At 47.3% G+C, this 70,335-nt stretch overlaps 5 protein-coding genes and 1 long non-coding RNA gene across 6 annotated transcripts; 4 read left to right on the forward strand and 2 right to left on the reverse strand.

Moving 5' to 3' along the window:
* Positions 1–16,255: 16,255 nt before the first annotated feature.
* LOC127305319 (P-loop NTPase domain-containing protein LPA1) lies at positions 16,256–21,375 on the forward strand. Its single transcript, XM_051335730.1, has 7 exons — positions 16,256–16,686; positions 18,284–18,567; positions 18,842–18,923; positions 19,183–19,602; positions 19,729–20,463; positions 20,587–20,691; positions 20,861–21,375. The coding sequence occupies exons 1-7, from the start codon at positions 16,552–16,554 to the stop codon at positions 21,134–21,136; spliced, it is 2,037 nt and encodes a 678-aa protein (XP_051191690.1). The 5' UTR covers positions 16,256–16,551; the 3' UTR covers positions 21,137–21,375.
* Positions 21,376–23,543: 2,168 nt separating this feature from the next.
* Positions 23,544–29,640, reverse strand: LOC127305320 (pumilio homolog 1). The gene is made up of 11 exons (XM_051335731.2): positions 29,408–29,640; positions 28,242–28,914; positions 26,856–27,816; positions 26,219–26,777; positions 25,999–26,140; positions 25,772–25,879; positions 25,440–25,652; positions 25,252–25,362; positions 24,567–24,761; positions 24,093–24,267; positions 23,544–23,980 (listed from the first exon to the last, which is right to left on the reverse strand). Exons 2-11 carry the CDS (start codon positions 28,863–28,865, stop codon positions 23,937–23,939), a joined length of 3,132 nt encoding a protein of 1,043 aa, XP_051191691.1. The 5' UTR covers positions 28,866–28,914; positions 29,408–29,640; the 3' UTR covers positions 23,544–23,936.
* Positions 29,641–32,649: 3,009 nt separating this feature from the next.
* On the reverse strand, positions 32,650–35,115 carry LOC127305322 (thioredoxin-like 3-2, chloroplastic). Its single transcript, XM_051335733.2, has 5 exons — positions 34,796–35,115; positions 33,854–33,928; positions 33,698–33,764; positions 33,176–33,193; positions 32,650–33,092 (listed from the first exon to the last, which is right to left on the reverse strand). The coding sequence occupies exons 1-5, from the start codon at positions 35,113–35,115 to the stop codon at positions 32,994–32,996; spliced, it is 579 nt and encodes a 192-aa protein (XP_051191693.1). The 3' UTR covers positions 32,650–32,993.
* A 142-nt stretch (positions 35,116–35,257) lies between these two features.
* LOC127305321 (pentatricopeptide repeat-containing protein At2g27610) lies at positions 35,258–38,402 on the forward strand. Its single transcript, XM_051335732.2, has 2 exons — positions 35,258–38,195; positions 38,357–38,402. The coding sequence occupies exon 1, from the start codon at positions 35,258–35,260 to the stop codon at positions 37,841–37,843; it is 2,586 nt and encodes an 861-aa protein (XP_051191692.1). The 3' UTR covers positions 37,844–38,195; positions 38,357–38,402.
* A 15,507-nt stretch (positions 38,403–53,909) lies between these two features.
* LOC139832209 (uncharacterized) lies at positions 53,910–54,892 on the forward strand. The gene is made up of 3 exons (XR_011746909.1): positions 53,910–54,046; positions 54,137–54,351; positions 54,431–54,892. It is a non-coding gene; the product is annotated as an uncharacterized lncRNA (long non-coding RNA).
* Positions 54,893–55,968: 1,076 nt separating this feature from the next.
* LOC127305323 (uncharacterized) lies at positions 55,969–59,150 on the forward strand. The gene is made up of 4 exons (XM_071822539.1): positions 55,969–56,317; positions 56,398–56,616; positions 57,864–58,557; positions 58,653–59,150. Exons 1-4 carry the CDS (start codon positions 55,969–55,971, stop codon positions 58,942–58,944), a joined length of 1,554 nt encoding a protein of 517 aa, XP_071678640.1. The 3' UTR covers positions 58,945–59,150.
* The last annotated feature ends 11,185 nt before the right edge of the window (positions 59,151–70,335 follow it).

Here is a 70,335-nt window from a genome sequence, read left to right on the forward strand (position 1 = left end):
TGGGAGAGCGAATTATGCCATTTGCAGTATGGCTTTCCGTTCAGCTCTTGTACCGTGGGGAATTTGAGACCTTCAGGTATCTTCAACTGCTTCTCCTTGAGTAACAGGTCGAAGATTTGTTCAGTCTTGGTCACGTCGAAATCAAACCCCCTGGGCGGGCCTGGTGGCTTTACCCATTTGCAAGACACGGGGGTTGCCCCCCGAGTCCACTCAGCTACTGCTACCTCTTGATCTCCCACAGGGACTTCTTCTTCCTCCGCTTCGACCAGGCCTACTGCACGCTTGAATTTGTCCTGGTACAAGTCTGGGTGGCGCTGTTCATATGCTGACAGTTTCTGAACCATGTGCGCCAGCGAAGGATAGTCTGCTTGGGAGGCCATGTCCTTGATTTGTGAGGCAAGGCCCGCTGCTGCCAACTCGACTGCTTCTTTTTCAGTCACACGAACCGAATAACATCGGTTCCTCAGATTTCTGAAGCGCTGGATGTATTCTGCCACGGTTTCTCCACGCTTCTGACGTACTTGTGCTAGATCGGCAAGGCCAGACTCGGCAGCGTCTGAGTGATACTGCATGTGGAACTGTTCTTCCAACTGCTTCCAAGTCTGGATCGAGTTCGGCGGCAACGAGGTGTACCACCCGAAAGCCGATCCCGTGAGGGACTGTGAGAAATACCTCACGCGTAGTGGATCCGACACTGAAGCCGTTCCAAGCTGTGCCAAGTATCGGCTTACATGCTCGATGGAACTGGAGCCATCCGTTCCGCTGAATTTGGAGAAATCAGGGAGCCGATACTTAGGTGGTAGTGGGACCAATTCGTAGTCGTCGGGATACGGCTTGGAATAGCCGATCGTCCTTCTTTTCGGCACCATGCCGAACTGGTCCCTCAGGATCGTGCTGATCTGATCCACGGTGCTGGCTGTAGGAGTAGAACTCTGAAGATTCGCCGGGGTGGCGTACTTAGCTAGCCACGCTTGTTTTTCCAATTCTGAGCCAACTGCAGGAGCTGCGCTCTGGAGGTTCGTCGGGGTGGCGTATTTTGTTAGCCACGTCTGCTTCTCAAGCTCTGTCGCTGACGTTCCTCCTGTCTTCCCGGAAGCCCCTGATGTCGCGGCCTGGTTTGTGAGAGCCCAGTTACCGCAATCTGGCACATACGTGCACATGTACCCGTGAGGGATCTCCTTAGGTGCCTCCTGCAAGAACTGGCAGTCGCTGGGGTCACCGCCGATCTTGTAGACGACGAATGCCGGTGAAGCCGGCACCTCTGGCGCTGCCAACGCGAATGGCAGCGGCGGACGGGACTGGAGTGGCAACTCCCCTTGATGTGTCCCGAGAGCTGGTCCTGACGGCGAGTATTGGTGCCTCATGATCTCCTGGATCACGCGAAGAGCGACACGCTCCAACGTGTTTACCAGGTTCTCAGAGTGGCGGTGTAGCGAGTGCCCCACCAAGTAGTTGATCTCCTGCCGCAGGGACCTGGTGCGTTCCTCCGACGGGGCAGAGAGGTCTATCCCATCTAGTGCACCGTTAGGCGAGAACCCCTTCCATCTGATGCCATGGGAACGGGTCCTGTGGAAAGAGCCGATGAGGTCGGCTTCGAGGAGTGCTTTGATCTCGTCATGCTTCTTCTTGAGCTCCTCGGTTAGGTCATCGTATGTGACTGGCGTGCCGTCCGCCATCTCAGATGTAGATGGCGATGTGGTTGATGTAGAAGCTCGTCCCACCGGGCGTGCCAGAATGTGTTGCGGTCAGAAACCCACCGGCGGGTAGCGACAGGCAACACAGTAGAGCCGGGAACAACTTAGGGCTTCGGCTGGCCCTGGTCCCTCCGAGCGACGGCCCGCAAAGCTTTCTGGTCACACGTCCGATGCTGATGCTAGGGCGTGCCACCTGACCTATACCTGGTCAGGAAGGTAATGGAGATGCCTCGCTTAGTTTCCTGCATGGCATACACGTAAACATTAAATACGAGCCTCGATCGGCTCTCAGGTTATCCTGTGAATCGGCTCATGGGAGCCGATCCACCCATGATTCGTACGAGGTGCACGAATATATGGTGGTCCTGCTTGATCAAGATAAAGCTAATAAGATCTACGACGATTTGGGGTTTTCACCGCATAATCGGAACATCCTACTCAGGATTGGGCCTCGCGGCCACGCACGGTGATCGTAAGCCGATCCTAGATAAGGCCTAAAAACCAACACGAGGTTGATCCCCGGAACATCCTGTCTAGGACTTGCGAACGACACCCTACGTGCCGCTGGATCCTCCAGCCCCTTATAAGGCCTAACTATTGCAGATATTAAACTAATCCTTGAAGAATCAAGGAGCAACCGTAACGGATCGAATCTACTAAATCATGATCAAGCGGGGTGCCGCCCCTACACCTAAGATAGGTGTAAGGGCGGCGAGATATGCTAGGGGTTGCACTACGCAAGCATATGATACGAAGAACTATGCTAACCCTAACACATCTATGATAACTACGTTGCTCGCCATCAAAAAGGCTTCAGTACGAGCAACGCATGAACAACGTGGAGCTTGTGCTGCCTAGATCGCGAGATGCGATCTAGGCAGCATGTCGCTTACCGGTAGAAACCCTCGAGACGAAGGAGTTGGCGATGCGCCGAGATTGATTTGTTGGTTGAACGTTGGTTGTTGTTTATTCCATAAACCCTAGATACATATTTATAGTCAGTAGACTCTCTAATCGTGGGAATAGTCCCAACCGGGCACGGGCCCAACTCTAACTAAACCGACACGTATCCTACTCTGTTACAGATACAAGGGCAAACTAGCCCAAACTTGCTATTCAAGGCCGATTCACGTACATTCTTCAATATATAATCTTCAAATCCATCTCTGATCGCGGCCCACCTCTGACTTGGTCAAATTCCGGTGATAACACGCCGGCGACGATCGCCCGCGCACGATGCATCTGCGGGAGGCTGCGTGCAGCTACTACCGGTGGATCGTCGACGTGATCTACGACGCGCGCGGCAAGATGTACCTCAACATCGGCTGGGAGAAGTTCGCGCGGCACCACAGCCTCCAAGCCGGCTTCATCCTCCTGTTCTCCTACTTCGGCGACAGGGACATGAGCATCAAGGTCTTCGACGAGACGCGCTGCCGCCGGGACTACCACGGCGATAGCACCGACGAGGAGGACGACTGAGTGTTGTTTCTTCGCAGCGAACACGTGCACGGAGGTTTCTGGATGTTCGCCTCATCGGTACAACCAACAAGGGCACCATCCTCCCGCTGGATTTTCCAGTTTAGGTGACTGGGTGTGCCCTCGAGTGTTCTTTCTTAGCAGCGAACACAGGAAACCTCCGATGCATGGCCTAGTTAGGTTTAGTTTCTTTGCAAAATTTTATATTTGTGTCCACCATGGTTCAAACTATGTATTAGTTTGTGGAAAACCATGTGCCAAACTGTGTTTTCGTGTAAACCATGGTTCAAACTATGTATTAGTCTGTGGAAATTGAAATAAAAATATCAAAAAAAGTATTTTAAATGTTTGGGGGCGGCGTTTGGGGACGCGGCTGGGGAGCGACGTCCCCCAAAGGCGGCACGGACAAAACACGTCCCCCAAACGCTCAATCCGGCGCGGTTTGGGGGACGCTTTGGGAGACGCGGCTGGAGATGCTCTAAGGTCTCCATTTCAAAAAAAAAAAAAAAACTATTCCAAGTGGGGCTTAAGGCTTTTTGATGCTGAGTAAAATATCCCAATTATCCTGGAGTGATGACTATAAGTAGCGCATAAAAAGAGAAATTTGCATAGATGCATTTGAGCTCAAATGTGTGATTATTGTAAAACCATAATAAGTCCCTAAACATAATGCTCTTTGTAAAACCATAATAAGTACTACCCGTGCAAGCATTTAATTGTTTGAGGTGATCCCTCTTGATCTGGCCGGAGTGGTGAGTTCCGGAAGGCTCCGCCAGCAAATGTAACAGCGCACTTTATGCCTGGAGTTTGCTGGATCGGTGGTATTCGGTCGTGCGCACCCATGCTTTTATTCCGGCCGTTTGGTTCTGGAGGGAGCGGCGCGAAGCTCTGTTCTTTCTTGCCATCTGGAGACATTTGCTCCATGGCGAAGTTAGAGGCGGAGAATACCATGAGGGCCGCAGTAGAGGACTAGCAATGGAGGTTCAAGTCTCTGCGCTGTTGAGGGACTTGCTTGGTGTTCTGATTTTCGCAGCAGCAGTATGGAAGTGGGGGCGGCAACACAGGTGAAGCTCAGAGTCTTGCCTTTCAGGATGAAAATCCAAGGTCTGGCCTTAATTGGTTGTGCCTGACAATGACCTTGTTAGAGGCATTGTTTTGAGAGCGGAGACTATCTTCAGGGTGAAAACCTAAGATTTTTGATCGGGCGACGACGGTGCTTGTGCACTGTTCCCTTCTTGGATGCGTCGCTTTTTGGAGAGCCTGAGATTCAGGTGTTGTCTTGGTGGTGGCTGTCATGTTGCTGCTAAGGCTGAAATACCGTAGCGGGATTTTTATTTTCTTAATTTCCTTTTTTTTTGGCTGTGTGCATCCGTACTGCCATTAGGGTATTGCGTTGTTGCAGAGGCTGGGTGTAATTGGTATCTCTCGATATTAATATATTCCTTTATCGAAAAAAAAAATTGTTTGAGGTGATTAATTGGAAATTATGGTGGATCAACAAGTTTTGCAACATTGGCAAGTTACTTCATGAAATTCGTCCAAATGTCATGTCGATGATTTCCAAGTTATAGGGCAGTGCGCGCTGTAACTAATTATCAAGTACGTGTGGGAGTTGGAGAAGAAAACGAAGGGATAGATCTGTGTCCGGTCCCGACTAGGACTCCTGCAAAACACAAACAGGTTGGATGCAACTATATGTACGCAGGTACCACCTCTCGATCGAACGCTCCCACAGCCCTACGCACGACACGAAGAGATGGAAGAGACAACGGAGGCCACGCCGCTCCCGGACGACGTCGTCCGCGAGATCCTCCTGCGGGTACCCACCGAGGACGTCGCCGCCCTGTTCCGATGCGCCGTGACATGCAAGCAGTGGCGCGCCGTCGTTGCCGACCTCTCCTTCCTCCGGCAGCATTGGCCGGAGAAGGCGCCCCATCCGTCTTCCGTCCTCGGCTTCTTTGACTCGCCATATGGCTACCAATGGCCGCTCTTTATATCGCCAGAAAAAGTGCTCGGCGCTCGTCGCCGTTCCCTCGGCTCCTTCCTCGTCGCTGCCGCACCGCCGGACATCTTGAACCGTGCGGTGCCACTCGCCGCGCGGGGCGGCCTCCTCGTCGTGCGCCTCGCCGCTGGGCTCCTTGCCGGTGATTCTCTCCGCCTTGCCGTATGCGACATACTTAAGGGAACCTGCGACGTGCTCCCCCCGCTCCAGTGCAGAGTTTCTCAGTGTGGATGCGCCATTCTAACTCGTGAAGACTGTTGCTCTCTGGATGGGCAGCAAGCACAGACACCATCGACTGGTTACTCGGCCTTCTTCAAGGTGCTGGCGATGATTGTTGGCACCAACGACCAGGACTGCAATCTCTACGCATTCTCGTCCTCTCAGCCTACCTGGAGCGAACCGAGAAAGTGCTTCGATCAAGTCTGGCAGCGCGATACATTCGGTCTACGAATTATACTGCGGCCGAGCTGGGCCACTGTATGCCGTGGCGTGGCATACTGGCTTGGTTCGTACTCAACGGATCACCGGAGCTCGCCGCGTTGTTTCACCTTCGGTGTCAACGTCAAGACCGGCGAAACTTCATCAACCGAGCTGTTGATCCCCGCGAACCAACTCTCCTTACCAAGTTTTGGACGAATGCTAAGCGTCGCCGACGGAAATCTCTCGTTATTGATCTTGCAAAAGGGAGGTCTCCAACTACACGCGTGGACACGGGGAGACGACGGAACGTGGCTCCGCACAAGAGCGATCGAGCTTAAACCACCAAAGCAGGTGTGGGATCCTGTCCATGTATCCATATTGTCGGGAGAAAAGAGCGGTGCGTTGTTTATGTCAGATGCATACGGGTTTGTGTACAAGACCGATCCGGAAAAAGGAGCAATGCAGGATGTGACGGAGGAGATGTTCCATGATAGATTAAGTTTATGGGTGGTGCCCATTGAGATGGATTGGCCTGCCTTGTTCATGTCGCGCCTAGCCGTCTGATATTGTCCTTGCATAATTCTTATGTTCAGATTTGATGATTTCATTTGATGATTCTGATCGATGAAAGGGCAATAAATGGTCAATAAAATAGCAAAACAAAATTGTATCATGCATATCTTTTCTTGAATTCACAGTAGATGACTTAACTCTCACTTGCACCACTATTCAAAGAAATTGTCAATAATGATCCAAAATTAACAATCTCGGACAAATTTCATGAGAGGGAGGGAGTACTTTACTTCTTCCTTGTATTGTATGCTTTGTTTCATTTGAATAGATATGTTTGTAAAATTGGAAGATGTACCATAGCAATACACTCTCTTCGTCTCAATCTTTTCATAACTTCTTTTGACATAACTCTTTTGTACAAGAGCCAAGGGGAGAGAGAGAGGAAGGCGGCGCATCGAGCCGAGGTTGGAGAAGATGCAGCGTTGGGATGGTGATTTTGATTCCAAAGAGTAATTTTGTCTTGAAGTCTTTTGTTAAATCCACAGAGGAAAGAAAATAATTCAGAAGGGCAAATCATAAGTTGGCAAAGAAAATAGGGGCAAAAAAAAAGGTCAAAGTAAATATGGGCAAATCATAGAGGTACCAAGTAAAGTGGGGCAAATAATAAAATTCCCCTTATATGGAAGTACTATTCTGTGCAAGGCCTAAATTAAAACAGTAATCTATGCAGGCTCCCTCCCATGGGCCATAAGCCCATAACAATATCTATCCGGTACGAACACAGAGCCATCTCCAAAATAAACGAAAAGGACACCTACCTGGTCTTAATTATCAGTCAAGAGACTAGACCAGGTCGGTACTCTGCAGACTTGATTAAACTTGATGAAATGGTCAGCATGCATGTCGACGCTTCCCACCGTAGCACGTTCGAAGACTTTGACTTGGACGACTTGCGGACAAGTGCCACTTGTTAGGTTTCGTTTCATTTCAGGAGTACAGAGTTACTAGAGCGGTTATAGTGGACGGACGATGTGATATTTTAGCCAGTTCAAAACTTGAGTTCGATGGATTCGGAAAAATCCAGAAAAAATCTCTGTTTGTAAACATTATAGAGATTCATGCACCATCAAAAAAAATCATCGTCGATGCAAATTATTCTTCGAAATATGGATCACGTGAGAGCATGGCTATTTCTCTCGGCCGATATTTCCAAAATCTCGCCGGTAACGATTTTCTCGATACCTACCGATATAAAAAAAATACCGCATGGCATTAACCAAAATTTCTGAAAATTTATTCATATTTGACGAATTTTGATAAATTTTGGATAAACACCAAATTTTGTTCGAAAATAATTGACCAATATTTAGACGATATTTCTGGTAACCCTAATACCGGTGCCCACCGGTATTTTTTTAGAGAAGGAGAACAAAACCCTTGCGTGAGAGAGAGGTCAGGATGTATTTGAAGACGGAGAGTGGATTTGATTGATGATTCTAAACGCAAAAACCATCCTCCTGATTGTCTGCTGTTGTCGAGGGGTTATATTCTGGTCTACTTGTGTAGCGGTAGTCGTGTCGTGTAGGCGTGCAGTCAGTGGTCGCCGTCCGTCGGAATCCATGTAGCTGCGTGGCCATGACCGCCGCCCAGAAGCTTCCGTGTTTCTCCCGACGCAGGAACCTAAGGGTATGTTCGGTTTTAGAACGAGCTGGAATGGAATGGGACGGTTCCATTCCTGAGAGCCGTTCTCGCGTTCGGTTGGCAGATAGGATGGAACGAGGTCGTTCCCCGAATGGGAATATTCGGCCCAGATGCGGAACGCACCCGTCCGGCCAAATCGGCCGGACGAGGTGGAACGGCTCGGGCTAATCTCTCTCACGCGGTAATCACTCTCTCTCTCCCGTATCTATCTTCTCCTTCCTCGCGCTGAAGCCGGGCGAGCGGCCACCGGCGGACGGAGCAGCGGCCAGGGCGGCGGCCATGCGAGGCGGAGGGCGGCCGGGCGGCGGACGGAGCAGCAGCCAGACGGGGCCGGCCGGAGCCAAGGCGCGGCCGCCGGCGGACGAAGCAACGGCCAGGACAGGCCGGCCGGAGCCAAGGACGGCGGCCAAGGGCGGCGGCCAAGGGCAGCGGCCAAAGCGGCCGGCGGCGGAGGGAGCAGCGGCCAGGACAGGGCCGGCCGGAGCCAAGGCGCGGCCGCCGGCGGACGAAGCAACGGCCAGGACAGGCCGGCCGGAGCCAAGGACGGCGGCCAAGGGCAGGGCCAAGGGCGGCGGCCAAGGGCAGCGGCCAAGGGCGGCCGGCGGCGGAGGGAGCAGCGGCCAGGACAGGGCCGGCCGGAGCCAAGGCGCGGCCGCCGGCGGACGGAGCAGATTGTAAATTAGGCTAATTTCAGGCTAATTAATTGTGAATCCCTAATTAATTGCATATTTAGATTAATTACATTGGGTTCCATTCCAGGCTTCTCTTTTTGAACCGAACAGAAAAATGGGATGGATGGAATGTGATGGAATGGAATGGAATGGAACCATTCCATTCCATTCCACCCGGTCTGGAAACCGAACACATCCTAAGAGAAGCAAAAAGGGGGGAAAAGATATATTCCATTCCAAAACAACGAACGGCCGCAATATATACGTATGACATATATACGTATTCGATTCCATTCCACTTTACGTACGGCCGCAATATTTGGCAGAACGTACGGCATCAAATAAGCAGGAGGAGGCTTCTCACTTGCTTTCCATTTCCGGTCTCCCGCTTGGTCGATCGTGGGCATCCGCGCGTGTACGTGGATTCCATCTCATGCACGCACGCAAATTTCAGATTGCTATGCCCCGAGAAACACGCACGCAACCAGACGAGTATAGTATAGGAAACCCGTTGAATTACTTGCCACCACTCACTTTGCGAAATGTGAAATGTGCGCCATTGAATTTGTAGCTACACGGTTCATAAGATTACGATAAGAGGAATCAAGTAAGAATAAGATTCTGGAATCTTTTGATACCAACAACGCAACATATTGGCAAGAGACGGGTTGCTTGAATACCAAGGATACGCCGAGATGGGCTGTAAAACTTCTAAAAACTTTTTATTATTCAAAAAAATGGCAAGTCTTTTGCCTTGTAAAAAAAATTGTTGTTCTCGCATACACGGAGTCATTGGCTAATCTGATTTATTCAAAAGGATGATGTCTTGAACATAGTCGAAAGCAAACTCTAATTCTTTTGGCTAGCAATATTTACTACAGTACATAGCTGAAAATGAGATGCATAACTTTTGTCTCAAGAATACACTCTTAGTATATATTTTTGTCTGCATTTCTATTTTTCTACAAAAGGATGATCATCTCATTTTAATTAAACTTGGAGAGAAAGAAGTCACGAGTGCTATGCGATGAGTAGACTCGTTGACTCTTCCGCACTAACAAACTAGCTGGTCATGCACCTCTAACAAAGAGAGAAAGTCATGACTGCTATGAGAGAAGCAGATCCGGGAGTCTACAACGATTCAGCGAAGGTGAAGAAGCATGCACTCCACATGAAACTGCGTCGATTGCCACACTACCATGCAGATCTTAATAAACATATATAGTAAATCGAATGCACATCTCAAATTCTCAATGGCAAAACCACTATAAAGGTCTACTACAACTAAGTCACAGTACACTTCCATGGGGACGCCTAACAAAGATCATCATAGAAGAAAAGGGCAAAAGGAAAATAAATATACACATCCTATAGTTGCTAATATGGACGGACGCCAATTGCCATGCATGAGACGGCAACGGCACCGCACGTACGCAACGTGCGTGCGGCGGTGCACGGCCGTGTATGCATCTCATTCCATTATTCCATGGCCGAAATCGCAGAACGGCTCAAAAGAAAAAGGAAGAGCAGACGAGACGAGGTCAAGATCAGGAGGCTGACATGCAGGATGCCGATCTCTGACTAGACTGACTTGTGCAGAATGCCCGGGTGGTGTCGGTATCCAATCCGATGTTGCCGTCAGAACCCAGCTGCATACCACCATGTTTTCACACGAGAATTTTTAAAAAGCCAAAGCAAAAAATATATTCTGGCAAGGTGAACGGACGCCGACCGCTCCCAGCTAACTCACGATGCAGCAGCATCATGCATGAGATCGACACGCAATTTGTCAAATATGTATGCACGTAATCGCAGAAATAATGCACGAGACGAAGCATCGATCGATCGCAAACAATAAACGGTCAAGACTCAAGACACAAGCTAGCTGCCTGATAGATCGGCCTAAAGCCCACCATGCATGCAAATGGCGGTCTTCTCCGCCTCTTCCCATTTCCACGCTATCTATTTCCATCTTGTTGTTGAGATGATAGAGAGGGGTCCATCGTTTTACCCGGCCACGAGGCACGAGCTCCTCTCGGGCTACCGGCATCCATATGTCGATCTGCTCGCCACGTGTTGACAGTGGATTATGTGTTCATTTTTTTTACGAAAAGGGCATAGCCCTGGCTCCATTTCTGGCATGTGTGTTAATTAAATGTGCAGCCGCTCAACCAGATGTGCCACATTACCCCCCTCCGGTCATCGTCGGAGTTGGAGACGGCTTGGATATGCAGGTTTCCTCATATGCAGTCCACCACGCTGACCGGTCACACGAGCATGCGTAAAGAATCCACGATAGAACCTTATCTCCTCCAACTACCCAAGCGAGGAATGGGGGGAGCTGGTGCTGAAGGCCCGAGCAACCAATAAAACTTAGAGGACGGGGTGGGGGTTGCGGTGACTGCATCTGGAGAAGGGGCAGGGGAGGGGAGTCTAGAGAAGGAGTGGAGTGGGGAGGGGTCCGGCGGAGGAGATGCTCGGCGAGGCGTCACGGGCTGTGGCGGGGGACGAAAAAAATTTAAGGTCGGGCGTAAAAAGATGATGCAGAAGAATAAACTGTCTCGACACATTAGTACTTTATATGATGGTAAGCGCAGTCACTTAGTACTGTAATAACAACAACATATTCAAATATAAGTAGAACCTACAAACGTACCGATAATGAAGCTTTAATGTCCTCTAGAAGTTCCAGGCAATAGCAAAGCTCTACCTTCCATTTGAAATTCTTTTTAAATTTCGCCAAGATCGATGTAGCACACCATCAAATCATTAAGCCAACCATCTTGTTGGGCAACTCTATCTTGGTGATCTTTATCGCTGAGAATGTTCTTTCAACTGTTGCCGTCTTCACCGGTAAAAGTATTGTCAACTCAGTAAGGCGGTAAAGTGTAGGAAACATGATGTGTCTTTCAAGTTTGAACATTAGTAGTCTGTCCATGTTACCGAGCTCACATTTCACAAATTTAAAATTTTAAACTTCAGCCAACTGAAAAAAAAACTTTAAAAATTGTACCTTTCCCTTAGCTGTAGTGTTCTTCCCCTTTCCGTCCATCTTAATTCTTCACAAATCTCGAGTACAAAATAAAAAACAGCTTTGCAGTCTCCAAAAAACCTAGACTGGCCGCGGGCACCGCGTGATTTGCAGGACTAGGGATGCGCGGCCAGGCAGGGGGCGGGGGAGTTAGATCAGAGGGATCTTATCGGGAGAAGCAACCAGGGTGTAGGCTGGCGGCGCAGCGAAACGGCGAGTCGTGCTCGCGTCAAAGAGGAACAGACGAAAACTACTCACGGTCGCGGATAGCTGGTTTTTTCTCATGATCAGAGCGAGCGCGGGCGTATCACGCCAGGACTACATCACGCGCGGGCATGGCCCAGCTAGCTGAAGCCTAGTTCGGTTGCTTGTCTCCTCCTACCGGCCCACCTACTTTTTTTCCTTTGCTTTCTCTCAAAAACTGTACAAAGCTGATGGTATATTCACATATGCATATATATACTCGATTTTTTGCCAAAAATTAAGGTAGGGCAAGTGCCATACCTTGCCCAAAGGGGAGCTCCGCCCCTGGTCACGGGAGCGTGCCGGCCATGAACGATGTGGCACACAATTAGGCCGATGGAGGAGGACGGTTGCCCGAAGTTGAGGACGGCGCCAAAAGAAATGGACTGTCGATCGCCAGATTTATTTTTCGTCTCGCTAAGCTTTGCATAACTAGATTCATTAAACTTGCGACAAGTATTTAAATCCGGAGAAAGTACCAATGCTGCAAAAGATCACAAGTAAATGCTGGCAACCGACTCATAGACCTTTTGATTACCTAATCACGGTCGGTGGACTTTTCTTTTTCCATACCCCTTGTGTGAGTTAGGCTTATCTTATAGCAATTGTATCATGTACGTGATGCCTTGCAAACAAAGTGAAATTTTGCATGCTTCCAATAATGTCGGTGTCCTGATTAACCGATCGGTGAATTAAACAAGGGGTGTACGTGTTGGTCACTTATTAGTGTGGATGCAGCTGCCTAATCCAAAGGTGCACTTTTCCCCCTTGGATGATGGGAACAAAACATACGAAGCAATACGAGTTTTAACTTGTCCTTTCTGCCAGGTGTCAACAAATAGCAGATGCAGCACTCACCATCACATTAAGCTAGATTTAATTTAACTAACACACCTGTTTCTTGTTCTAGCTATCTAAATATCCTAAACCAACCAAAAAAAAAACACGGTTTCACATGATAAGATCGGTCGACATATAGTTTGACGAAGGACCCCATGTGATTAATTATAATGAAATCAACACATGAAGAGAATCGACAAGGCGTCAATCAAAGTTGCCGAAATCGGACAATTAGTAAGTTGGATAACTTTTTTTTACTAGCATCATGATCTCCTGGCAGGACAACTTGTTTTTACGAGCATCGTGGTCTTCTAGTAGGATGGCACCTAAAAGTTGATATTTTTTTAGAAAAATGCGAAAAAGCATGCCGTTGAGAGGAAGAATAAGATTATAGAATCTTATGATACCTCAACGCAGCATATCGTCTTTCTCGATACCGACAGCCTTTAGGTGTGCGGGTTTTTAATATCAAAAGTCTAAGGGTTCCTCTTAATTTGGGAGTATAGTTGCTAGAAATAAAATAGGAATTTCATCATAAATTTATAAAATAAAGCAACATTCATTTTTCTCTATAACATTGGGTAAATCCTCTTTGTAACTACATGCCAAACTAGTTATTTGGATAGGCTAAAATATCCAGGTTATAATCTACCAATTTTTCCATTGGCCCAACTTCGGACCCTAAGAGCTCCCTCGTTCATTACTTTCTCCGGTTTTTCACAACCTATGTTGTCTTGGACATAGTTGAAGTCGAGCTCCAAAACTTCTTTTCTTCCACCTACACACTTCTTTCTCCTTTAGGCCTCATTCGGCAGGCAGGGTTTGGAGAGTTTTGTGGTGTAAATTTCTTGGACAGGCCTACATAACACGTTGAAACACTAGATGCACCGTTCGGTAGTCCGGTTTTAAACAGACCGAGCCCAGTCAATCCCCGTACTTGTAGGCTGAAATCTCGTCGGGTCAACGGGAATAAAAAACGCGGCACCCACCTCACGCTTTTTTTCTTCTCAATCTCGTTGGACAGCAGCTGATTAAACCCTATTCGGTTACACCATTCCACCCCAATCTAAGGAAAGACAAAGATTGTTTTTTGGATCCGCTATTTCTTTTCTGCTGGTCCCATAGATACGTACGTGAAAACACCTCATTACACGCTAATCCACTCCACAGTCACCCAAAACGCTTTGGGCAAAACTCGGTAACACACGCCCGCCGAACAAGACCTCACGGTTTGGAGGTTACCACATGTCAGGGTGCATTGGGGTTAACAGACTCAATGAAAATCAGCAAAATCTTTAACTAAACTAGAGACAAACAATGTTCGTCTGTAGATAATAACCCCATTGCTCTTGAGGTGACACCGTAGGATTTTTTTTTTCTAGCTTGGTTGCTTAGAAGGGAAACCTCGGGTTTTCAGGGTGTTGGATTCTCAATAGTGTTTTCGTTACCCAAGACGCATGTTCGCTTCCACTTCGTGAACCCTGCTTCACGGAATTATCTAAGAATCACTTTTCTATACACTCGAATTTTATATGCCTTTATGGGTATATTGAAATAGTCATATGTTGGAAAATAAATGTGCAGTATGTCAATGTTGGAGACAACAACTTTCAAGGAAATGGGAAGATCACTTGTTGTTTGTTGTGCAGCACTACGTACTATGCTAGGAGGACTCCTATAAAAAACAAAAGGAAATGATAAAAGAAGAGAAGAGAAAACAGAAGGAGGCAGTGACACAATAAAAGCGTGCCGGCCACGAACGGCGTGGCACACAATTAGGCTGATGGAGGAGGACGGTTGCCCAAAGTTGAGGATGAATGAGGCGGCGCCAAAAGAAATGGACGGTCGACCGTCAGATTTATTTTTCGTCTCGCTAAGCTTTGCATAGCTAGATTCATTAAAATTGCGACAAGTATTTAAAGCCGAAGAAAGTACCAATGCTGCAAAAGATCACAAGGAAATTGCAACAGACTCATAGAACTTTTGATTACCTAATCACGGCCAGTGGGGTTTTTTTTCTTCCATACCCCCTTGTGCGAGTTAGATGCTCATCTTGTAGCGTTTGTGTCCTGTACCTGATGCCTTGCAAACAAAGTGAAGTTTGTATGCTTCCAATATATCGGTATCCGGATTAACTAGTCGGTGAATTAAACAAGGGGCGTACGTGCTGGTCACTTGTTAGTGCGGATGCAGCTAGCTGCCTAATCCAAAGGTGCACTTCTCCCCCTTGGATGATGGGAACAAGACACAAGAAGCAATAGGCGTTAACTTGTCCTTTCTGCCAGGTGTCGACAAAGAGCAGATGCAAAGCACTCACCTTCAAGTTAAGCTAGATTTTATTTAACTAACACACCTGTTTCTTGTTCTAGCTATCCAAATACGGTTTCACATGATAAGATCGGTCGCCATACAGTTTGACGAAGGACCCCGTGTGGTTAATTATAATGAAACCAACACACTAAGAGAATCAAGAAGGCGTCAATCAAAGTTGTTGAAATCGGACAATTTAGTAAGCCGGATAACTTCTTTTTACTAGCATCGTGATCTCCTGGCTGGACAACTTCTTTTTTTACTAGCATCGTGATCTTCTGGTAGGATGGCGCCTAAAAGTTGATTATCATTTTTTTAAAATTGTGAAAAGCATGTGTTGAATTAAGAGGAAAAATAAGATTATAGAATCTCATGATACCTCGACTCAACATGCCATATTTTTGAATACCGATGGCCTTTACGTGTGCAGGCTTTTAATTTCAAAAAGTCTAAGGGTTCCTTTCAATTTGGAGCAGTAAAATTGTTAGAAAAAATTCAATTTCATTGTAAATTTATAAATAAAGTGATGTTTGTTTTTCTCTATAACATTAGGCAAAACCCCTTTGTAACTAGTACATGTCAAACTAGTTATCATGGATAAGCTAAAATATTCAGGTTATAATCCACCAAATTTTTCATTGGCCCAACTTCAAACCCTATGAGCTCCCTCGTTCATTACTTTCTCCGGTTTTTCAGAAGGGATGTTATGTTGGACATAATTAAAGTCGAGCTCCAAACTTCTTTTCTTTCACTTACATACTACTTTCTTCCTTTACGGGTTGGAGGTTACCACATGTCAGGGGCGGCGAAGCTGCCTTTTGAGCAACGGGGTCAGCATGCTCAACGAAAATCAGCAAATCTTTCACTAAACTAGAGATAAACAATGTTCATGTGTAGATAACCACCCCATTGATCTTCAGGTAACACCACAAGATTTCTTTTCTTGCTTCGCCCCGCCACATGTTGCTCAGAAGGGGAAACTTTGGTTTTCCGCGGCATTGGATCCTCACAAACATTTTCGTTACCCAAGCCGATATTTTTTGCTTCCACTTCGTGAACCTTGCATCATGGAATTATTCGAGAATCACTTTTCTATACACTCGAATTTTATACGACTTTATTTATGGGCATATTGAAATAGTCATATGTTGGCAAATAAATATGCAGTATGTCGATGTTGGGGACAACAACTTTCAAGGAAATGGGGGAAAGCACTTGTTGTTTGTTGTGCACCACTACTATGCCCACTACTATGCTAGGAGGACTCCTATAAAAAAAAAGAAATAGTAACAAAAGAAGAGAAAAGAGAAGGAGGCAGGGACACAATAAAAGCGGCAGGAGAAGAGGAGAAAACCAGGGAAGACAAGACAAATCCCAAAACTTTAGAGAGAAGAGAGAGAGAGAGGAAGTCGACGGAGGTCGGGCGTGGACGGCCATGTGGAAGCCATGGGCGCGCGCGGCGTGGGCGTCGTGACACCTGCTGCCCTCCTCCACCCCGCCACGCCACGCTTCTCCGCCTCGCCCATCCCCACGCCCCGCGCGCCGATGTCCCCGCCGCCGCCGCAATGCGCCTCAAAACGTGCTCCCCTCCCCGATCTTTGATCCAGCTCCGTCACGCCGCGTCCTGATCCGGCCCGAGCCCCACCAGCCATGGCGGACGCGCCGCCCAAGCTGCTGTACATTGCCGTCGCCGACGGAGGCGGCCGGCGGGCGTTCCGGTACACGCGCCCCGTCCTGCAGAGCACCCTCCAGCTCATGGGCTGCAAGGCTCGACACGCCTTCAAGGTCCACCCCCCTCTTTCTTGCTTTCTTTCTTTCTGCCCCTACCTCGCTGCATCTGTTGCTGTCTCTGATCTTGAATTCTTGATCCCGACAATAGAGGTCTCCAATTGCAAAGTTCTCATCTGAGTCGAAAGGCTAAACACAGCGGATGAAACTCCTGCTGCCATTCTGTCTCAGTATTACTGTTGCTAGTTCAGATGCTCTAGTGATAATAATGCTCTGAATTGCTTTCCTTGGTTCAAATTCGGATACAGTTACATGTCTACCTTGTTATTCCCCCCGAGAAATTCACGTCCAGCACAGTGTTCACCCGCTAGTGTAGTTTACGAGGGTCGATTTTGACACGGGAAGCTTGAAGGCGAGCATACCGTATTCTTGGCTCGATCCAAAAAAAAAAAAACCCTGGTCGTTTGGCCACTTCAGATTAGATCGAAAGCTCTATCGCCGTGGACGTTCTCTGCGAGGAAAGACTGGAACTGATTCGGCGTATCTCAGATGCCCCAAACCCACTATTCATTTCCAAGTTATGAATCCTGTTGCAAGCTGAATTTGTCCTTGGTGATACTTTGATTGTGGGTCGTTATCACCGTATGCCGTCATGCCAACGGTGCGTCTTTGTTGCAGCCGGTGTGAATTGCTGTTCCTTTCTAGGGTCTATAATGTTCCAGTGACAGAGACAGCACCATGTTCTAAAGATGTGGACATCCATGCTCTCCCTTGCATGATCATTTTGTTTGGGAACTGTAGTTTGATGGGCTACCATATCTTCGAATTGACTTGAGTTGGTATAGGGTTCTCACTTGATGCTGTTTTATATGACTCTCATTCGGTCATGTCTATTTGACATCTTCAGTCTTCCTGGTGGTCCATTTAGACAAACTGTAAAAGTAACCATTGATGCATACTGAGAATGAAACTGCCTGCTTCTAGTTATTTTTTATGCGTTAGATCCGTAATGAAAAGCATATGTCTAGCATAGTGTTCTTGGTTCTGATGCTTGTGCTTGAATTGCTTGTTCTTGGATTGATTGGACATGAACTCTGGTATCCTCTTCGCGGTCTATATTGGCTGGGGTCTTTCTTTACGGCAAAAAGATTGGATCTGATTCGGGAGAATTTCTGGATACCCAAAACACACCGTTCCTTTTCCAAGCCATTGTTCTTGTTGCAGACTGAAGCTTTCTTTTGGCGATGCTTTGCTTGCAAGCCATTATCATCATACAATGGCATGCAACTCTTGCCCCCTTTGATACGGCTTGTGTGAATTGTGATTCCTTTCCTCACTTTATCATGCTCTGATGAGAAGGACATCACCATGTTATGATGATGTAGACGTTTACGTTTTGCCTTGCATGTGGGAACTGTGGTTCCATGTTCTAGTCCGTATCTTGGAATTGACTTGAGCTGGTAGTGGGTTCTCATTTGATATGCTTTGTTTTATTCTGATTTGGTCATGGCTGTTTGACATATTCCTTCCTGTGATGGTCCATTTAGACAAGCTGTGCAGCAATTAACCTTTGATGCATACTGTTATGTTGACCATACAAGTAATTTTTTTTATACTTGACAAAGATCTTTTCATCCATTCCTGGCACCATCAGATTAGCAAGAGAGTATTCAGTATGATGAAGACTGAATTCTTGGAGGCATCAAAGTCAGATAGGGCGGATAAAGAGGAAAATCCCCCTAATGTTGGGGAAGATCCAGAGATGTTGAACCCAGAAATACAGGATGAAAGTAGTAGCAGCATGCCATTTGAGTTGTACAAGACCCAGACAACGATTCTTGTTTCAAGAGAGAAGTTTCTGAATGTTGCATGTGATGCTCTCTCTTCATATAAGTATATTGGACCAAACCAGAAGGCTGACTTGCTTCTTGCTTGCAGGTATCTTACCCTGTCTCTACCTCTCTGCACCCATATAAATTGGAAGCAATGCAACAAATATAGAACACGTGTAAAGTGATTTGTTAAAGTCAAATGATCCCCTGGAAAGAGCCAAGTTATTCTTACGAGCATAGTGCATGCATTATGCTCCAGTTGTCCAATAAAAGATGCATTAATTTACCACATCATTCTATCATGACCACATAGTACTAGCTACCTTGGTGAATAAAAGATGCATTTTTTTAACTGTGTCTTTCCCAATTGTTCTGGTCAGAATTAAGGAGAGAAAGGAATCGGTGACAGTACTGTTATGTGGGACAAGTGGATGTGGCAAGTCTACTTTATCATCTTTGCTGGTATGTATATGATCTAACATAAGAGTCTTATCCATTTCTGGGTGAGTGATATAATATATCAGTTGCCCATTTAGTTCGTTACAAGTAGAAGCATTTATTAACATGTATCTGCAAAACAAATACCAATTTAAAGCGCTTTAATTTTCTCCAGTTCCATCCTGTGTCTTGTTGCTTCCAAAAGATTGCATCATAAATCAGAACAGATGAATGATGCTGGCTCTTGCTGATAATTCAATGCAATTTATTTGTTGTTAACCAGGGTAGTAGATTGGGCATCACGACAGTAGTTTCCACTGATTCAATACGCCATATGATGAGAAGCTTTGCAGATGAAAAGCAAAATCCGCTTCTCTATGCGTCAACCTACCATGCAGGCGAATACTTGGACCCTATTGCAGTTTCTAAGTCAAAGGCAAAACGCCAGGCGAAGAAGCTCGCAATGGTTTCTCATCCTAACACCAATGAAGGCAAAGATGACACTTCAGATGTTAAATCTCATCATGGAGCCTCAGCATTACCTCCTAGAACTGAGTTGATCGGCAGCAAGCAGATGGCAATAGAAGGTTTCAAGGCGCAAAGCGAGATGGTTATTGACAGTCTGGACAGATTAATTACATCCTGGGAAGAGCAGAAACAGTCTGTTATTGTTGAAGGAGTTCATTTGAGCCTCAATTTTGTGGTGCGTACTAGTCAAGAAACTACACAAATTTTCTACATTACAGTGTTCTTCGATCTTCCATCATTTATTGTTTATATTCTTTTGCACTCCAAAGAACTAACTAAGTTAATTTTTCAATGTCCATAGATGGGGCTAATGAAGAAACATCCTTCCATAATACCATTTATGGTATATATTACAAATGAGGAGAAACACATGGAACGATTTGCTGTACGTGCAAAGTACATGACATTGGACCCAGCAAAGAACAGATATATCAAATACATTCGGAATATCAGGGCTATCCAGGAATACCTTTGCCACCGAGCAGACAAGCACCTGGTTCCCAAGATTAACAATACTAACGTTGACCAGAGTGTGGCGGCCATCCATGCCACAGTTTTCAGCTGTCTTCGTAGGCGAGAAGCTGGGGAGCAGTTGTATGATCTCAACACAAATACTGTTTCTGTTGTGGATGAGGAATACAGGAACCAGCGTGCAGCTAACTCCTTGGGTTCGAAGGGCATGTTCCAATTCATTCAACGAAAGGGGTCTTCGAGGAATCTGATGGCTCTCCTTAAGCCTGATGGTTCAGTTACTAAGGCTTGGCATGTAGATTCAAGTGATAGTAATGGTAATGGTATTAGAAGCAGTGATAAATCAGCCAGAAATCCTATGGTTAACCCATCACAAATTGGGAAGGCAGAGTCAGTTAACCTCCAATTCGGTTCTTTCGGGATCAGCGCGTGGCTGAGTGATACAGGTGGCACCAGCCATACTGGAAGCGTAGATGACCTGAAGGTTGATGGCATCGAGACGGGCAGTAGAAACTTCTCCTCATGCTGCAGTTCACCAAAGATGTCAGATTGCGCTTCTAAAGAGGTATTGTGCATCAACACTGCGACCTTTGTCTTATTGATATATGGCAGTAGCGTGTTCTATTTTTACCAGTACATCTCCTAAGCTATACATTTCAATCTAACGAACTCTCTGTGACCTTTTCAGCACATGGACGATTATTCAGTCTATGGTAGCGAAGAAGATGCTGATGACCCACCGGATGCTGAAACTGATGAAGATCTAACTGATGAAGAAAGAGACGCTCATGAGGTAGTGACTATGTTATCCAGCAACTTTCTTAGTGCGATCTATTTCTGTTGTGGTAGCAAACACTAGATTGCAAAACTGCTGCAAGTATATTGTGCATCAGTAAATCCAAGCACTATATATCTAGAATTCTAGATGCTAAATATTTTCTGCATCAACCAATTCCTTGCAGATCGAAGCAGGCTCGGTTGACGAGCACTCCACCAAGTCCGACGAGGAATACGACGACCTAGCCATGCAGGACGTGATGGAGAACGGCGACTGCTCTGACGATGATGAGCAAGCCACGGGTTCCGGCACCAGGAGCTTGCTAGCCCTGGATGAGAACATCCTCGGAGCGGCTGATGGTGATGATGCCCTGGTGGAGGGCAGGTACCACCACAACAACCTGGACCTCTTCTTCAAGATATCGAATGAAGTAGCCGCCAAGAAGATGCCATGCGCTTAATTATGCCGATCCCGACGAACCCATAAGGAGAAAAGCTGGTGGACACCACTGCCGGCAGTGATTGTGCTTGTTCTCCGGCGGTGCTTCCAGTTGGAGCCTGAACCGGTTGTTGTACCCGTATGGGCTTATGTTGGTGGTTATGACTTTTAGGGATGGTTTGTCTAATCTTATATATGTAGGAATCTGGGGCTTGCTCTTTTATAGAACTGGAATAATGAAAAAAAAGTTTAAAAATTTCATTTGTAGCTGTGCAAGAATCTCTTTGCATATCCAAAGTAGGTGCCGAGTGTGGATAAATACTCTCCCAGTTTTAAAATATGAGGCGTGTTTCAACTGATCAAATTATTTTAGTATTGCATTGAAGACGAAAGAAGTCTAGATAACCCCCTAACTATGAGGTTTGGGATACTAAACCCCCCTAAGTTTGGATTGGGACACTTAGCCCCCTAAGTTTGCAAAACCGGACAATAAACCCTCCGACGGTGGTTTTAACACTATTGCAGGCGTTTTTGGTGACGTGGACATCCGGCAGCTATTCCAGCGTGGCATTCCCTCCGCTGCTCTGCTTCCTCACCTTTGCGCCCCGGCGGCAGCGGAGGCCAGCCGCCCCCGTCCACCTCTATCCTCTGCTTCCTTGCCTTGCGCCGGAGGCCGCGAACATCAAGGCCCTAAAGGATATCCAAGCAGGCATCCCGCGGGTCGTCATCGTAGGGCAGCTGCAGCTAGAGCTGCAATGGCGCGGCAGTTCACGCGCCACCGGTGGTGCCGGAGGTGTCTCATCTCGGGAGTGGCCAGTAGTGCACGTTCAAGGAGCTGCAGCCTGCAGGTAACTGAATTTTGTTCTCCTTCATCCGGGACGGGCCTCCCTCACCGGCGGCGCGTCCGGGAGGGCGAAGAGGCGGCCACCTATGAGCAGGAGATAGGCTGTGTGCAGGAGGGGTAGCCCAGCCCCGGTGGCGTCGGTAGAGGCACATAGCGGCGGCAATCGGAATCGGGTCCGTGCTGGAGGTCCATGAGGTCGAAGAGGAGGAGGGCTAAGAGATGGCTGATCTTTTCGGCCCTGGGGATGACGACTTCGCGACTTGCCCACGCCGGCCGCCGCGGGCCTACGCAGCTGTCTGCTGCGCTGCTCGAGCAGTCGGCAGCTTTTCAGTCCCTATGGTGTTTGTCCCGCACGCCCATCTTAGCTCAGGAAGCACGCACGCTCCCGCGCACTGGAGCCTCGCTGGAGCAACAGTGTCATCGATGCCGCGGATGCAGATGAGGCGCACAAACTATTTTCACTGAAAGTTCTTGATCGGTCTCTTCCTTCTCCTCTGACTCTGTGTCTCTCCTTAGCTGCAGTTCACAGCCGCAATTGAATGTAAGCACAAAAAATGAATCGTGCATTCTGACTATTCCAGATTTCTTAGCCATTATGCATGAACATCATGAGTTTACTCTTTCCTGCTTGATTGAGGATTCAAGGAATTAGAAGTTTAACTCTGTTTGATTGATCTAGAAAGAATGATTTGTGTGCCTGAACATGATAGCGCTGCTGGAGGTGCCGGACGCAGCGGACGACGATGCAAGACAGGGGGCGCTGCAGGGGAGATGCGGGGCGTCGACGGTGAATCGTTGTGCCGAATCAGCAGCGGGAAAGTCAGTGTCTTGCAGCACGATTAGTTTACTCGCCATCGTTCATCGATAACTTCTTTTCCATGGCTCGATTGAAGCCTTCGTCAGCCAGGTAAACCATCACAGCAGCAACACTGCGCTGGTACTGCACGCTGTCAATTACCACTGTCCATATCAGCTAAACCACCGGTCAATACTGCTCTTGATGGGTGGAGGGGGTTAATTGTCCGATTTTGCAAACTTAGGGGGGTTAAGTGCCCCAATCCAAACTTAGGGGGTTAGCGTCCCAAACTCGTTAGTTAGGGGGGTTATATGGACTTCTTTCCATTGAAGACTGACACTGATATGTATCCAGGATCATCTTATTACTACGTCTCAATAACTCCATGATGCATTGTTTGTGTGATCGTTAATACCATTTTTAATACAAATAGTTTAGAAAAACTTACGACATCCTATTATGGTCAGATGTAGTAGTTATCTAACGATATGGATTTGTCACTTAATGAAACAAAATAAGCATCAGGCCGAGCAAACTTGTAGATAACTGCTAAGTTTAGGTAGCATCAGCACAACAGCACATCAAGCTGATTCGTCTCTTTTTTGACTTGCTAAAACATGCCAAACAGAAGACATCCAAGAATTTCCTGACGTTGAAACTGAGAATGCAAAGGAAAAAACCAATCACAAAACTTAACACCATCACACAGAAAAAAGATGAAATAACAAAGAACAGCACGACAAATAAGGAAAAAAAAACATTGCTACACTTGGAGCTGCATGCAGGCACTTGATACAGACTATGCATTTGATTTCTGCAGAAACGTCAGTAAACCTTTACAGAGATTGAAACCTTATACAATGATGAAACCCAAGGCAAAAGGATCTACAGGTGTCCTTGCTCCCCATCATCTACTATCCCCCTAAACATTACAGCTAATTGCTTCGCCTTTCTTCTTTCATATATATCTTACCTGAAGAGGGGAAAAACGGTTTACAAATATACAATTTCTCTCCTTTAGGACAAGCAAAATCTCTTCTTTTATTCCCAGAGGCCCCCTCCTTTATTTACATCAAAGGCTTCCCGAGCTTTAGCTTTCTCCGACGGCACTGGACAAGACTACTGGTAAGGCTAGCCTCGCTATCTGTCTGTACAGTGTTATTCTGTCAAACTAACCGTTCATCAATCTCTGCTAGACTGCTGCGATGAGACACCACCACGCCTTTCTGAAATGTGAAATAATATATTAAAGCGATAAGCAATCTGTAGGCAGTTAACATATTAAAGGAAGAAAGATGAAATGCGATCAAGGATGCCTAGGGGCTTAGAATCCGGTACCTCCTGCCTGAATAAGCTTCTCGACCCGGGCGACAATATGTTTCCCGTATGTGTATCTCTTCAGCGCATTCAGGTGGACCTTGATACGCGAAAGAATTAGCTCACGGTTATGGTCGTCGCAGGTCTCCAGAACCTTTTGCACTACATAGTTAGCAAACTGGTCTTTCATCATTGCCTAGAAAACAAAAGATACACGTCAGAATACTTCGAGAATCCCCAAAATTCGAAGCTTAAAGTAACAGCTATTTAGAGTTATTAGCATGCTAAATGATGAGAACATCTTGAAAAATAGATGAGAACATCTTCATGTGTTATTAGCATGCTAAATGATGTGCACACAATTCAGTAGCCATAATATATCAAAGCCAAATGCATAATTCATGTACTTCAGTAGATATCGAATTTCTTTCCTATATACATAGCATGTTCTGCAACAAACAATCAGTATAGTTGGACAGTTGGTTGAAAACACACCTGTAATGGTTCATTCTCATCGGTAGTGCCAAGCATCTCATCAATTAGAATCTGGCGCTCCTCACGAGAACCAAAAGAAAGACACTTCTCAACAACGTTCGAAGCAAATTTCTGTTGGCTCATCTTCACGATCTGTCCAGCAAGTTGCCTAATTATAGAAGTGCGTTCTTCTGGTTTTCCGTGTTGCAAGACATGCTATAGAAACGAAACATAAAACACTCTGTGTAAGTGGGATTACAGAACATCTCAAGCATAAGATAATGGCTAGCTTTCAGCAATATGAAGAAATGATAAACAGAAAATTGTCCATATCTAGTATCATAAATGAGGATGAGAAACAAAGACAGGAAGACTACAGCAAACAACCTAGAAAATCTAGTAGTAGTTGGACGGGAAGTATGAATAAAACAGTAACATCATATAAGATACTCCCTCCGATTCAAATTATTTGACTCATCTATGTCTACACAAAGTTGAGTCAATTAATATGAACCGGAGGGAATAATAGAAATTTGCTTCCAAGGATATATAAAAAAGAGAAGGCGCATAACATGATGAGTAACTGCCAAATTGGTAAAAAGATAAATACAACAACATAACCCATGCCTCCCATTAGTCTAATAGACGTTGGAGAAATTAATGTTACAGCAACACATATTTAACAAGAAAATGAATAAACATCCACCTGGATAACATAGTTGCCATACTGGTCTTGTGTCAAAGGAACCACGGATTGCATGATCTCTTCCATCATGGCACTTTGTGTGCTTTCATCGTCACAGTGCTCCAAGACTCGCTGCAATTACAGCTATAAATTTAGTAAATTGCAAATGAAATACACACATTAAAACCAGATATAGGTTCGTATAGCACCTGAATAACACGGCAGCCATATGGATGGGTGGAAAGGTCAACCACATGCCCATAAAAAGCAGAAATAATGAACTGTATCCTTTCTTGAGGGATGCATTCTATGCACTTCTGGATTACATGGTTGCCATTTTGATCACGAACACATTTCATGATAGTTCCGTCAAGCTCAAAAGCCATTTGTGTTTGTTGTTCCACTTCAACCACTTCTAAAGCCTACAGCAGAATAGAAAGCTCCTAAGACTCCACAGAGATAAGTGGTTGATAAATGGACAACTAGTCTGTAAACTGATTACGATAAGGAGGCGACATATTTAGTCTGCAACAATACGTACCTTCTGAATCACTCGGCAGCCATACATTTGAAGACTCAGCGTCAATACATAACCCTTGAGTAGGCTTGCCAATTGCTTTTGTTGTGCTTCAGTCCCATATTCAAAGAACTGCCAAGATCAAGTACGCAAGTTGAGAAGTCTTAAATAATAAGATAGATACCGAAGATGTTACTAACAAATAATCAAATATAATTTGCTAAACAATTATGCATAAGATTGTTGCCCACCTTCTGTATAACATAATTTCCAAAAACATCAGTCATCAAAGTTCGTGCTTGGGGAAGGATTTCTGGAAAAATCATGTTCTTCTCTTCTGTAGAAGCTGTTTCAAGTTTCTGCTGTATAAAGCGACTTCCATACTGGTCCGAGCTGTTTCAAGAAAAACATTAACATCATGTAAACAGTAAACACAACAACTATACTCTACTGAAATGCAGTAAGTAATACCTGAACTCGACCACATGACCCACAATATCTAGCAGCTCAAAAGATCGGGTCTTATTGGTCTTGAATTCCTCCAGCAGAGAAGACCCATAACCATTATCTATCAGACCATTCTCTGAACTCCATGATCCCATAGTTCCTCCAGTGGTGCTCCTCGCCACGGATGGAATACGTGTTAGCCTATCTCCTTGCCTGACATGGCCCTGGGGAGATGACATATAATGGCTAGATGTTGGACTTGCTAAATATGGCATTTCCATGCCATAAGCTGGTTCACTGCCATAAAGTGTCGGGCTAAGACCACCAGACTTCCCCAAGTATGGCATCCCATACTGTAGCTTCTGCTGCGCAAGTAACGATGCAAGATATGCCTTCTGATATCCAGCAGTATCCAGATGGCCTGAACCAGAAAAGTTACTTCCTCGGAAAGGACTCATGCTTGCAGCTGCACCAAGGGGGGAGTTGGGATTTGCCTGCAAGTAAGACCCATACATAGGGTCCATTTGTTGGCCCTGAAAACCAGCCCCAACTTGATTTGAAAAATGGTTGCCATATTCACCATCTGGACAGGAAAACAAAAGTCAGGAAACAATGGAAACCAAGACAAAGAGGAATCAGGGGCGGAGGGGGGAGAGAGTACCAGTATTCATGTGGTTGTTCAGCATGGATGAACCAGAATTTCGTGAATTAGCCTTTGTATGTCGTCCAGAAACATCAATGTTTGGGCTATCACCATTCAGGTTCTTGTAGTGATACACAGATCCAGTCGGGCTTAGTAAAGACTCCTTTTTATTAGAATTACCATGTGGTGATTGTGTAGGAAAATTGCTCTTTGAATTACTGCTACCATTTGGAAAGACTGAATACTCCAGCGCATTTATTGGCTCTTCATCGGCACTGTGAACTAACTTCTGCTGTGAGAACTGTCTATGCTCCTTTGGATCATTAAAGATCACGTCTCTCTGATCACCAAAGTTCTGATAAATATGATTTTGCACATCAGTTTCTAAGTTGGTCATCCTGTTCCCAGAGAGATTTAAATTGGACATAGCAGATAGAGCTGCTGCAGTGTCAGAACCATCATAATTATGAGAAGAGACACCCACGCCTTCAACCTTTCTATCAGCTTTCCCCATCCTAACTCCAACAGGAGGAAGGCAAGGACTTGGAATCCTCTGAATCAACTGAGGATCAGGAGTGGTACTTCTTGAGATCGAGGAGCCTACCGCAGAAGCAAATGTATTGGACATTGAAGAACCCAAACTCTGGACCCTGGCAAGACTGGGTGAAGCTGCTCCAGATCGAAAGCCATTCATGGAATCCGGCCTACTCGGCAGCTGTGCTCTTGATGAATCAGAGGATCTAACTGCATTTGGGCTCTCGAAAGCATTCCGGCTATTAGAGCGTGAAAGATTCACTGGATTTGGGCTCTCGAAAGCATTCCGGCTATTAGAGCGTGAAAGATTCATTGGATTTGGGCTCTCAAAAGCATTCCGGCTATTAGAGCGTGAAAGATTCATTGGATTTGGGCTCTCAAAAGCATTCCGGCTATTAGAGCGGGAAAGATGACCAACTTTAGAACCAGGGCGGCTAATATTTTCCTGCAATGGAAACAATTCTAAGTTAGAAAAAATAACCAACAAACATGAACCTAGATGCAACAATAGGCATGTGTGAACATAACAATATGTGGTAAGTTTCAGATTGTAAGAATATGAAGCTGCTCCAGAGATGCACTAGAAGTGGCATATATCAATATGTGGCAAGTTTCAGATTGCATCATTAAGTACAAAACTGCAATCACACTTCCATGCTTTAAATAAATTAAGGTATGAACATAATAAGTGTTGACTTGTGAGTAATCCAAAAAAAAAAAAACACAACAATCTACTACCAATAGCTAAAACTACAGAAGAGGCAATTCAGCTCCGTTCATAAATAAAAAGCATTTATTTCTATTGATTCAAGGTCAGTATAGGTAAATAAAGCAGAACAAAAGTAAAAGCAGCAAGGAGATATTTTCAACCTGCAGCGCATCCGCAAAGCTCTTGCGACGAGAGCTGAGGCCATTGACATCGGACAACCCCATAAGCCCATCAGCGCCTTGCGCGAGCCAGTCCGACGATTGCTGGCGCGCAAAACCATTCCCTTGTCTCCTATCATTCATCAGAAACTCCGTCCCATTGCCCTCGCGCGCTCCGGGCTGCATCGAGAAGAGCGAGCTCCCACCAGGGGCCTCCGAGGGCCTCCTCCTCCTGTCCCCGATCCCCCCGGAGACGGACTGGAACCGCTGCGCCGTGCGCCAGTCCTCCTTGGACACCATGGGCGCGGGCAGCCTCGGGTTGAGGTGCTCGTTGTTGTAGTAGTACTGCAGGTAGGCCGGGTGGGACAGTATCTCCTCCTCGGAGAGCATGTCGCCGGCGGCGAGCGCGTCGAGGTGCGGCTGGGGCGCGGCGGCCGAGGTGGAGAAGAGAGCGGCCCGGGCGCCCTGGACGGTGGGCGGCGCGCTGCCACTGCGGTACATGCTGAGCTCCTCGGCGGAGGGGCCGCCGCCGCCGCCGTGGTGGTTCTGGTCCATGAGCACCGCCTGCAGGTCGCGCTCGAGGTCCTCGAAGGTGGGGCCGGCCGCCCCCGCCGGAGGCGGAGCCATCACCTCGCTCGCAGCCCTCTTCTTGCCGCGATCAAAATCCACGCAGAGCCTGAAAACCAACGCCAGCCATCAGGACGGTGATGAGAACCCGAATTTCGCACTCGGATTATTAAGGAAAAAACACGAAGAAGATTTCAGAAGAGAAATCAACGAACAGAAGGAACAGAATCAGAAGCACGGCCTAATTAGGAAACATATCAAATCCAAGCAAGAAAATCCCGTCGATTCCTGTCTGCGGACAGAGAAAGAAACCCAAGAAAATCCGTCGCACCTCTAGGGGGCGGCGGACCAGCCGAGGGTTCAAGCAACTGAGCCGCCCACAATTTCTTGGGGAAAAGAATAAAGAAACCCACCCCACTGATGGCTACTCCACCACCGCGAAGCGAACAAATCGGCAACAAAACCCTCCGGAATTTATGCACTGGTGATTGGGCAGAAAGAAAGAACGCATCTTCGGATTGGATTGCGCGCGGCGAAGGGAAAGGCCCGATCGGAACTAAACCCTCGGGGCAATCCAAGCAGGTTGAGTTAGGGTTCCTCACCTCCGACGGAAGGAAAAGAATCAATCGGAGCCGGCTACCGACGGGTGGACGGATCTCCGCTCCACGCCGGCACGGTACGGCAGAGCGGCGCGGAGGAGGAGGAAGGCGGCTACCGGAGGGGAGGGGAGGAGAATTCCTGGAGGGTTCGGCCGGGCGGAGGGGGAAAGGGAGCTGCTTTGTTGTAGTTTTGTTGGTCGATCTCCGAGGGAGGCGAGGCCCTAGGGGGAGCTACTAGTGGACCGAACCATCCTTGGCGGATTTGGTGCAGCTTACTTAATCCTATGCTATACTATGCAACTTTTTCTGTTAATATTGTTTCACAAAACTCTAAATTTTGCTTGCTTATTTTTTGTAGTGTGCTATAAGTGTTTCTTTTCTATCTGAAGTGTTTGTATTGTTTTTTGGTAAGGAATAACGTGATAGGTAAGATTGTAAGAAACAGAGTCTTGGCTGAAAAGTTGAAAACTTTTTAGAGTATAAGTGTCATGTTACAAAACTCTTTCTGTTAATATTGTTTCACAAAACTCTAAATTTTGCTTGCCTTTTTTTTTGTAGTGTACTATACGTGTTTCTTTTCTATGGGAAGTGTTGGTATTATTTTGGGTAAGGAATAACGTGATAGGTAAGAAATAGAGTCTTGGCTGAAAAGTTGAAAACTTTTTAGAGTATATAAGTGTCCATGTTACAAAACTATGATGGTATAGTACCATATCATTGTGAATATAACTAATGTAATAATTCAGACAAAATGCACAAAAATTCGGGATGCATTGTCCTGCGTCCGAGGGTATCCATGAAACTCGACTCAATGGTCGTAAGACCATCGTATTGTTCGTGCGACTAATTGGATTCCCCGTCTTTTCTTCTTCCAAGTGATTGAGTTGATATAGGTTTATGAATTTTTAGGCCCTTTTCGGATCGTGGGATTGAGAAGCTTGTGAACATGTAAAACAGATAATGTTGATAAAAATAAGATTGCATGACACATAAAGACCAGAAGAAATGATAGAAATTATCATTTCGATGTAACACGTGAAAAAAAACAAGAAAAAGTGTCTTAAAACAAATCGAATAAGTGCATACATAAGGTATGTATGATATTGGAAGTCATATGGAGTTAAGGTGTAAAATGTGTAGGAAAACTGAGAAACAACCTCTGATTGGACGGTTAAGAGGACACTGGCATCTCCAGAGTTCAAACCCGGATTTAACACTGTGGTGTCTTATTAAAGGTGAAATATTTTTTTAGCAGGAGGTGATGTTTCTGTCGACAGCGAGGTGTTTGTGGTGACTTCATCAATCTCATGATTCGTTGGATCAGTTTCTTGGACTCAGTCTCGCAATGTGCTCATATGGATAGGGTGTGCTGTGTTCCTAGGGTTGAGTGTATATACGTATATGTGAGCATCTCAGTCTAGACCGTGTTTCACTAAATAAAAAGTAGGAAACTTGGTGGTGCCATTGTTTTGATCTATAAATGGCTCCATAGGAAGAATTCATACGGATTAAAACTTCCAGAATTCCTATAAACTCATTTGATCCAAAAGAGCCCATTAGATCTACGGCCTGGACTTTTTTTTTCTTTTAGTCTTTAGCTTCTACCATTTTTCATGGCTAGATGTAAATAAAAGTGAAAGGTACTTTTTTTCCCAAGTGGTTCACTTTAACATGTGAAAAGCAAATATCTCTGTCAATGCCTTCTTTATGAAATGCAAAAAAAAACATGGCGGTGATTTGTTTTATATACCTCCAACAAAAGGCGAACAAGCCAAGCGTAAAATAGCCGCGTGCTCAGAGTTTTTATCTTTTAAAGATGACAATTTGTTTATTGAATCTATTTTTTAAAGGATAACTGAATCTATCTACGTATAGTTATTTTTATTTCAAAAAAAAATAGGAGTAGTTAGTTTCAATAGTTACAATGACTTAATTATTGAACAGTGGCACGCTCAGAGTTTTTCTCTTTTAAAGATGACAATTTGTTTATTGAATCTATTTACATATAGTTATTTTATTTTCAAAAAATATAGGAGTAATTAGTTTCAATAGTTACAACGACTTAATTAGAGCCTCACTCAAATTTAGAAATCCAAAAGTGCGGATTCAAAGTTTCTTGACATGATGAATATCACACAAATCAAAATTGCAGAGTCTTTAGAATGATATATTATTGGATGCTACATATAAAATGGATAAAAACATGAATTTTGAGATCAAATGTTACTCCCTCGTTCCATAATTTTCATCGTGGTTTTGACAAAAAACGGAGGGGTACTTGTTTGGAGAAAGAAGTGAGAGTGAGGGAGAAAATGCAGCTCAATCTGGAGGGAAATTCTTATATGGATATAAGACATTAATGAAGTTTCCTTTGTTATAATTCCTTGGATGTTTTTTTGTTGTTGAGATGTTCCTTGGATGGTTGTTTGGGGAAGAGAGACCAATGCAACGAGCCATCAGGAAAGGAGCGCACAAGAGACGGATACCGAAAGCAACGTGTGATTTTTCTGTTCCCCACCAGGGACCCACCTCTGGCCGCCTCCGAGGACCACGTCCACCACCGGATATGAAGCCGCACGAATCTCACAGCATCCCCACTCACAAACTTTCCCGATGATATCTCATGCTCTCAAACAGAAGTCTCGTGTGCCTACGTGTGTTGCCTGCTAAAATCCTTGTTTCTGTTAGGCTGCAGTATGACAGGTGGGCTCCACCACCCATCTCTATCTCTGCACGGTGGGCCCAAGAGGGAGAAACAAACACCAAGTTGTTGACTGCATGACCAGTTGTCGAGTCAAACCAGCAGACAACTCTCATTTTTGTTTTTGATAAAAAAATGCAGGTGTAAAGTTCAGATAGTGCGGTTATGCTGAAATTTCCAGACACAAGAAAGTGCTTAAGCCGCAATCATCATATTTAAAAACACATCGGCAGAGAAAAATGAAGTATACAATATTTTATATTGTTTGTGGTTGGAAAAATTTATCAAATCATGCATGGAAAGCAAGGACCAATTAAGCTTAGCAATGGGAGCCTGCTGACACAACTTGCAAATTAAATACTCCTACTCCATGATGAGCACTAGCTAGTGTTTTCATCTAAGTCAAGAGAGGAGCATACTTGTCTATGCTAATCTTGAACAAACCAGGAACTAAATTTTTGAACAAAAAAAGGCTCACATCTCATGTGCTCTTATAATTATATATCCGTACTCAAGTAAATCAATAACTGAGCACAGCAGTGAATTAATTGGAACCAAGGCACTCAACACTCAATATTTTATTATCTAACGACTAATGTCAAGATCCATTAATCTCAGAAACTAAAATAATAGATACAAGAAGGGCATCATTTCCCTGCGGCCACCTGTACCTCAATTACTCTAAATTCTAAAAAGAACTCCAAGAACTGAAGCCCCCTTAACCCTTGGTGTTCATGCATGAGGATTATACAAGACTAGACATATAGCAAATCTCTGAGTAGCAGTAGATAACTTGATGCTGCCTTTATCTTATGTTTTCCATTTTACCACACTGGAAGGCCTGTCTTGCCACGAAAAGCCGTCATCACGCCAAAAACACATGTTGGATCATTCCTCCTGTTCGATCATCTTCCGGACATCGTCAATTACGAGCCAGGATTTGTGCCCGCCAATCACTTCACCCTGCTTCTGGGAGTCGCTCCATGTCTTTACAGAACAAGAAACAACAACCTCAGGATATACAATGGCAAGATGGAGACCATAAAGAAAGAAACAAGCTCGACTTGTACCTGTATAGAAGGCATCTTCTGCTCGAGACGCGCATAACACATCATGTACATTGGACAAAAGAAGGGCATTAGTGGTTGTATTAAAATATATACATGCTTGGGATCCCGATATGTATTTAATTGCTGCGGGACAAGATAACAATGGAGCCAAATACATGGTGGGGGGATAATCGATACTATGGTTCTCCGTTACCAAAGCAAAAGGATAAGGGCATAGGGCTAAGAAACATTTTCGTATGAGTTGCAGGAAGCCGGCAACTGCTTCCAGGGGCAGTAGAGGAAACTGCTTCCTCCAAACCAGGGAAAGGAGAACAAGAAATGGGCTCAACAAGTTCTAAAAACAGGATTAGAATACTAAATGTCTTTGGATCATCTTCTAACAAGGAAGCACACCTAGGCATCAATAAAAGGTTATCATATCCATCACTGTCCATTAACGAGAGACAAGAGCTGAAGAACCAATTCAATGCACCGCAAGGCTTACTGAAGAACAACTCAATAAAGCGCATGTCAAGAACTTACTGTTACTCCTGCACGATTCACAAGCTTCTGAGGAACAGCATTGACATCAACGCAGTAAAACAGAATCCTGCATGGGAAGTTCCGACAGAGATCGTCAGTTTGTCAGCAACAGTTCCAGCAGTGGGGCACTTGTCAATGTGGGAAACAGGCAAAAACCTCGGATAGTACTCTGCTGCCAATTTCTCCAGCTTAGGCTTCAGATATATGCATTTCCTGCACCAGCTCGCTGTCCTACATGTTGCAAACGCTGGGTTAAATACAAAACTCAATGACTGGAAGACGCTTTGACAGCTACCACTACTATGGCAGTGGCAGACGGCTACTCCAAACACAACTGGCAATCCTTTTAGGCATTATTATGAAATTGGTTCATAAAAGAGTGTATGTGAGGTAAACAGCTACACCTTGTGCAATGAAACTATTTCTTACTATATGGTGAAGACAATACAGGTAAGCATCCTGTTGATCAGCCAGGACTAGAAGGACAGAGTCCAACAAGTTGCTACCACATCCGAAAAAATGGAATGCGCAGGGGCACTGCATATCTGCGTTTTTTTTTAGGAGAATGGGACTTCATGTCTACATCCAGAACCAGTAATATTTGTTGTGCTCTACCACCGCTACAACCAAAATTTGAGTTTTCAGGCAGTAGGAATATGGTTGAAATGACAAATACATAAACATGGTACTAAGAAAATCAGCGAAAGGACAACAACCTAACAGCTAAGAAAGATAACAATGCAATTAAAGTAAATCGCCAAAGGCGCAAATTTGACAATTACAAGTCTTGTAGGTAACTGGAGGTAAGTTGTCCAATCACCGCTCGAATAACGTTTCATCTGGTGGTAGATGAGCATAGGACGTACTGAAGTACCAAGAGGCAAGAGCCCTAAATATGATGAACAGATGAACCTTTTGTCATCCAGGATACAAGATCTCTATTCCCACAAGGGTACAACTACCAATCCTAATGCAAGATGCTGAAGCTGCATCGTCCATGACAATCACTTTTTCCTACGGTACACTAATCCAATGCAACCATGGTTGCGAATCCTAAAATTTGAAGATTCAGTCAGAAGAAACTGTAACAATAGTTACCAGAGCAGGACGATGGGGGCGGCGCGCTGCTGGGCCGCGGCAAGGGCCCGGTCCAGTTGCTCGTCGCTGCCGATCGGCTCCAGCTCCACCCACGCCGGCGCCTCCTCCTCCGCCTCCTCACTCCCCACCCCCATCCCCGTCCTCCCCTCGGCGGCCGCCGCCGCCCGGTGAAGCCCCGTTGGCAGCGAGATCGAGGCTCCCCGAGCGGGCGTTCTGGAGAGGAAGGCGAGGCGAGGCGGCGCAGGCCGTGGCCTGAGAAGGGTACGCCGCGCCGCCGCTTCCCCGCCGGCCGCCGCTGCGTAGGCGGAGGTGGTGGCCATCGAGACACGTCGGGTCCGGGTCCGGTCGCACCCAACCCCTATTGTCCCAAGCACAAAGTCAAACCGGTAGTCCGACTCCTCAGTCCTCACTGCCACTTCCCACCGCCACGCGCCATGGGCTCCAGGGAGGAGGCGAGGTAGCATGGCGGCGGCGCTTCCAGCTCTCCTCCGGGGCAAGAAAGCGGCAGCGTTCGCGTCCCGGGAGCTGCTAGGAACGCTCGCCCCATCGGTTCGTCCGGAGGAGCACGGTGCTGGACCGGCCGTCCGCGACGCTCAGGGCGCCCGGCAGCCGTTCGACGGAATCACCGACTGGGACGGCGAGCCGAGCAGCAGCTCCGGCCGCGCCTTCTTCGACCACGAGCGGCGTGGGATGGGGCGGGAGGCGCTGGACCATTTCCTCGCCGCACGCCGCGGCAGCGCCATGCTGTCCCGCGCTCTCAAGGCGTGCGGGCCGATGACGCCGGGCATGGGAGAACAGCTGCACTGCCTGTGCGTCAAGTGCGGGCTCGACCGGGGCGACGTCGGTGTCGGCACAGCGCTCGTCGACATCCACATGAAGCGCGACGGCGAGGACGGGCGGGTGTTCGAGGGGACGCCCCCCAAGAGGAACGTCGTGACGTGGACTGCGCTGCTCACTGGCTGCTGTGCCCAGGCAGACGTCACGGCGCTCTTCTTCAGGATGCGCGCCGACGGGGTACGGCCCAGCCCGTTCGCGTTCGCGGCCGTCCTCTCCGCGGTGGCCAGCCAGGGCGCGCTCGATGTCGGGAGGCGCGTGCACGCTCAGTCGGTTAAGTTCGGATGCGGCTCGACCGTCGTGTGCAACTCTCTGATGAACATGTACTTGAAGTGTGGACTGGTTGAAGAAGCCAAGGCCGTGTTCTGCAGGATGGAGACCAGGGACGTGGTGTCGTGGAACACGTTGATGGCGGGCCTTCTGTTGAATGGGAGGGAACTGGAGGCCCTGCAGCTGTTCCATGACTCGCGAGCAAGTGCGGCCAAGATGTCGCGGTCGACCTACTCTACGGCGATCAAGCTTTGTGCGAGCCTCAAGCAGCTGGCCCTGGCGCGGCAGCTCCACAGCTGTGTGCTAAAACATGGGTTCAGTTCTGATGGCAATGTCATGACTGCCGTTATGGATGCCTACAGCAAATGTGGTGAGCTGGATGATGCTTTCAGCATATTCGCGGTTATGCCAGGGTCTCAGAGTGTTGTCTCGTGGACTGCTATGATAAGCGGTTGCATTCAGAACGGTAACATTCCCCTTGCAGCCGATCTCTTTAGCAGAATGAGAGAAGGCGACATCAAGCCAAATGAGTTCACCTACTCGACAATGCTCATGGCATCTCTGTCCATCTTGCCTTCCCAAATTCATGCCCAGATCATCAAAACCAACTACCAGCATGCGCCGTCTGTTGGAACTGCACTTCTTTCTTCATACTCGAAGCTTGGCAGCACTGGAGAAGCCCTCTCTGTGTTTAAAACGATTGACCAGAAGGATGTTGTGGCATGGTCTGCAATGCTGTCTTGCTATTCCCAAGCTGGCGACTGCGATGGTGCCGCAAATGTATTCATCAAGATGTCCATGCAAGGCATGAAGCCAAATGAGTTCACTATATCTAGTGCTATCGATGCCTGCGCTAGCCCAACCGCCGGGGTTGATCAGGGTAGGCAGTTCCATGCTGTTTCCATCAAGTACAGATACCAAAATGCTATCTGTGTGGGCAGCGCACTTGTCAGCATGTATGCAAGAAAAGGGAGCATTGACAGTGCTCGAAGTGTCTTTGAGAGGCAGACAGATAGAGACTTGGTGTCATGGAACTCGATGATATCAGGGTATGCGCAGCACGGTTACAGCAAGGAGGCCCTCGATACATTTCGGCAGATGGAAGCTGCAGGCATCGAGATGGATGACGTAACATTCCTAGCTGTTACCATAGCATGTACTCATGCTGGCCTTGTAAATGAAGGCCAGCAATACTTTGATTCGATGGTCACAGACCACAAGATCAGTCCCGCCATGGAGCATTATGCGTGTATGGTGGACCTCTATAGTCGTGCAGGCAAGCTGGATGAAACAATGAAAGTAATAGGAGGCATGCCATTCCCAGCAGGTGCAATGGTATGGCGTACGTTGCTAGGTGCTTGCAGAGTTCACAAGAATGTTGAGCTTGGGAAGCTTGCTGCAGAGAAGCTGCTATTGCTTGAGCCACATGATTCAGCTTCATATGTGCTTCTCTCCAACATATATGCGGCTACAGGGAAGTGGAAAGAGAGGGACGAAGTGAGGAAGCTGATGGATTCAAAAAAGGTGAAGAAAGAAGCTGGATGCAGCTGGATTCAGATCAAGAACAAAGTCCACTCCTTTATAGCCTCTGACAGATCGCACCCTGTGTCTGACCAGATATATGCAAAGCTCAAGGCAATGACAGCCAGGTTGAAGCAAGTAGGTTATTGTCCTAACACTAGCTTTGTGCTTCACGACATGGCAGAAGAGCAGAAGGAAGCCATGTTGGTTATGCACAGTGAGCGGCTAGCTCTTGCCTTTGGCCTGATAGCTACACCACCAGGGATACCCCTTCAGATCGTCAAAAACCTACGGGTATGCGGGGACTGCCATACGGTGATGAAGATGGTGTCGGCGGTTGAGGACAGGGAGATCATCATGCGAGACTGCAGCAGGTTCCATCACTTCAAATCTGGGGCTTGCTCTTGCGGCGATTTCTGGTGAATTGAGTACAGAACAAACTGACTGGGCATACAGGGTAGACTAGCATTGATATCCTCGAACAATATTGGCAAGCCGACTCTGCAGTTGTCTGAAGCTGATGTGCTACAAGCCTACAAGTAGTGTTGCAGGCAAGGCATGAGCCAGGTACTGCACTTAATTCCATAGTCCCACAGAAAAGTATTGAAAGAGTGGCAATAATCATATGGAATAGGGGTATCACACTGACAAGAGGTGTCATCTACGTGATCCGTAAGTAGATACAGCAGACTGCTCAAGTTATTCATGGTGGTTTAGATCATAGATTTTATGAAACATAACCAGGAAGGTGAACAAATACATTTGTTTTTACCAGGTAACTACTGCTGCAATTCACATCTAAGCTAAGTACTTATTTAGTACATTTCATTTATATGGAGCCTACAAGCTGCTGACTATCAGAAGTAGATTGCACACTTTTCATAAATTTCTTTCGTTACGTTTGGAATGGAACCCACTGGTCATCTTTTTCTTTAGGTGAACACAGCAGCTGAGGATATATATAATCTTGCATCCTGGTGCATACCTGATTTTTAGTCCTGTTATGGACTCATCATAAGCTGTTCAGGTAAGTAAAAGAGATCACATTGTTCGTTTGGACATCAACTTATATATCCAATAGTTTCTTGTGGCAAGCCACAGGAGGTTGTACCAGGTTTTGTAATGCTGGAGCAATTTGGCCATCATTTGCATTGGTGCCGACTGCTATCATTTGTGTGTGGCCATGGATTTGGCATGATTCTCGCCTACTCATTAGTGAAAGCTTGCGGCGGCAAACTGATATTCCCCTCTTCTCTCTATGGCACGTGGAACGGACCACCATTTGAACTCCAATTTTTGTATGGCCCCTTTTGATTACTGTTTACCACGATCCACATGTAAGCTAACTCCTTATTTATAAGGCATTTGTAGATCAGGTTTCAGACCCCTAATTTGTCGAGCTTACGCTAAGCTACTGACTATCTCAATATTTTGAGTGGCATATGACATGAATCCAAACACTAAAACACACCTTTTTGTTCTCATATCATCCAGATAGATGCAAAAATAAATTTTGACCATGCAAAGTATATTCAAATCTAGTCTGGTACATACAAAGCAAATGCAGTAGCATGATATATCTACATCCAGGTGAGTGTAACCTTGATCGCAGCCGGAAGCCCCGAATCAAACCGCCTGGAGGACGGTGAATGCCAGCCTACCTTTTTTTTTTTGCGGGTAATGCCAGCCTACCTTTTGGAGGTACAATAATCTGTTGCATCTTTCCCCTTGTACATGTTGTGCATCCTAATGTAAGTTGATAGGAAACTACTCAGTTCTATCCGTCTTTCCACCTGGAAGTTCCAATGTTAGAGATCCCGGAGCTCGCAAAGCGGATATGGTGGCATTCCGAGGCTGAAGATCACAGTAGTTTACCATGCGCCTATTTTTTATTTTGCAGGTGTCTTTTTATTTTTTGTATCCTCTTACGTTTTTCTTCCCTGTTCTCCGTTGCAAAATGTAGGTGAGGTCAGGCAGTCTGAAAGAGCAAGCTCTCCATTATCTGTAACGCATCTTACCATACTACTACCTGTAACCATCACTGCTCACTGCTCAGGCAGTCTGAAAGAGCAAGCTCTCCTATTATAAGAACAGTCTTGTTTTCAAGTGGATTATTCGGGTTGAGAAGTTGACTACTAGCGAGATCATCGCGCATGTTAGGACCTGTTCTTTTGGTGCAGATTCGAATGGAGTGCAGCAAAATGCCTCCAACTCCTAATATTGCTTGGTTAGTTGCTCGCAGGGTTTTCTCCTATCTGAGAAATATTGCTATGTTGATGCTGTCCAACTCCTAATTTACATTGTGCAATTTGTTTGGTTGTAAACAACTACTCCGTATCAGTTGCAAAGTCTCCGGTGTTTGCTTGCCCACCAATCGCGTTTGAACAATCGTGTTTGAACAAATCTCATGGCTGTTTGGTTACATCATGTTTGCCTAGTACGATCACCTCCTACCCTTCGTGGTGAGCTTACCCGGTTCATAATATATGTCCACAAGGTGTTCAATGCAATAGGAAATGATAGGACGACAGTCATAGATCACATAATTCGCAAGGCTAGCATATGGATAAAAGTTCTAGCAGTGGATCATACTATTGCACCATGAGTTCACGAATAGCGACGCATCCATGGGCCGGTCTACTGGATTTTTAGCCGACGCTCTTAATCATCCCTCGGTGTACCAGGCGTGGATTGAGAGTCTTGTCTATTATATTGGGCTCCAAAATATGCTGACGTTTTTGGTGGACACCGGTGGAAGGTTATTTTGTGCCGGTGGCTCCAATATCTCTATGAAGTCACTCTTATAGTCGCCGGCGAATATGCTACTAGCTGAATACCATGCGTTACCATGGAGTGTCATCTTGTTTTACAAATGCATTCATCTTTTACCTCATGTCTCATTTTTGTAAATTTGGTTGATCAATAACTGGATAATGCTTGAGCGGGCCGACTATGTTGACACAACATTTCTTCTTTTGGGCTATTTTTTTAATTACATAATCTTCACGTATGAGTAATATTGTTGTTACCATAATTGAAAATTTCATGCGAATTACAGCTTTTAGAATTTTGCATTTCAGGTTCTAGAATTTTGCAATAGAGAATACTCACGTACTGTGCAAATTTGGTAGAGCTAATTAAATGAAAAATTGGTATGTTATGGATATCACTTTTTAGTTTTTATGCACTACTAAAAGTTACCGCTAGGGAAGAATCGGACTTGCATATCACGGTAGGAAAAGACTCAAAGAACAAAAAAAAAATTTGCTCTTTCGGTGAGAAAAGATGCCAACTGACAGTACGGCTTATCCAATTGAGCGCTACTATACACACGACAATTTCCATTCGATACACATACGATCCTTTGTAGCAGCGAGCTTGCTTCTCGCCGGCAACTGTTGGACTCTGTATTTTTTCTTACCTGCTCAAAATTCAAGCCCAGCTAAATGGTATTGTGCCATCATCCTTCTGCTAAAAACGTGCTAAAGAAGCCACGGCAAGATCGTTCTTAGTAATAGTTCAGTAATGTTTTAATCTGTTTTGGGTTGTCTTTAAAAAGCGGACGGCGGTAGCTTTGTTGTTTCCTCCTTGGAGGCGTCACCTTGGCATCTTCGGCACTTCTATCTATCAAATGCAGCGAATTTAAATACAATGGTACGTACCGGTGTCATATCTACCATCCACTTTCTACTCTGAGATTAGTGCGGCTTTTGAAATAATGTATTTGTGGCATTTGTTTTGCCACCTGAGTTGGTCTAAAATAAACAACATAAATGAAGGTGGAAGAAATTAGTTTAAGTATATTGTAGTTGTTGCTGCTGTTTTTGCTATTATGTGTTTGCAACCATACCGTAGGTTCTCATTACAATTTTCTAGAAAAAATTTGGTTGTACAATATTTATGAATGCCTTCTCATGCAGGCCCGAGTCACAGCGCTATTGTCGATTCTGATCCTGCTATTTTTTCTATTAGAAATTTGCTTACAGGCGTTGCTGTTTTTTAATTGTCACCAGGTTATGTCAATGCTTGAAGCCATGGGCAATATGAAAGCGACTTCGCAAGTTCGGTGGAAGGAGCTGTTATAACCCCACATAGCTGTTACAATACTTATACCGTTGTCGCTAAACTACGATATATGATAAATGTTGCACTTTTGTTTCGCTTCTACCTTTAGGGTGAGGCACAACATTGGTGCAATGGGTAAACATTTGTAATAGTTTCGCTAAACTAAGATATATGATAAATGTTGCACTTTTGTTTCGCTTCTACCTTTAGGGCGAGGCATAACGTTGGTGCAATGGGTAAACATTTGTAATAGTTTCAGCGGCTTAGAATCTCGAACCCAACTTTTTATCTTCCTGCGCACAATAAGTAGAAGCATTCCTTTTGGAATTAGTAATTATCCATTTGCACTTCTTTGATGACGATACATCTTTTCGTACAATGACCATAATTTGGTGTGGGAGTTTAGATATTGTCATATCTTACCGCAACACCTCTTTCCGAGCTAATTCTTAATACTAAAAAAAGCTAAATCATATAGTTGAAATTATGGTATTTGCGCGATAGTGCAACGGGTCATCTAGTACTACTAAGGGCTTGTTCGGTTCGGGGCATTCCGAGGAGGATTGAGGTGGTTTAAATTCCGAAGGAGTCAAAATACACCCCTATCCACTGCGATACACTCCAATCCATTCGAGTAGAGGATTACCCGAACAAGGCCTAAAAGGTAGAAATGTAACCTATACCGAATTGCAAAATCAGCAAGATTATGATTAGACAGTCGCAAAATTTATGTTGGGGTAAGAGACAAAGTCACTATCCTCTTATCAACAGTCTCTTGCTTTCCAGAGGAGTGGAGTTTGTCCCGTGCACGGGAGATCCCAATAATAAGTTGTAAATTCTTAGAACTTGATGAAACTGAATGATATTCGCAAGCACATATCTCAAAGCATCGGATGGCACAAACATTTCTGTGCTTTCGATTGGATTCGCGCTCGCCTTAGATGTTGGAACGCTGTAACACAAGTGGGATGTGACCGATCGAGCTGATCAGCAAATCGAGAGAGAACCCGAGCTCTATATAAACGCCGCCGCCCCGCCAATCATCAAGAAACATAATACAGTACATCCGTAGTGTCCATTCGTCGATCGCAATCTTCCCCGAAGACAAGGCGGCTCCCCGGAAGAACCCGACGGCGCACGATCGCGTGGTCGGCGGTGCTCCGCGGAAGAGCCCGGCGGGGCGCTCGCCTGGTCGACGGCGCAAGCTCGCGTCGTTGACGGCGCACGAACGCGCGGTCGGCGGTGCTCCGCGGAAGAGCCCGACGGCGCGCTCGCCTGGTCGACGGCGCAAGCTCGCGTGGTTGACGGCGCGCGATCGCGTCGTCGACGGTGCTCCGCGGAAGAGCCCGACGTACGGGCGCTCGCCTGGTCGACGGCGCACGATCGCGTCGTCGACGGTGCTCCGCGGAAGAGCCCGACGGTGCGCTCGCCTGGTCGACGGCGTGCCCAGAGCGGCCCTCCTGCACGGCGCCGCGCTGATGGCGAACTCCGGCCACTACAGGAATGGCGCGCTGCGCCGACGGCCGTGGCGTACGCCGACGGCCAAATGTCGGGGCCGTCGGCGTACGTCCGGTCCAGGGCAGCGGCCCAACGAGCCCCTCGGCGTAGACATCCCCTCGGCGTAGAGAAGGATACGCCGACGGCCACCCTCGGCGTACCCAAGGCCGTCGGCGTAGCACGAGCATCTGCTCCGATCCCGCTCCGGCCGTGACGGCCCGGTCACGGCGTCAGCGAGGCGCCGAGGGCCACCCTCGGCATAGGGCATCACCCGCCTATGCCGACGGCCACCCTCGGCATACATTTTTTTTTCTTTTTTTCTTTTTGGTCATTAACTTTATATTATGTTTGTTTTATTTATGTAGTAGTATGAATTATGTAAAAATAGTTACTTTTTTAAAGAAAAAAATGGTAGATGGCTTATGTAGATCCCACGAGTGACGCTCTTCGTAGACGGGTCGACGGGATCCAAAGAGGGCCCAACATCTCGCTATCGATGTACATATGTCCTAAAACAAAGGAAAAAGTCCATTGCTAACCCTAACTCTAACCCTAACCCTAACCCTAGGGGTAGATTTGCGGGGTCCCCGCCCCCTAGGGTTTCCCTAGATACAAACCACCGGAGCGTCCGAATCGCTGGAAACTCCTGCTACGGCTCATCCGGGGCCTATTTCATTCCAAACCTATGGTTTCCATGTGCATATGTCCTAAACAAAGCAAAGAAATTAAAAAAATCCATTGGTGAACCCTCGCACGAAAAAAGCTATAGGGGTAGATCTGCAAGGTCCCCGGCCTAGGGTTTCCCAAGATACAGATCACCGGAGCGTCGGAATCGCTTGAAAACTTGCATTTGTCCCTAACATATGTGTACAAGTGTGATGTAAGGTTTGTCTAACCTTGCATGTACCCCGCGTTGACGATTTCCGCATACATGGGCCGACACTTGGTAAAATCCAGGATTTGTATGTGGAAACTCCTGCTACGGCTCATCCGGGGCCTATTTCATTCCAAACCTATGGTTTCCATGTGCATATGTCCTAAACAAAGCAAAGCAAATAAAAAAATCCATTGGTAAACCCTCGCACGGAGAAAGCTATAGGGGTAGATCTGCATGGTCCCCGCCCTAGGGTTTCCCAAGATACAGATCACCGGAGCGTCGGAATCGCTTGAAAACTTGCATTTGTCCCTAACATATGTGTACAAGTGTGATGTAAGGTTTGTCTAACCTTGCATGTACCCCGCGTTGACGATTTCCGCATACATGGGCCGACACTTGGTAAAATCCAGGATTTGTATGTGGAAACTCCTGCTACGGCTCATCCGGGGCCTATTTCATTCCAAACCTATGGTTTCCATGTGCATATGTCCTAAACAAAGCAAAGCAAATAAAAAAATCCATTGGTAAACCCTCGCACGGAGAAAGCTATAGGGGTAGATCCGCAGGTCCCCGCCCTAGGGTTTCCCAAGATACAGATCACCGGAGCGTCGGAATCGCTTGAAAACTTGCATTTGTCCCTAACATATGTGTACAAGTGTGATGTAAGGTTTGTCTAACCTTGCATGTACCCGGCGTTGACGATTTCCGCATACATGGGCCCACACTTGGTAAAATCCAGGATATGTATGTGGAAACTCCTGCTACGGCCCGTTTCACCACATAGTTTGTCGGAACGGGGCCATATTTGCACGTGCGTGGGCCTTAGGATGGGAAGCAAGGCCCGGTCGCGGATTTCCAATCCGAACCACGGGCGACGGTTTTTCCATTTTCGGGGTGCCGGAAGGGCTTTTTGTGAAGCGGCTACATGGCGCGCATTTCAAGATCGCGCGGGACCTCCGCGCGGCGGTAGGATACCTCCTACGCACCACCTATCACATGCCATATGCGCGCGGAAGCCATCTGGGAATCCCACCCGCTTCCTGCGGTGCCCCGCCGAATCCGCTGGAAACTGTCCGGATTTGAACTGGGGCGACGCTTTCCTTCGCTCAATAAATGGAGGGAAAAATGTTTTTAGGTCTAGGACGCGTCATTTTATGTGCTAAATGTTTTCCGTTTCGCGCGTTGCCGGACGGGTGCACGCGCGCGCCCGGTACGGCCATACCGCATGTCCCGGCGGCCCCGTTTTGCGCAGCTTGGCAAAGCAAACGGAGCCCAAAAATCGAGCGGAGCCGCGTGGCGTCATTTTATGTGTCCTAGTGACCACTGCAAAAGACGGAACTGGGATACGGCAATTATCTTGGAGAACCCTTCACGAACAGGGCTATCTCGTCCGGAGTTCTATGGCTTTTAGGGGAAATGAGTAGGAAACGGCCCGTTTCACCACATAGTTTGTCGGAACGAGGCCAAATTTGGCACGTGCGTGGGCCTTAGGATGGGAAGCAAGGCCCCGGTCGCGGATTTCCAATCCGAACCACGGGCGACGGTTTTTCCATTTTCGGGGTGCCGAAGGGCTTTTTTTGTGAAGCGGCTACATGGCGCGCATTTCGCATCGCGCGGGACCTCCGCGCGGCGGTAGGATACCTCCTACGCACCACCTATCACATGCCATATGCGCGCGGAAGCCATCTCGGGAATCCCACCCGCTTCTGCGGTGCCCCGCCGAATCCGCTGAAACTGTCCGGATTTGAACTGGGCGACGCTTTCCTTCGCTCAATAAATGGAGGGAAAAATGTTTTTAGGTCTAGGACGCATCATTTTATGTGCTAAATGTTTTCCGTTTCGCGCGTTGTCGGACGGGTGCACGCGCGCGCCTCGGTACGGCCATACCGCATGTCCCGGCGGCCCCGTTTTGCGCAGTTGGCAAAGCAAACGGAGCCAAAAAATCGAGCGGAGCCGCGTGGCGTCATTTTATGTGTCCTAGTGACCACTGCAAAAGACGGAACTGGGATACGGCAATTATCTTGGAGAACCCTTCACGAACAGGGCTGTCTCGTCCGGAGTTCTATGGCTTTTAGGGGAAATGAGTAGGAAACGGCCCGTTTCACCACATAGTTTGTCGGAACGAGGCCATATTTGGCACGTGCGTGGGCCTTAGGATGGGAAGCAAGGCCCCGGTCGCGGATTTCCAATCCGAACCACGGGCGACGGTTTTTCCATTTTCGGGTGCCGGAAGGGTTTTTTTTTGTGAAGCAGCTACATGGCGCGCATTTCAGTATCGCGCGGGACCTCCGCGCGGCGGTAGGATACCTCCTACGCACCACCTATCACATGCCATATGCGCGTGGAAGCCATCTGGGAATCCCACCCGCTTCCTGCGGTGCCCCGCCGAATCCGCTGGAAACTGTCCGGATTTGAACTGGGGCGACGCTTTCCTTCGCTCAATAAATGGAGGGAAAAATGTTTTTAGGTCTAGGACGCGTCATTTTATGTGCTAAATGTTTTCCGTTTCGCGCGTTGCCGGACGGGTGCACGCGCGCGACCGGTACGGCCAAACCGCAAGTACCGGCGGCCCCGTTTTGCGCGATTGGCAAAGCAAACGGAGCCAAAAATCGAGCGGAGCCGCGTGGCGTCATTTTATGTGTCCTAGTGACCACTGCAAAAGACGGAACTAGGATACGGCAATTATCTTGGAGAACCCTTCACGAACAGGGCTATCTCGTCCGGAGTTCTATGGCTTTTAGGGGAAATGAGTAGGAAACGGCCCGTTTCACCACATAGTTTGTCGGAACGAGGCCATATTTGGCACGTGCGTGGGCCTTAGGATGGGAAGCAAGGCCCCGGTCGCGGATTTCCAATCCGAACCACGGGCGACGGTTTTTCCATTTTCGGGGTGCCGGAAGGGCTTTTTTTTGTGAAGCAGCTACATGGCGCGCATTTCAGTATCGCGCGGGACCTCCGCGCGGCGGTAGGATACCTCCTACGCACCACCTATCACATGCCATATGCGCGTGGAAGCCATCTGGGAATCCCACCCGCTTCCTGCGGTGCCCCGCCGAATCCGCTGGAAACTGTCCGGATTTGAACTGGGGCGACGCTTTCCTTCGCTCAATAAATGGAGGGAAAAATGTTTTTAGGTCTAGGACGCGTCATTTTATGTGCTAAATGTTTTCCGTTTCGCGCGTTGCCGGACGGGTGCACGCGCGCGCCCGGTACGGCCATACCGCATGTCCCGGCGGCCCCGTTTTGCGCAGTTGGCAAAGCAAACGGAGCCAAAAATCGAGCGGAGCCGCGTGGCGTCATTTTATGTGTCCTAGTGACCACTGCAAAAGACGGAACTAGGATACGGCAATTATCTTGGAGAACCCTTCACGAACAGGGCTATCTCGTCCGGAGTTCTATGGCTTTTAGGGGAAATGAGTAGGAAACGGCCCGTTTCACCACATAGTTTGTCGGAACGAGGCCATATTTGGCACGTGCGTGGGCCTTAGGATGGGAAGCAAGGCCCCGGTCGCGGATTTCCAATCCGAACCACGGGCGACGGTTTTTCCATTTTCGGGGTGCCGGAAGGGCTTTTTTTTGTGAAGCAGCTACATGGTGCGCATTTCAGTATCGCGCGGGACCTCCGCGCGGCGGTAGGATACCTCCTACGCACCACCTATCACATGCCATATGCGCGCGGAAGCCATCTCGGGAATCCCACCCGCTTCTGCGGTGCCCGCCGAATCCGCCGGAAACCGTCCGGATTTGAACCGGGGCGACCCTTTCCTTCGCTCAATAAATGGAGGGAAAAATGTTTTTAGGTCTAGGACGCGTCATTTTATGTGCTAAATGTTTTCCGTTTCGCGTTGCCGGACGGGTGCACGCGCGCGCCGTACGGCCATACCGCATGTCCCGACGGCCCCGTTTTGCGCAGCTTGGCAAAGCAAACGGAGCCAAAAATCGAGCGGAGCCGCGTGGCGTCATTTTATGTGTCCTAGTGACCACCGCAAAAGACGGAACTGGGATACGGCAATTAGCAGGCCAAGCTGAAATTGTAGTCCGGTCGTTTTCTTTCGCATCTCTCGGCCCGCGAGCGAATACTCCGTACATCGCTCGGACACTTAATATAACCGACGTCCGCGTGCGTTTTTCTTTACGGTTTACTTTTGCGATCGCCGCGACACAATTTTTTTACCGATGTATGAGACGTACCACGGTCGCATCGCCATTTAATAGTAAAGATTATATTCAGAAAAATAAATGAAATGAAAAAAAAAAATTTGGGCTATGCCGAGGGCCACCGTCGGCGTAGCTCCGGCCCTCGGCATAGACACCTAAACCTAACTTAACGCACGCGGAGCTCCCCATCCCCATCCCGAGCCCGACCCGCGCCCCTTTGCTCTCACCCCCGCCGCCGCCCCTGCTCTCACCCGCGCCGCCGCCACCCGCCGCTCCTCCCGCGCCGCCGCCACCCGCCGGCCCCCGCCGTCCCCACCCCTCCCGAGCTGCCGCCGCCCCCGGCCCCTCCTCCCGCCGCCCGTCGCCCGCCCCTCCCACAGCCGCCGCCCGCCTCGTGAGCCGCCGCCGCCCGCCTCCCGAGCCGCCGCCGCCGCCGCGCCGCCGCCGCCGCCGCCGCCCCCCGGCCCCTCCTCCCGCAGGCCAGCCGCCGCCCGCCCCCGGCCCCTCCTCCCGCAGGCCAGCCGCCGCCCGCCCCTGGCCCCTCCTCCCGCGCCGCCCCGGCCATCTCCTCCCGCAGGTATGTGTACGTTAGTGTTAGGATTTTTAGTTAGTTAGGTAGTTAGGATTAGTTAGTTAGTTAGTTAGGTAGTTAGGATTAGTTAGTTAGTTAGTTAGTTAAGATTTGTTAGTTAGTTAGTTAGTTAGTTAGAAATAAAAATTTGTTAGTTAGTTAGTTAGAAATACAAATTTGTTAGCTGTTAGTTAGTTAGTTAGGATTTTTTTGCTTAGTTAATTTGTTAGCCTCCATCGGATCCGTAGATTGTGTAGTAGAAATATGTCTAATAATGTGAATTTGTAATAGGCCATGCCGTGACCGCCTCGTCGTGAGCACCCCGGCGTGACGATCCCGGATCTTGACGCGCTTCTCGCCGGTTGTTCCACTACTTCCTCTACAGCCGAGGGTGAGCAAAATTTCGAACTTCTTCTCCGCATTTTATTTATGTCACTAGATTCATTTTCCAAGTCAAGTTGCATCACCTAGGTGTCACTTCCCGTCCTCAAGCGTTACGCGGATAAATATGCATTAGTGGTCGGCATATTTTCAACCGTAACGCTTGCGGCATTTACGGGACGATCGGCGGATCCGTAGTTGGGTACGTTCTCCATGCTCTGCTCCGGTCCGGAGTCAGATTTCGGCAGCGCCTCACCGTTGTTCTCCGGATGCACATCCTCTTGTCTTTTTGGCGAGACGTGTATCGGGAGAGCAGCGGGGAGGTGCTGCCGAAATTTTGACTCGGACCGGGGTAGAGCATGGAGAACGTACTCAATCTACGGATCCGGCGGCTGCTAGGAGCCCACCTAGTAGAGATGTAGGTTGATGCATTCGTTTTGCCTGTTAAAAAAATTAAAATATGATGCATTTTCCTATTTGATATAAATGCTATGCTTGTCGTTTGGCTTCCAATAGAGCAGAGGATGGCTGATAATGGATGGATGTACACCGGCCGTGTTAGTGCGACTAATAAAACAGATGAGTGGATAAGGAAGACTTGGCATTTAGTGAAGGAGTTGGCGCGTGGTACAAAACAGAAGGTTCAGCCACTTTGCCCGTGCAATCGTTGCTTGAAGCATCACCGTCGTGGAAAGGATGACATGTTTAAACACCTTCGCAATATGGGTATATGCCTCGTTACGTCACGCAGATCGACTTTGATGAGCACGAACGTGACAGAGGTGAGGTGATGCGGCAGCGGCTCAATGGCAATGAGTACGATGGGGTTAGAGACTTTCTAGATGATCTTGTCGATGCCCACATGCCGTAGTCGCCACCTTCACGGGAGGAACCGCCAGAACCGGAGGAACCTCCGAACCGGAGGAACCAGAGCCAGCCGCGAAGGCCTTCTATGATATGATAGCCGCTGCTAAGACGCCTCCGTACGATGGCGCCGAGATTTCTCAGCTCGATGCCATCTCCCAATGTCTAGCCGACAAGACCCGGTACAACACCACCCGTGACGGCTTCAAGCAAGTCTGAAAACAATCTGTAACATGTTGCCCAAAGGGCATTGTCTGCCTAAAAGCCTGCACGAGACGAGGCAGTCAAAGATCGCAAAGTCGATTCTTCGGTATCTCCCATTCATAAAAAGAATCCAGCGGCTTTACTTGACTGAGGAGACCGCCAAACAGATGACGTGGCACAAGATGGGGACTCGAATAAAGGACAATCGGGGCGGACGAAGATGGGACATCCATCTGATGGCAATGCATGGAAGAACTTTGATAGAAAATACCCCCATATGGCAAGCAGATGCTCGGAATGTCGTAATTGCGATAGCTACAGATGGCTTCAATCCATATGGTATGTCGAATTCCAATTACAGTTGTTGGCCCGTGTTTGTAATTCCGCTCAATCTCCCTCCCGGAGTCCTAATGACGAGGAAGACCATGTTTCTGTCGCTGATCATTCCAGGGCCCCATTACCCGGGGAAGAACTTGAGTGTCTACATGCAGCCGATTGTGGAAGATTTGAACCTCTCTTGGCACCACGGGACGTTGACGTACGACCGAGCATCGAAGACAAACTTCTGCATGAAAGTTTGGTTGCAGATACCATGCATGACATGCCCGGGTACGCCCTAACATGCGGATGGTGTACAGCTGGTAAATGGCCATGCCCGGTGTGCAGGCATCGACTTGAGTTCCTTTGGCTAAATAAGGGTCGCAAGTATGTTTCGTTTGACACGAATCTGCTTTACCTCTAACGGAGGAATCCTTTCATATAAGACAAAAAGAACTTCAAGAAAGGCAAAGTTGTGCATGAAGTAACAGAGGTGCCAAAGTTCGATGGTATAGCTGTTGATGCCGAGCTACGTGCTCTCGTGCCAGCGGCATCGGAAGCTGGCCATCAATTTGAGGGATATGGTGTAACGCACAACTGGACTCACGAGGCAGCCTTAACGAAGCTCGAGTATTACAAGGACCTCGAACTTCCCCATAACATCGATGTGATGCACACCGTAAAGAATGTCGCGGAGTCCTTATTTCACACGTGCCTAAACATTCCCGGAAGTCAAAGGATAATGTCAAGGCTAGAGTCGATGTTGAGAAGCTCTGTGATAGGAAGAAATTACACATGCAACGTCCTGCGGCCGTCGAAAGAATTGGTTCAAGCCGCACGCCGACTTCTGCCTTGATTCCATCCAAAAGAAGGAGGCATTCAAGTGGCTAAAATACGGTGGGATGTTCCCGATGGTTATTGTTCGAATATGAGCAAGGGAGTCAATCTTTCGACGGGAAAAGTCACCGGGCTCAAGAGTCACGACTATCATATATGGATTGAGCGGCTGATGCCGGTGATGCTTCGAGGGTATCTCCCCGAGAAAATATGGCGAGTGCTCGCGGAGTTGAGCCATTTCTTCCGCACGCTCTGTGCTAAGCGTATATGTCCTAAGGTTATTGAGAAGCTGCAAGTTCAAGTGCCGGAGTTGCTATGCAATTTGGAGATGATCTTTCCGCCAGGCTTCTTTACTCCGATGGCACATCTCATTGTGCACCTCGCAAACGAGGCACTATTGGGTGGCCCAAAGTGCAGTTTCGGTGGCGCTTTGTATTGAGAGAGAGTTCAAGTATATTCGGAAGATAATCGGAAACAAAGCCAAGATTGAAGCATGCATAGCTGAGGCAACGTGCCTTCGGGAGATGGCAGATGCCGCAACAACGTACTATCCTGATGAAGTTCCCACTCTGCATAACCCGGTCTCTCGTTACAATGTCGACGTGCCCATGGATGACCCCAAGCTTCAACTATTCCAATGTCCCGGTGGCAAGGCTGGTAAAGGACAAAAATATAGATTGGAGAGGGAAGAGAAGGATTGCATAATGCTCTATGTGCTTATGAACATGAAGGAAGTGGTGGGGGGGGACGACGACGATGGCGGTCACGATTTCATTAGGTAACATGGTGTAATGCTTATTGTATCTAGTTTCGATCACCTACACTCAACTCGGTCTAATGCTTATTGTATCCTTTCAGCGAATTCACGGATGAACAGTGGTGGCTTCCGCGCGATCCCACGGGCGCGGAGTTGGAGACTCTACTGAAAGAGGGTGCTCCCGAAGTAAAAATAAACTTTGTGTCTTGGTTCATGAAAAAAGTAATGTCTAAGCTGTCCCTCTTACCTACCAATATGTGACTTGTCCCTGTTATTCCACGTAACTAATGCACACAACAAATTTGAACCGTGCTTGTAGGGAGCTGATGCAAACGTTGAGATGACAGATGAGTTGAGATGTGTTTCCCAAGGTTGTAACCGTGACGTCATGAAGTATGAGAAGTATGACGTGAATGGGTTTCGATTCCATACAGAGACACACCGAAGGGCCGGCGAATCCAAAAACGATAAATACTGGTGTCTTCACTAAAGGATCCGATACATTTGATTACTACGGGAGGTTAGAGAATGTATACGAGCTGACCTTCAACCGTACAAACAAACAACTCAATCTCGTTGTGTTCAAGTGTCATTGGTTCGACCCAAGAGGTGGACAGAGAATTACCAAGTCCATTGGGTTAGTTGAAGTTAAGCCTTCCACCACCTATACCGGAGCCGATGTCTATATTGTTGCTCACCAAGCCAAGCAAGTTTATTATTTGCCGTACCCATGCCGTAAAGCGGCCCTCAACGGCTGGGAAGTCGTGTTCCAGTGTATCGCCACATGGTAACCTACCGATTCCCTCCGCGGACGATTACAACAACAGTGACCCCGTAACATACGAGGGAATTTTCTATCAAGAGGAAGAGGACTTCGGGCACTTTGAGTTAGAATGTGTTCTTGAAGAGGACCTCAGGAACGATGCAGAAACTCGTGGTGAGTCAGTGGTGGATCTAAAGGACATAGATATGCTCGAGAAGTTACAAGTGGAAGATGATAGCGATGATGAGCCTCCACCCGTCTATCAAAATCCAACTTACTACTCAAAAGATAGTGATAGTGATAGTGGCAAGGAGAAACAAAATGAGATTGACGATGAGATTGATGACGGCTGGTGAGGGTCTTTTATGTGTTTTATATTTCAACATGCTTCTTTATTGTTTAGTATCTTTATGCTTAGTATTTATATATTTTTGAACATGCTTCTTAATTGTTTAGTGTCTTTATGCTTACTATTTATATATTTTTCAACATGCTTCTTAATTGTTTTCTCTTTCTCAATGCAGGTGATTGAACAATATGAGCGGCGGCAAGGAGGACTCGTCGAGCTTGCTTAAGAAGATGCAACAACGCAAGAACAATGTTAGAAGGAGTGAGAGGGAACCGCGTCGCAATCCGCGTTACGAGGACTTTGCGGTAGGAGGAGGAGGACGAGGACGAGGACGAGGACGGGGACGAGGTGGTGGAGCTGGAGGTGGCTTGGGAGGAGGTGGAGGTGGAGGTGGAGGTGGAGGTGGTGGTGGAGGTGGCTGGGGAGGACCGGACTTTGAGCCACCACCCTCGGCTTCGAGCGACGTTGCTTCCGGGTTCTTTTTGGAGGGGACGTCTAGAGAGGAGGCGGAGACGGAGTCTAGAGCCGAGGAGGACTCTAGCCGCGGGTTTGAGACTCCGGAGGAGGATGGGCGGCCGAAGGCACTGAAGATTCGTGGGGAAGCGAGAGTCCCCGACGAGAGGAAGGAGCCTAAGACCCATGAGGCGAAGACCCTTATAATTCCTGCTGGCACTGAGTAAGTGTACTAATTTGGCAATTTCGATTTTCATGTACTAATGTTTGATTTTCATGTACTAATGTTTGATTTTCATGTGCTAATGTTTGATTTTCATGTGCAGCAATTGGATATTTCCTCCGGGGTCAAGGGGCGCCGCCTAGCAAGATGATTGGAGCTTTGCTTAGGAAGTTCTGGCCGGGCAAGTACTATCCCCTCGGCACTGTCCCAGCTGGCGAGATGAAGCTAGCCACTACTTGGACGGACTACGAGAGTGCCCCTGGCGTAGGCTTCCCGACGGCTGCTGAGGCCGTGATGAGAAAGTTTTGGGTAAGACATATTTTCTCGAGCTTCGTTCATATTTGATGACCCCAATGTTCTAACTCATGAATCTCACAATTGTTTTTTGCATGATTGAAGTGTTTTTATCGTGTGGCGCCCGAGGTTGAGGAGGCGGCCGCGAACAGGACTTTGCGGGCGACTTGTGAGAGGTTGACACCGCAGGTGTGGTACAACCAAAGGATCACGTCCGCGGGTCACTTCGGGCAGAGAGAGGCGAGAGGGTCCATAAGCCGGACATTGTCGGTAAGAATGCTAAGGCCGAGTACGAGATGACGGTGGAGGACTACATGTCGGTGAGTAAAATGTCAATGAGATTCTACATTGCTACTAAGTTGCGATTGCATTAGATTGAGTTGAGTATTGCATTTTCAGGTTATCCCCGATTGGGCCGAGCCGCATGCCGAGGCATGGGAGGAGATGGTTAGGACGAGGTGGCTCAAGATGGACGAGGACTTTGCAGCCGTGGCGAGGCGGAACGCGGAGAACCGAGGCGACGGTGGCACACACTGTGGGGGAAACCTCAGCTACGAGCGCTACAAGGGGAAGACGGTATGTATACATTTCATTTTCCTTCAGGTTCAAAGTTGGTACTCACAACATTTCCTTTCGCGATGCAGAGGGCCGCGTTAGGACCCGAGGAGGAGATGTCTGACCTCGAGATATACAACAAGATGCGGCTTAAGAAGCCCGATCTCTCGCAGCCTCAGCCCTCGCTCCCTGAGTACTTCGGCACCTACGCCGAGGACGTCGAGAACTACTGCGAGATGGTGAGGCATCGTCACCCGGAGGTGGATGACCCCATGAGCGCGGAGGTCGACGAGGAGTCGTTGGTCCTGTCGTCCGAGGGTTGCCGCATGGCCGTCTCGCCATGCTGAACAAGGCCGTCAAGCATACCCTCACCACGACCTTCACGCGTCTCAAGGCGGGACTCACCAAGGACAGCCCCCCTCTCCCGCCTCGTCGCCGGGCTCGGCAACAACCCGCATACGACGTAAGTTTCCCTCATTTCCATCCTCTTTCCGACTTTCATTCATACATTGCTAAGTGCTAACGAGACATGAATTTGTGAAATTGTAGCCTGACTTCGAGGCCGCCTACGTGGCCGCTCATCAAGAATATCAGGTGGCCTTCAACCAAAGCACCAGCAGCACTTCATGGAGTACATGGCATATATACATGTAAGTTCCAACCTTTGTTTTCGCAAATGATGACAAGTCCCACTTTCCCCTAGTTTGATGCTTCATTTCTGCAAAGACTGACATGTAAACTATCTTGCAGGCGTCGATGGTGGCCAATCAAACTGGACAGACAGTGGATTTAGGGCCGATGCCTCCCTTTCCGGGGCCGGCGCCAAACATGCCATCGAAGGAAAATTTCGCTGCGGAGTACTATGGGAGAACAACGGTAAGTTCTTCGCCAAACCGAATACTACGGCTTTCCTTTGCCTCGCAAATTGCTAACATCTCGGGAACATGTGTGTAGGGAACGGGATGTTCGGAAACCAGGGTGGTGGGAGGGAGATCACACCGGTTCATCATGGTGGTCCTTCTCCCGGTGCTACACCGGTACTTCTCCGGTACTTCTCCCGGTCCTTCTCCCGGTGGTTCTTCCGCAGCTTCTACCGGAAGGAATCGGCCGGTGTTTAGCGGCGACGAGCTCCTCTAGTAGTCCCATGTATCTTATGCACACTATGGCACCATGCATGTATGCACACTATGGCACTATGTATGCATCCTATGTCACTATGACACTATGTATGCAACCTATGGCACTATGACACTATGTATGCACTTGATGTTATATGTATTTGCACTTCATGCCTATGAATTTCATGTGAATTATATGTGCTTGTGTATCCTGCCAAATCTGGAAAACGCGCGAAACAGCAAAAAACGAAAAAAATGTACCAAATGGTACCCTCTACGCCCGACGGGTTCCCCCTCGGGGTAGCTCCCAGATCACCCAGGGCGCGCCACGCGTCCAAGAATGGACCAAATGGTCGAGCCTACGCCGACGGGGAGGCCCTCGGGGTAGCGGCCGTCGCCCAGGGACGCCCAGGCCGCGCCACGCGTCCAAGTACGCCGACGGGGAGGCGCTCGGCGTACCGGCGCCAGGATCGCCCAGGCTGCGCCACGTGTGGCGGTACGCCGACGGTGAGGCCCTCGGCGTATCGGGAGGTAGGAGCGACCAGGCGGCGCCACGCGTCCAACTACGCCGACGGGGAGGCCCTCGGCGTATCGACCGCCAAGGTCGACCAGGGCTCGCCACGCGTCACCGTACGCCGACGGTGCGGCGCTCGGCGTAGCCGTAACGGCCGTCACCTTGACGGTGCCGGTTAGCGACCTGCGCCGACGGCCACTACGCCGAGGGGTGGAGCCAGCCGTCGGGCCACTTCGTCTACGCCGACGGGCGGAGCTACGCCGAGGGTCAAGTGGCATGCGCCGAGGCCCACCTTCCCCGAGGAGCTACGCCGAGGGGCCCTGTCGGCGTAGTGTACGCCGAGGGCGAGGCGGTGATACGCCGAGGGCTGGAGGCCGTCGGCATCTTGGCAGATTCCTGTAGTGGGCGGCGGAAGCTCCTCGGCCCCCCTCCCACCACCCGCACCCGGTACGATTTCTTGATTTCTTGCTGTGCGCGTTTCTTGGTTTTCTTGCACCTAGAGGAGAGGCGCAGAAGCTCGTCGGGATTAGGTACCTGCGGTCCTAGACGACTAGGAGGCGAATAAATCGACCGCCATGAACAACGGCCGGAGTTGAGGAATACGCGGCAGAGCAGCCGCTCGGGTTGCGCAGCAGAAGCCGGCAGGGAGAAAGCGTGTGAGGCTCGCAGGGGTGATTTATCTGCGGGGGCTCCGGTGCCGCGGCGGCGGGGAGTGGATTTCACCGGCGGCGGGCCGCCGGAGGCGGGGTGGTGGTCTCCCCTTTTGCTATTCGCTCGGGTTGCGCAGCAGAAGCAGCCGGCGTTGAGGAAGCGAGTGGGGCTCGTAGGTGGAATATCTTTGGGGCTCCGGCGCCGCGGCGGCGGGGGAGTGGATTTCACCGGCGGCGGGCCGTGGGTGAAGTTCACCGGAGGCGGGGTGGTGGTCTCCCGACATTGTAGTTTCTTTCTGTTATTTTGTTATTTCTTTTACCTGTATTTTGTTATTTTCTTTGGAGAGGGAACAGCAGAACTCGATTGTACTGTAGTACCCGGATCACACTTTTGCGTGTAGAAATGTTGTGGCCGCAAAACAGATACACAAATATGAACTGCCAAATTTTGCTGCTAGATTTTCAAACCTGTCCTTCTATTCCGTGTTAATTCAAACGATTCAAAAGAGAAACAAAATATAAACTACTTCGTAAACACTATATAACTTCACCGAGACTTGGGCGCGACGGTGGCGGTGGCGGAGTCGTCAAGTCGGAGCAATCGACGATGACGTACCCACGCCTCGTCATCATTGATCGAATAGATGTCGTGCGCGCGTAGGAGGACGTCGTTCTAACCGGGGCAGTTGGGGTTGCGTCGGGACAACGCCCGCGACGGCGCGCTTTGTCGGAGTTAAGCGCGCGCCGCTCGGGCGAGGTCTCCGGTGCTCGACTCCCCGATGCCTAGCCGCGGCAAAGCGGAGAAAAAAAATCTGTGCGCCAAGCGAAGAATTGGGCGGTTCCATTGCGGGAGGAGGTATGAAGAGGGTGGCGGTGGCGATTTGAGACGACGGCTAGAATCGGACGGAGTCAAGCGGCGGGGCGGCGGAGAAAGCAATGCAGAGACAGAAATTGTTTCTTGCCTCACACACTGAGTAGTAACCTTCTTTTCGTAGGTCTTCAGCCTTTTGGAGCGACAACAGTGGAAGAGAAGCCGACCTATTACATTCTGATGCCGGGAGAAAAGTCCACGAGCTTCCAACAGTTCGTTAGTGGTCTTGCTGATGATATCATGTCAGACCAACTTCCAGAAGGTCAAACGCCGGTTGTTGGAATGGACCCACCGGCCATGTTCATTCCCTCGGCCCAACGGGTTCTCTTCCGTGTGATCAATATGGTCATCGACATGATCGACGTCGGATTCTGCCCCAAGAAGCTTCACGAAGATAACATAGTAATCACCGAGTACTTTGAGATTGCAAAGCTGCTGATGGACAATCTGGAGCCGAGCTCGGATGAAGCCGTAGAAAGATGTGTCAAAGCTCTAGGTGAGATGTTAGACAGGGTAGTTACTGAGGCAAGCAAGATTTACATGGGCAACAAGCGTGCGAATCCCGAGTTCAGGTGTCTGCTTGGGGTGCTGGAGAATTACGAGCGTGGTGATGACCTTTACTTGGCGAGATTTCCAGCATGCTTTTGTCCACTGGCCAACCGGACCAGCCTGTATGTGAGTATGTATGATTTTATCATCAGTATCCTCAAGTTCGCTGACCAACAAGCATACAGCCATGTGGTGGCCGAGCTAGATTGCCCACCGGGCTGGCCTGACGCACTGCAAAATAACACCCAGGTGGCCAAGGCCTACAAGAGGTAACAACAAACTTATCTGATCTTTGGTACACCTTCTTTTCTTTCGAACATTTAGTTTGTTCTTTCTCTAAAGACTACATAAATTTTCACTGCAGGGGCTACTATGATCCCACTGCCAAGGATAAGAGGACGGACCCTCGTCTCGATCCGCTCCGTGCCCCCCGCAACGGTCATGCGCATCCTTACGACGACACCTTCGACCCTAACGCGTATCATGGCATGACAGTAACCAGGGAACAAATTGCACACGCCTTCTACTACGCGTCGCCGTGGCTTACTTGTCAAATGCAAGTAAGCTTGCACTACCTGGGAGAGCTCCGCCACCTCAAGACAGAGTTACTCTTCGCCCACGGGATCGAGCAGAAGGCATGCACTAGGAAGAAATAGATGCAGATACCTCGTTCACAAAAACTAGATTAGGCCAACTTTTTTTTTAGATCAGATTGCTAACTGTGACAAGTTATAGTTGCCCTCTTTTTTTGACACGCACTTCTGATCTTTGGATATATCTCTCTTTTTTCTTACTATTAGCACACATCTGACTCAACTGAAAACATACACCTTTCTCACAATGTTTCATTCAAAAACTGATAACAGAGTTTTCTCAAGTTCTTTTATACACATCAAAACGAGAAAAAAAATCTAGTATTCAGCTTTCAGAGCAGTAGAGGTACGGCATGGCCAAGTAGTTGTTGACGTGAACCTGAACATGATGTTGAGTTGTTGACGATGGTGAACGCCGGCGAGGCAAACAGGTTTCCAATGTACCCAGCCACGGTGCTGTAGTCGAGGCCCAAGGAGCCGACACCAAGGCACTTGAGTCCGGATCCAATCTGCTGCACTCTGACTAAGTCTTTCTAGAACCAGCACAGCGCTTACATGGTGCTATCTGCTGGGAACAGGTATTTCCAGTCAAATCATATTAAAACACTACTAAGACTGAACAATTGCGTGCGTGTACAAATACTTGATACCAAAAAAGAACATCCAACTAAAGTGAAGTTTTAGTAGGCTAGCTGACTATCTTAGACCACGAGTTTGACTGATAAAAACTGAATACAGCAGATTCTAAATAACTGAAATAAAACTTAGTGGTAACGGGAAAAAACCTTGAAATGGAAGGAAACCCAATACATGGAAACATAATCTTAGGATAGAAGCACCTACTTGGCAACCGTATATGGTGGCATTTTGGCCTTCTTGCCCTTCTATTCTGTAACCAACTGCTTGAAACTACCATCAGTGGCAGGGCATAACCAGATCAACATTGTGATAGGAACCATCTATAAGATACACTGTTGAGTACAGAGACACAAGTTGCATGAATTGTCATTACCCTGTGGGCAATGAAATGGGAGGGGCCACAAGTAAAAGTGAGTAGCATAGCACGATACACATGAAAAGTATAATTAGCAACCTTCCACGGACATATGCGCAATTTCAAGACCAATGTTAGTTCAACATTTAGTTTCAGAAACGTAACTAAATAATAGATATATAAGTATTGGAATGGTATGGTTAGTATCGAGATCAGAGTTCTAGAAATAACCAAAGCTAGATGAAGGTTTCTCCTAGTCGTACCATGTTAGCTTCACAATAGCTTCCACCTCATTCAAAATTTACATTGACTAAGCAGCAATGGCAGATCAATCTATCACAAAACACTGGCCTTGTATTTTCTCCCCTTCCTCCTCTAAAGAGAAGCATGTTCTACAATGTTATTATCATGTTATTATCTTTGAAGAAATCCTATGGAAGAAGCGACATCTAAATCTTATAGGTGTCTGGCACCCTGTATAGTAGCATGTTCTTATCTTGCAAGAAACCTCATTCCACTATAAAGGTACTTTCTTATATAATATAGGCATACCATCTCTGAAAGCTCGATTTCAAGCTTGCTCGGAGTAGAGTAATTTAGGTAAAATGATGGCTTTGTAGTTATAAGTGGCACTAAGAGTAAAATTGTTATGCAGACTAATAGTTTTGGGCAATTGGACGGTAGATAGTCATATATACAAAGTTTGGAAATGCATGGGACATCAAATAAATAGACAGGGGCATCAAATAAATAGACAGGGACATACAAATATATAAGACATAGCATCCAACTCTACACAAATTAACCAAACCAGATAAGTACCCGCAGCTCAACTATATATACATAGTCATATAAAAGCTGAGACATCAATCCAACCGAACCACAAAAAGCATATATTGCATTGTCTGAGCTACATGCGATGAAGAAACAACGAATGATGCCATCAATCAGAAAGGTAGAAGCCCGAAAAGATAAAAATAAGAAGGATCAAAAGACCAGACAGCTCATAGAAGTAGATTGCGTGTGCATACCAGCACAAATCATAGGGAGCACACTGCAGACCAAGCACGCTGCAAACCGTATAGAAAACTTGGAAAAAAAAATTAAAGATGGTTTTCAGAGCAAATCGGGAACCTACGACTGCATATCATTGAACAAAAGAAATCAGAGTGCGAAAATACTTTCAAATAAAATTTAGTTATCCATGTACTGAATTTTGCCTTAATATTGTCAGTTCAAACAAATCACTGCCGTTTAGTTCATGTCAAAACCACTTTCTCAGTGCATGTAAGTTCTCTAGAGTAAATTATGATAGTTCAGGTTTTCTCTTCATCAGAGGATCAACAAATCAGGCTTGCATCAAATAGATAAATGGTGATGAACCATGTTATTAGTAGAAGAAATTACCTAGATGCACCGTGGCTGGAAGATATTGATCTGCACACAACGAGGTATGCCGCTGGTGACAACTGAGACAACTGTTGACCACACCCTTCACTTCAAATCTACCACTCTGATCCGTGCTTGGTGTGCAAGCTAACAAATGGCTTAGGCTGACATGATTTTTTTTGAGAAAACGCAAAAGACTTTTGCGTTTCATTTCATTGGAAAGCAGGAGTTTGGCACAATCATCCTAGGAGGCGAATTACAGGAAAACAAAAAAGGTTTCAGGGGACATCCCAGGTCTGTGGAGGGAGGGCACCCAGGCCTGAGGCTCCGGCCCTTGCCCAAAGGGATCAGGGCACAAGACCGAGTGAGTTACCTGCAGGCTACAAGGCAGCAAGAAGTTGGTAGGGCAGTGTTCAGGCATAATTGTCTGCCTCACTATCTGCTTCCTGACCCGTTGCTCTGCTCCAAGATGGCGGCATCTAGATTATAGATTTTGACTACCTTGCTTCAAAGTCTAGCTATTTACTTATTATTCATTCAGATGTCATGTTATCTATATAGGAATATTCCCGATGCAAAACCTCACATGACTGAGATACTTTTGATTCTTTCTATCAGATAGCCATACCTCAATATTAGATCTACATACCAGTTTACCAAAACTGCACTAATTAATAGCAACCTGTAAAAGCAATGGAGCACATTTGTGTATTGATAAACCCTTGAATCTGTGTCAACATCTAGCTATTTACTTATTATTCGTTCATATGGATAATAGAAAAAATAAGTTTCCTGTGCATTATTAAGTGAGCAGTCTGCCACTACCAAGCAAGCTGAATTGTAGCAAAACACCCTAAAACGCACGGAAGAGCTACCAAATGGTCACTTTCTGTTTCAAGGCTAAAATTCAAATGCCACAAGTAAAAGGAAATCAAATGAGTTAGCAGCAATTTGGGACTTACTTGTGCCTTTAGTTATCAGTACAACTATGGCTGGACCTACATTATGTACATAATGCATTATGCACATAATGTGCTTTCAGATTTTTCTTTTGAGATTGTGTTGCTGTACTTTTCACTTGCGAAAAAAGAAGGAATCCAACCATGTGTAGCTTAAAAAATTTAGACAGTCTTGGCCCAAAGATTGTTAATCTCAAATCCAACTTATGGAGGTATATCGAGGGTCGACACAATCAAAATGGCATGGCACTATTAGTTTTGGGACCTTACAGACTCGTAGGCAGATTCGACAACAGCCGGCAGATTAACATGATGTGTGGGCCTTCAAAGTCTACATATTTATCAATGTCATCATCACACAGAACCAGTAAGCAGAACTAGGCATTCTCTGCATGTAAGAAACAACAAAAATAGTTTCAGTAAACAAGCTTTCCAAGCGGCATTGCAATTGCTCAATCACATGCCTATTTTATGTTTGCAAATATCACCTTCAGTGCAACCAAATCATCAAATCACAACATGATGAAATGGATCTATGAATATGATTCATTCATCAGGTCGCAAATGCTTGCTCAGAAGGCATATTACAGATTCAGGGGAGCAAACAGTGCAATCTACAAGAGAAGAGGGAGTGGAAATAGAGATGGGGAGAATGGGCATACCTACTGCAGCGATGGATTCCATAAATACCAATGGTGTGGTTTAAGAAACTCCTGGACATACAAATCCATCTCCACGACAAAACTGACAGGGAGGTCGATGAAGCGGCTCCGCGCGCCTGCCCACGAGCCTGACCCAGAACAAGTCTGTAAAACAGACAGATAAATAGGACATAAATTGTGGATGTAAACAAGAGGATAACAACATTGATGTAATGAAATCGCTGTTGGCGTTGCGACCAAGATCCGGGAGGAAGCTAACCTATGGGAGAGGGCTGGAGCGCGAGGCCTGCGTGTCCTTCTGCCTAACACCTTGGATGTACACTGATTTGTTTTTCTCGCTTTTTGTGGGCCCCCCCCCCCCCCCCCCCCCACCTCTGAGGGCTGTAACCGCCAAACCATTGTTAACCTTCTTCTTTTGAATGAAATGAAACGCAAAGGATTTTTCTGTTTTCTCGAAAAAAAACATTCAAGCTCTGGTAATGAATGAGCCAACCATCTTGACCCCTACAGCATAAAAACATCTATTAAATATGGTGTCAGTTGCAAAAAAAAAATAGTGATAAATTTCCTATGAGTGTCAAATCTATAGCAGGCATCCATCGCATCAGTAAAACAAAACATAAATAGATGGAATAAGCATTGCATCCCAGATTAAGCATTCATCTTGCTAACTACTGTTTGGTGGGAGTGTCAGATGCCTTTTTCAGATCAACTGCAACATCTAAAGATAACTACAGATCAATTGCATCCAGGATGGCAGGGGAGGCCCAGAAAGGGAGTCGCCGGGGAGGAGGGGTTGCCGGGAGGCGGCTAGGGCTCCGCTCCTCCTCCTCCTGGTCCTGGATGGCCCCTGCCCGGAGGCGGAGGGGAAAGGGAATGATCTCTGGGAAGGGCGTTGGTCGTCGGGGTCGCTGGCTCCGGATCCCGGCCATGGGAGAGGGGAACGGTAGCGAGAGAGACAAGGCGTGATCGAGCGCGCAGATCGACCGCTCGCCCACGAGGGAATTCGATTTACCTAGAGTGGTTTTCTCTTTCAACACAAGGCGGGTCAACGACCCTAGTGGAGCTTTCAACATGTGACAGATACAATTTACACAAAGACTCTTTTTCATCCCTCGTCCTAAAAAACTGAAAATTTGAACATAAGACCTTCCACTTTACAAAAGCCCCCTAGAGAAAAAACAATCAAAGACAAGGGTGCCGCTGTCACCAAACGCCGGCGAACTCCAGGCGTTTCCGCCGAGCTCCGAGAGCAAGCATGCTCGAAAGCTCTCCTCCAGCGACGAGATCCAGCCGCTGGCTACCACCAGAAGACCGGGGACGAACCACTTGGCCTTCTAGAAGCGTCGAGCTCCAGTGATGGACCGACGAGGCCTCCACCGTGGAGGTCGAAGAAGGGTCGCCACTGCGGCCAAAGATTACGGCGACAAGCTTGGTTGCCATGTGTTCCGCTCGAATTAGCACACCTCCAGGGAACCGCGGACCAAGCAGCCGCCTACCAAGAGGAACTCCCTCTCCTCCTCCGTCACCACAACGGCAAGAGAGACGGAGAAACAGCTCCATATTAGAACAACAAGATCCAAAGACGCACTTATTGAACAAGGCTTGTAACATCCCTGGATTAGAGGCTAATACACATGTGTGCATTGCATTTATGAATAGAACATCCGGGAAATTTTCGCACGTTCGTTTAAAACACAAAGAGGTCGAGGTTTCACTCAAGTCAATGGAATTGATTTAGCTCATCGACAAAAATGATTTAGCTCATCGACGTGAGTGCGATAAATTTCGACATGGCCTTTGTTGAACTACTTGGTTTTGGGGAAAAGAATTTGAATTCAATTCAAATATGAATATATAAATTCATATTAGAACTTGGATTGGAATTTGGATTATAAATTATTATATAAAACACAAAGTAAAAGCATATAGGAATGACAATTAAATATTACAAATAATAACATAATTATTATTACAATATTTATTGAAATATTACATGTTATAGAAGAAAGAGGAAATTACAAAATGGAACTAAAAGAATTCTTCAATCTAAATTAAATCTTATCAACACTTCTTATTCTTATTTACGGATGAAGCCTGGTGACCGGGTGTATACGTGAGCACGCGGTAACTGAGTGACACGTGTCTGACGGCGTTTACTGTCCGTGAGGTGATGTACTAGTATTAAAAACGATTTCTTCTTATTCCTTTGACTGGTTCCAAATCCCATCGCATCTTTCCCTCAACCAATTTCTTCTCCATCGCATCTCCGCCCTCTGCTCTGCCGTGGGCCTTCCCCTCATCTCCGCCCTCTGCTCTGCCGTGGCCGCCGTCCGCGCCTCCCCAGGGGCCGGCGCTGGCGCCCTGGTCCTGGCCGCCGAGGGCAAGTACTTCTCCAACGGCTTCGACCAGGCCTGGGCGCGCACGGTCCCGCGCCACCTGCAAGCCTCCATGGGCGAGGGCTTCCGGGGCCTCCTCGCTGACCTCCTCGCTGCCCATGCCGACCGTCGCGGCCGTCACGGGCCACGTGGCCGGCGTCGAGGATTTGGTGGCCGCGAACGGCGGCGTCGAGGATGTGGTGGCCGCGGCCGTCGCGGCGGCCGAGGGGCTCGCGGCGAGGGCTGGGACGGGGAGGTCGTGGCCGAGATCAGGAGCCGGCGTTGTCTCCGCCGCCGGCGTGGCGTCGGTCGCGTCCGTGTCGTTTAGCACGCCGCTGGAGTCGCTGTCGGATGACCCTGCGCCGGCTGGCGGCGGGCCGTCGGACGCCGCCGGTTCATCCTTCACCGACGTGAAGCTGGCTGATGTCTACGCACGCTTCTATTCCTGTAGACAGTGTTGGGCCTCCAAGAGCAGAGGTTTGTAGAACAGCAGCAAGTTTCCCTCAAGTGGATCACCCAAGGTTTATCGAACTCAGGGAGGAAGAGGTCAAAGATATTCCTCTCAAGCAACCCTGCAATCACGATACAAGAAGTCTCTTGTGTCCCCAACACACCTAATACACTTGTCAGATGTATAGGTGCACTAGTTCGGCGAAGATATAGTGAAATACAAGTGGTATAAATGAATATGAGCAGTAGTAACGGCGCCAGAGAAGTGCTTGCTGGCGTGCAGTTGATGGTAGTAATATTGCAGGAAGTAAAGATGCAGTAAAACAGTAAACAAGCGATGATTGCAGTATTTGGAAACAAGGCCTAGGGATCATACTTTCACTAGTGGGCACTCTCAACATTGATCACATAAATAAATAAGTTCTCTTCCTTTGTGCTACATATACTCTTGTTTGATAATGAACACCATTCGTTGTGTAGGGCTACAAGAGCACCTCAATGCCGGAGTTAACAAGCTCCACAACATTCAGCATTCATATTTAAGTAACCTTTAGAGCATAATAGATCTTTGCAATTTAAACCGAGTACTAACATAGCATACACACTGTCACCTTTACACTATGAAGGGGGGATAAATCACATCAATACTATCATAGTAATAATTAACTCCATAACCTACAAGAGATTATGATCATAACCTACGCCAAGTACTACACGATGCACACACTGTCACCATTACACCGTGAAGGAGGAATAGACTACTTTAATAACATCACAAGAGTAGCACATAGACTAATAGTGATACAATGCTCATCATATGGATCTCAATTATGCAAGGCAATTCATGAGATCATTGTATTGGGGTACATGAGAGAGAGATTAACCACATAGCTACCGGTACAGCCCTTAGCCTCGAGTGAGAACTACTCCCTCCTCATGGGAGACAGCAGTGTTGATGAAGATGGCGGTGGTGTCGATGGAGAAGCCTTCCGGGGGCACTTCCCCGTCCCGGCGGCGTGCCGGAACAGAGACTTCTGTCCCCCAGATCTTGGCTTCGCGATGGCGGCGGCTCTGGAAGGTTTCTCGTACCGTGGCTTTTCCGTATCGAGGTTTTAGGTCGAGGAGGCTTAAATAGGCGAAGAGGCGGAGTCGGAGGGCTGACGAGGCGGTGACACAACAGGGGGGCGCGGCCCCCCTCTGGCCGCGCCAGCCTGGCGTCTGGTGGCCCTGTGGCCCCCCTCTGCTGGCTCTCGGGTGTTCTGGAAGCTTCGTGGAAAAATAGGATGCTGGGCATTGATTTCGTCCGATTCCGAGAATATTTCCTTACTAGGATTTCTGAAACCAAAAACAGCAGAAAACAGCAACTGGCCCTTCGGCATCTCGTCAATAGGTTAGTTCCGTAAAACGCATCAAAACGATATAAAGTGTGAACAAAACATATAGGTATTGTTATAAAACTAGCATGGAACATAAGAAATTATAGATACGTTTGAGACATATCAAGCATCCCCAAGCTTAGTTCCTACTCGCCCTCGAGTAGGTAAACGATAACAATGATAATTTCTTAAGTGACATGCTACCAACATAATCTTGATCATACTATTGTAAAGCATATGAGATGAATGAAGTGATTCAAAACAATAGTAAAGACAATGATTAAACAACTGAATCATATAGCAAAGACTTTTCATGAATAGTACTTTCAAGACAAGCATCAATAAGACTTGCATAAGAGTTAACTCATAAAGCAATAGATTCAAAGTAGAAGGCATTGAAGCAACACAAAGGAAGATTAAGTTTCAGCAATTGCTTTCAACTTGTACATATATATCTCATGGATAATTGTCAACACAAAGTAATATAACAAGTCCAATAAGTAAACATGTAAGAATCAATGCACACAGTTGACACAAGTGTTTGCTTCTAAGATAGAAAGAAGTAGGTAAACTGACTCAACAAAAAGTAGAAGATTGGCCCTTCGCAGAGGTAAGTGATACGTCCCAAACGTATCTATAATTTCTTATGTTCCATGCTACTTTTATGATGATACTCACATGTTTTATATACATTATATGTCATTATTATGCATTTTCTGGCACTAACCTATTGACGAGATGCCGAAGAGCCAGTTGCTGTTTTCTGCTGTTTTTGGTTTCAGAAATCTTAGTAAGGAAATATTCTCGGAATTGGACGAAATCAACGCCCAGGGTCCTATTTTTGCACGAAGCTTCCAGAAGACCGGAGGACTTACGAAGTGGGGCCACGAGGCGCCGCCACAATAGGGCGGCGCGGCCTGGGCCTTGGCCGCGCCGGCCTGTTGTGTGGGGCCCTCGTGTGCCCCCCTGACCTGCCCTTCCGCCTACTTAAGGTCTCCGTCGCGAAAACCCTACCACGTTCGACGAAACCAGAGAAAACCTTCCAAAGCCGCCGCCATCGCGAAGCCAAGATCTGGGGGACAGGAGTCTCTGTTCCGGCACGCCGCCGGGACGGGGAAGTGCCCCCGGAAGGCTTCTCCATCAACACCACCGCCATCTTCATCAACGTTGCTGTCTCCCATGAGGAGGGAGTAGTTCTCCATCGAGGCTCGGGGCTGTACCGGTAGCTATGTGGTTCATCTCTCTCCTATGTGCTTCAATACAATAATCTCATGAGCTGCCTTACATGATTGAGATTCATATGATGATGCTTGTAATCTAGATGTCATTATGCTAGTCAAGTGGATTTTACTTATGTGATCTCCGGAGACTCCTTGTCCCACGTGTGTAAAGGTGACAGTGTGTGCACCGTGTGGGTCTCTTAGGCTATATTTCACAGAATACTTATTCGCTGTTATGAATGGCATAGTGAAGTGCTTATTTATATCTCTTTATAATTGCAATGTGTTTTGTATCACAATTTATCTGTGTGCTACTCTAGTGATGTTATTAAACTAGTTTATTCCTCCTGCACGGTGTAATGGTGACAGTGTGTGCATCGTGTAGTACTTGGCGTAGGCTATGATTGTGATCTCTTGTAGATTATGAAGTTAACTATTGCTATGATAGTATTGATGTGATCTATTCCTCCTTTCGTAGTGTGAAGGTGACAGTGTGCATGCTATGTTAGTACTTGGTTTGGTTATGTTGATCTGTCATGCACTCTAAGGTTACTTAAATATGAACATTGAATATTGTGGAGCTTGTTAACTACGGCATTGAGGGTTCGTGTAATCCTACACAGTTAGTGGTGTTCATCATCCAACAAGAGGGTGTAGAGTCTAGCATCTACCTATTTATTCTGTTATGTGATCAATGTTGAGAGTGTCCACTAGTGAAAGTATGATCCCTAGGCCTTGTTCCTAAATACTGCTATCGCTGCTTGTTTACTGTTTTACTGCATTTATACTGCCTGCAATATTACTACCATCAACTGCACGCCAGCAAGCACTTTTCTCGGCGCCGTACTACTGCTCATATTCATTCATACCACTTGTATTTCACTATCTCTTCGCCGAACTAGTGCACCTATTAGGTGTGTTGGGGACACAAGAGACTTCTTGCTTTACGATTGGGGGTTGCTTGAGAGGGATATCTTTGACCTCTTCCTCCCTGAGTTCGATAAACCTTAGGTGATCCACTTAAGGGAAACTTGCTGCTGTTCTACAAACCTCTGCTCTTGGAGGCCCAACACTGTCTACAAGAAATGAAGCACCCGTAGACATCAAGCACTTTTCTGGCGCCGTTGCCGGGGAGGAAAGGTAAAAGGCATTCATACTCCGGTCCCAGGTAACTAAGTACTTTTCTGTTGCCGTTGTGTGAGTGCTCGAAGCTATTTCCTTTAGATCCTGCAATTGCATCTTTTTGTTTCTTGTTTACACTAGTTAGGCATAATGGACAACAATGAGCTTCTTATTCTATTTCCTGATTTAAGACATGGATGGTTTGATGCGAAAATTAAAAAACCCATGGAACTTATGCATGCTAATGGGAATGTTATTAGTATGAATGCTTTGAACACCATTGTTGCTAATGCTATGAAAGAATTTAAGCTTGGGGAGGTCGGTTTTGATGAAAATGATCTCTTTAGTCCTCCGGGTATTGAGGAGAAAGTTTATGTTGATTATGATATGCCTCCCATATATGATGATTATAATGATAGTGGTCTTTTGGTGCCGCCTACTATGGAGAGTAAATTTTATTGTGATCATACTATGCCTCCTACACTTGATGAGAATAATAATGATAGCTACTTTGTTGAATTTGCTCCCACTACAACTAATAAAATTGATTATGCTTATGTGGAGAGTAATACTTTTATGCATGTGAATAAGAATGCTCTATGTGATACTTATATTGTTGAGTTTGTTCATGATGCCTCTGAAAATTATTATGAGAGAGGAAAATATGGTTGTAGAAATTTTCATGTTACTAAAACACCTCTCTATATGCTGAAATTTTTGAAGTTACACTGGTTTTATCTTCCTATGCTTGTTACTTTGCTCTTCATGAAGTTGTTTATTTACAAGATTCCTATGCATAGGAAGCATGTTAGGCTTAAATGTGCTTTGAATTTGCTTCTTGATGCTCTCTTTTGCTTCAACTCTTATTTCTTGCGCGAGCATCATTAAAATTGTTGAGCCTATC

This window comes from Lolium perenne, chromosome 6 (genome assembly GCF_019359855.2).
Source record: "Lolium perenne isolate Kyuss_39 chromosome 6, Kyuss_2.0, whole genome shotgun sequence".
Lineage (NCBI taxonomy): Eukaryota > Viridiplantae > Streptophyta > Magnoliopsida > Poales > Poaceae > Lolium > Lolium perenne.

What these genes read in the sequence shown, in the direction of transcription:
- LOC127305319 (XM_051335730.1), top strand. Translation starts at nt 16,552, where the DNA reads ATGGCGGACGCGCCGCCCAAGCTGCTGTACATTGCCGTCGCCGACGGA. An exon ending in GACTTGCTTCTTGCTTGCAG is followed by an intron (nt 18,568 to 18,841) that starts GTATCTTACCCT and finishes TGTTCTGGTCAG; the next exon opens with AATTAAGGAGAGAAAGGAAT. An exon ending in CTACTTTATCATCTTTGCTG is followed by an intron (nt 18,924 to 19,182) that starts GTATGTATATGA and finishes GTTGTTAACCAG; the next exon opens with GGTAGTAGATTGGGCATCAC.
- LOC127305322 (XM_051335733.2), bottom strand. Translation starts at nt 35,115, where the DNA reads ATGGCCACCACCTCCGCCTACGCAGCGGCGGCCGGCGGGGAAGCGGCG. An exon ending in GCCCCCATCGTCCTGCTCTG is followed by an intron (nt 33,929 to 34,795) that starts GTAACTATTGTT and finishes TGCAACATGTAG; the next exon opens with GACAGCGAGCTGGTGCAGGA. An exon ending in GCAGCAGAGTACTATCCGAG is followed by an intron (nt 33,765 to 33,853) that starts GTTTTTGCCTGT and finishes CTTCCCATGCAG; the next exon opens with GATTCTGTTTTACTGCGTTG.
- LOC127305323 (XM_071822539.1), top strand. Translation starts at nt 55,969, where the DNA reads ATGGTACCCTCTACGCCCGACGGGTTCCCCCTCGGGGTAGCTCCCAGA. An exon ending in GACCGCCAAGGTCGACCAGG is followed by an intron (nt 56,318 to 56,397) that starts GCTCGCCACGCG and finishes GGTGCCGGTTAG; the next exon opens with CGACCTGCGCCGACGGCCAC. An exon ending in GTGGCCAAGGCCTACAAGAG is followed by an intron (nt 58,558 to 58,652) that starts GTAACAACAAAC and finishes TTTTCACTGCAG; the next exon opens with GGGCTACTATGATCCCACTG.
- LOC127305321 (XM_051335732.2), top strand. Translation starts at nt 35,258, where the DNA reads ATGGCGGCGGCGCTTCCAGCTCTCCTCCGGGGCAAGAAAGCGGCAGCG.
- LOC127305320 (XM_051335731.2), bottom strand. Translation starts at nt 28,865, where the DNA reads ATGGCTCCGCCTCCGGCGGGGGCGGCCGGCCCCACCTTCGAGGACCTC. An exon ending in GCTTTGCGGATGCGCTGCAG is followed by an intron (nt 27,817 to 28,241) that starts GTTGAAAATATC and finishes TTTCCATTGCAG; the next exon opens with GAAAATATTAGCCGCCCTGG. An exon ending in GAAGCTTATTCAGGCAGGAG is followed by an intron (nt 23,981 to 24,092) that starts GTACCGGATTCT and finishes TTCACATTTCAG; the next exon opens with AAAGGCGTGGTGGTGTCTCA.